This window comes from Marmota marmota, unplaced genomic scaffold (genome assembly GCF_001458135.2).
Source record: "Marmota marmota marmota unplaced genomic scaffold, marMar, whole genome shotgun sequence".
NCBI classification, from domain to species: Eukaryota; Metazoa; Chordata; class Mammalia; order Rodentia; family Sciuridae; genus Marmota; species Marmota marmota.
In genome coordinates this window covers 26,543,073-26,612,328 of record NW_026000005.1, presented here as the reverse complement: position 1 = coordinate 26,612,328, position 69,256 = coordinate 26,543,073, and the positions used below count along the sequence as shown (strand labels likewise).

Below are 69,256 nucleotides of genomic sequence, written 5' to 3'. Positions count from 1 at the left end.
CAGCCGCTGCTGCTGCCGCCCGCGGCGGGGCCACAAGAGCGGGGGCGCTATGGCCGCCGGGGACTACGCCGAGGCGAGCGCTGCGCTCACTGGCAGGACCGGGCCTCCGGGCCCCTCTGCCGCCTACCACAAGCAGGTGTCCCTGTCGCACGTATAGGAGGAGGCCTCGGCCGAGGGACCCGTGCTGGGAGTTGAGGGAGGGGGTTGTTTTGTTTCGTAGCTTGAGAAGGTCACTTCCGTTTACCTTCATGGTGCTGATGCCCCCTCCCAGGACAAATTGGAGAGAGGGAAAAGGGGCAGTTTCCAGGGAGCATCTGTCCCAGTTCTTAAAGGGGCTCTGCTCACGTGTATACTGATTTGCGTTTCTTACTGCCGCCTTTAGAGGAACCCTCTTTTTAATTTATATGTATTGTTCTTAATTTTTAACTGTTGCATTTTGGCAACAAAATTTACCTTTGCTTTGGGGGCTTTACAATCCTAAAGTTGGCATTGTAATGAGGTTCCATTTGGTTCAGGTTTCTTTGAACTGTGTGGTCTAAATTGGGAAAATGTATTTCCTATACGTGTGTCTTTAAAAAAAAATGTGAACAGTGAAAGTTTGGGTTGCTGTGACTGGAAAGGAGTGGAGTGTACTTTTTCAACTAATTTCTCCTTCCACTGCTTTAAAGTGTCCAAGCTGCTTTAGAACTGCTGCACGTCCTGGAGTACAGCCCCAAGTCCTCCCAAGGAGGGGAACATAATGTGCTAGGGCCTCTCCAGGTTGACAGGTTTAGGTGAGGGAGTGCCTAGGGATTTTGTGTGCATCCTTAACCTTGTCAGTTGAGCTTTGGGTTCTTTGCAGCATTCATTTTCATTCCTAACAGAACCAGTGTCCTGTCCAAGTTAGAAGTAGCAGCATAGAATGTCCGCCATAAACATTTGCAATAATAAGAGCCTAAGAGATGGTGATTGGTTGAGCGTGAATTCTAGACTGGTGAGATGGTAAGCTTTGTGCCAGAGAGGGGGTGGGTGGTTCTTAATAAGCTTCTGTGATCCCATATTATTTTAAAGGAACTTGTGTTACAATTTTGGTGAAAGTACACCCACTCTCTTCTTCTGGAAATACTTAGGGATTGTTGCTAAAGAGGGCTCCCTTTTAAATTAAAGGACTAAAACGGATATGCTTCCAGTAATTAAAGTAAATTTCCAGCTTCTCTTATCTGCTCCCTCACCCTGCCTCCTTTATCATGTTAAACAGTCTTTTTGCTTTTCTTATTCCTCCTCTCCTGGAGAGCTGTGATTAGAAACCACACCCACCCTCCAGTGAAGTGCTTGAACTGGGGGAGGGAGGCTGGCTACCTGTGAACAAACATTGGCCCCAAGGAGGGAAAACAAGTGTCCCTGGACTCAAGGCTAGTTTTTGTCCCCAAAGCAGCAATACAGTGCTCTCTGCAGTCTCTGAAAACAAATGAGACCCACAACATCCTTGCATAAGCTTTTAAATATGATTAGTGGAATGCCATTGCAAGAAGAAGCCCCGCTCCCCACTCCACTTCCCACCCCACCTTAATTTTCCTTTTCCTTTTCTGAGAAAAAGAAAGGCCTATAACACACTTGCTGTTACTAGGTTTGCTTTCCTAATGTTTAACCATTCCTTCATATATGAAAGCCTATATCTTGGTGAATACACACACACACACAAACACACACACACTTCTTTGCCTTTGGATGTTCTCCTAATCTGTTTAACCATTCATTCATGAAGAGTGTGAGGCCACCACTGGGAAAGGGGTGACAGTGCATCAGCCAGAAAATACCAGTGACCAGGACTGAGCGGAGAAGAAATTTAATGGCCAAAGCAATTAAAGATTGAGAAAGCTTCCCTAGGGAAACAACTGGAATCTAGGCATTTGAGCTTCATTTGAAGCAAAGTTAGAAAAATTTAAGCCTACATCAGTTTTCCTTCATGAGTGTTGAGTAGACAAATACATAGTTGCCACAGGGAATCAAAATAGTTGGTGGAGAGAAGTCTAGTACCATAGCTCCAAAGCTGATCACATTAATAAAATCGTACTGCTCTTGCCCAGCTCATTCTCTGAATCAAAATTAAAAATCCCGGAGATTTGACAGAACCGTGTATACACAGCTACAGAACTTTGCGCATATCTTATTCCTCTATTTATTCAGAAGCCTCTTCCTAGAACCTTGCAATGGATCTCCTGCCTGGCCACCAGTTCCTCTCCTTTTTTCAAATGAGATCACCTTGACCTCTTCCCTCATTTAACATGTCTTCCCAGAATCTGCTGCCTTCAGATTTGGGCTATCTCCCTTCCTTCGAATCCAGAAATGATGCACTAAATCTAAAAGTTGTGGGATGAAGTGAGTGGATTCACACTTTTTTTTTTTTATTGTTGCAACATCCCAAACCTAAAAACAATTAATTTAACCTGCAAAATTAGTTAAAACACAGATGCTAAGCCAAGGGAGGCAAGCAAGATAGATTAGGCTTTCTGAGATCTAGTTTCAGAAGCACCTTTTATTCTCACCCCTGCTCTCCTTTCTTCCCTCATTCACTAAAAGAGACAAAGATAATACCCCCCACCCCACCCCCTTTTAGTAATCAGCCAACCCACCTAGGGAGAATACTGCATCTATTTATAGCCACTCCTTATTTCTACCCACATACTTATTTTTCCCTGTTTTGCATTTTTGTTATATAACAAATCATACTCATGAAAACAGTTATAAAATGAAAGGCTATGGGGTAGGTAGTTCAGCAACTTCTTCACAGCCACCCTTGTGAGGTTGGGATGTAGGGGCCCTGTTTCTATCTCAGATCCAGTTTCTGGACTGTCCCTTTCACTGTCCAGTTTTAAGCAGTGTCTCACTTCACAGGTTAGTTGGGGAGGATCTAGGTAGAAAATTGCCTGCAGGAACTAATGGGACCTCAGTGGCCAGATTGTGGGAAGTTTTTAAAATTTATATTATTTCCCTCCTCGAATTTTGAAGTTGCTAAATTGGCTGGAAATCATTTTTCTTGGTGCCTTATTGGTTTATTCACACAAACCTTTTGTCAAGTTTCCATGTGACTATCGCCTATGACCAGGTCCTGTGTGTATGTGTTGTGTGTAATTGTGTGCACGAACAAGCTTAAATAATATGCCGACAGCACTGTTTCAAAGTTGGTATTCATTAGGCAGTTCCCTCCTGGGCCAGGGCTGCACTAATCTTGACACGGGCTGCCAGGAGAAAACCTCATGGATCACACACCGAACCTTAATAACAGCATCGGTGACCTGCACTCTCTGGTACAGAATGGGAACCCCAGAGCTAGGAAGCGCAGTTGTATATTTTAATGAACTGCTACCCCTGCTAAAGAAGCTTCTTTCACTTTTGTGCTCTACAGAAAGACCAAGGGGGGTAGGAGGGACAAAGCTTTGAATAACTGCTTTCTAACACCGAATGTGGCAAACAGGATGGAGCACATCACAAATCTAGGCAGGTGTGAGGTACAGGGACTAAGAATCCCTGCTCCCTCTGCATGCCCTTTTTTGTCTCCAAAGTCTAATCAAGTGATTCTGGGGAAGAAATATGCCTGGGTTGGGGAGGGTGGTTCTGAAAGAAAAAAACTACCAAGACATTAAAGAAGGGTGAAGGATAGGCAGGATGTAAGTTAACCTGACTCAAAACTCAGAAGCTTCTAGCAGCCTGATGACAATTACAGGATTTATTTCAGCCAGCATGTCTGTCCATCTGTGGCACATCTTTTAAAGACAATATTACTTCATGTTTTTACAAACTGTATGTACAGTATGTATGTCTTGTGGGTGTGTATATACATAATATATATTATATATATGAGAGATTTAGTGATTTTTGATACGGGTTTGGTGCAGGTGAATTTCTTACTGAGCCAAATGAGGCACATACCGAGTCAGTAGTTGGAGTCCAGGGCATTCAGTACTTTTTATGACTTCCTAAGTGTGTAGTGCCTACCCCATGCAGTTTAGTCACTGTCGTTGTCAAATCCAGAACTCGCATCAGAGCCAGTGATATTTTATTTGTAGACAATCAATTTTAATCTATAAATTATTACTGACAAATGATTATAATTCTGAATCCATAACACTAATAAAAAGAAACCCAGAGCATCATAAAGAGGTTTTGTTTTGTTCCTGGAAGTAGAGCAGCAATAGTACATGGTATTGTTAGTCTCAAGATACTTAACTTGCTGACCTTATTTCATAAAAAATAATTTGTATGAATTCTATTTGTGGGAAGATAAAATAATGGTTTGAGATTTTTATCAAATATGGAGATTAGTTATTTATGAAAACAAAGAAATGTCTATTTTTGTTTCTTTGTTCCCAATTAATGTAGATAACTTTTAAATGCATTAAAGCAATGGTAAAGAAAATAAACAGATGCCCTTGAAGTCTCTTTCTCATTTATGGAGAGACTCTCTGCTTTCTAAGATGGTCTGAGGAGTGGATTCTAACTTTGTAATCTGGTTTTTCAGATGTTCTTAAAATATAAACATCAAAGTCTAATAAGTAAAAATTGAAGCAAATTCCAGTCACCAGAAGCAGAATGAATTAAAGCATGTTTTACTGGAATATACTTTGTTTCTCCTGCCCATCCTGTGATTGTTCAATTATTCATTTGAAGAAATGAAGGGAGCTCCATGGAAAAACAGAGATATTGCCTGTGTTCTGTTTTATAAACACTCTGTCTACACACTGAACCTATTTGGAGAGAGATGATGCAATACTGTATGTATTTGGTTAGGGGACGACTCCCAAAATTGCTTATCATTCAGTAATTGGATTCACTACTAGGTATTGAGCTCTAAATTCATCAGGGAGCCTGGAGGAGAAGATAGAAATTGATTTAGCGTCCATACTTACCTGTCACCTAAGCACAGATGTTTAGTGAGCCTGAATACTATCGCCAGTGCATCTTCTACTGATTGCTGCTTTGGCAAAAAGGAAAATTAGCCACCGATGTTCCAAATACCACTTCATTTTAATGCCTGGTATGTGAGTGTTCTCTAGCAATGTTTGGAGGCAATGTGAGAAAATGTGTGGGAAAACAAAGGTAATTAAGGGTTTAAAATGTCAAGGGAGACAACAAATCCATTTAGAGGTGGGAATAACAACATGAAAGTATTTAATTCAATGTCAATGGACATTTGAGTGCTATGGACTTTATTAGATTGGTACATAAGTTAGGACAGGGGGGTTTCGGGGAGGGATATAACAGGTACGCATGATGCTGACAGAAAAGCAGTTACAGGTACTTAGGTGTACAGGACTAGCTGGCTCATCTCTCCCTTGCTTTCTCCTGGCTCATTTTTAGCCAACTGAAAAGGGAGAGAGGGGTACTCACAAGCTGGAGCAGAGACTTTAGAAAAAGTTGGAGAAGAGGTGAGCCCAGGATAATATCATAATGCTTCTATTAGTGATTTATTTACAGAGCTCTTCAGTTTGACGATGGAAACAGGGTTGAAAGGCAGAATGGTTATGAGCCTAGGCTGGGGAGTCAGACAACTGAAGATTCAAATCCCAGCTCCACTACTAATGGGTTGTGATTCTGAATTTTATCTCATAGTATTTTTTTCTCATCTGTGAAAAGGGGGAAATAGTGGCAATTGTATCTTAGGGTTCAGAAGACTTAAAGGATTAAACCAGGTTAAAGCAAGGTTAAGGTAGTAAAGCTAGGAGGCAGAAGATGTTCAGGCATGGAATGGAAAGGGAGTTGAGAGGATGTTTTCAAATTTGAGTCTGCATAAGAATCACTTGCGGTTCCTGTGAAAAATGTTAATTCCCAAGCCTCAGCCCCAGGAATTGAGATTTAGTAGCTCTGGGACCAAAGAAGCTCCCCCTTCCCCCCCAAAAAAAAACTTTTAATTTTGGAATTTTTTGCAAATTTAAAGTTATCCAAGATTTTAAAAAGTTGCAAACGTTACTCATCAGCATCATATATTTTTACAGGATGTTATAGTTGTAACACTTGTTACAACTAAGAAGTCAGTGTTGGCACATTACAGTGACCTCCAGACATCAGATTTTCTACCAATGTTCCTATCTGTGCAGAACCCAATCCAGGATACCACTGCATTTATTGAAGATTCATGTTTCACAGGCACTTTTGGCTGATGAGGCAGGTGGTTTGCAGATCAAATCTTAAGGACTGAACAAAATCAAATCGCCCCATCCCCTAGCTGAGGAGTTGAATGCAATTTTAAAGCAGAAGGGGGTGGAGTTTTGGAAATGGGATCCTCTCCATTAGTTCCCTTAAAAACAAGATGTCTAATGCCAGTTGAAATACCAGATTTTGGAAGGTGGCAGATACTACACCTAGTCTTCAGTCTAGATCAAAGATATATGCTTAAGGATGTGAGCAGCTCAGGGGAATTGCCAAGAACGAGTTAGAGATAGCTGCTTTGGGGAAAACAGGACTCAGGTGAACAAAGAGACTAGGGGGCATGTATGCCATATAAAAGCTTTATTTTCTTGAACCTGGTGCTAATACTTTGGAAGTCACAGTAAACAATATCAAGCATTGCCAGGTTGGAGGCTAGCTGAAGGTCACAGGGTGAAGCTAGAATGGACTGCTTGTGGGAGGGTCCCAAAGGGCTGAAGCAGCAGGTGAGTGAACACCTTTAGAGGAATCAGCTCTCACACTGAGCTACATACAAGAGACACCATCTTGGGATTGCAGGTAAAGGATTGCATTGAGAAGATGAAGCAGTAGATTGTAAGACAAATTTCTGTGTCCTTTGAGGTATTTACAGAAGATACTACTTATATCTTACTAAGGACCTTAGGGTCTGGGACTATCACACCAAATCTTCCTAATCTCATTGAAATTGCTTAGTCCTTAAAAAACAGTTAAAATAACCACCCATCCTTTTACCCCACTGGATTCCAGATTCCTCTTAATTTCTGATTTCACTTTCCTGAGGTGCAGGAAGAACAAATAAAGCACAAACTGGTATTCTTAAACTTTATCTCACGGCTAAGGATGCATTTTCCACTTGCCAAACCCATATAGAATAGTTCAGTGAAAACTGCCTTAGAAACCAAATGTATTGCCCCTTGTACTAGGGAAAGGAGCCTTACTGAAGAGCTCCTGGATCTTTTGTATTGTCTGCTGGCAGTGTTAGGCAAGGTTAAGTGTCTGGCTGTTAGAATTATGATGATCTAATGATAGACTGCTTGACAATCTACAGATTTTGCATGCAAACAAGCAGTAACTTGGGTTATTTTTCTGCCAGCTGTTAAGTACTTTTCCAAGTAGTACTATTCTCAAGAATGGGTGAGGAAACAATTTACTGTCATCTTAAACATGGTTAAAGAGAAGATTTTAGCTTGCCTGTGTGCAAACTAGTTTCCAATAAGACTAAATTGTTTTCTAGTTAATATATTTTTTTAAGATTTCCTTTTTAGTTGTAGATGGACACAATACCAATCTTTGTTTTTTTTAATGTGGTACTGAGGATCAAACCCAGTGCCTCACACACGCTGAGCCACAACCCCAGCCCCATATATCTGCTTTTTTTAAACCAAAAAAATACTGCATTTAGAGCTATAGGAAACTAAACCAAGAAGTCAAACTGATATAAAATCAGGATTCAATGCTATTGGGTTTCAGTAATATATGGGCATATTGGGAGGTAAATAGGAAATATGAAAATAAAAAGCTTGGATGGAATCTGATATGTGAAAAAAAATTTTAAATATATTTTTAGTTGTCCATAGACCTTTATTTATATGCAGTGCTGAGACTCGAACCCAGTGCCTCACACATGCTGGGCAAGCGCTCTACCGCTGAGCTACAATTACAGCTCTGATTTGTGAAATTTTTTAACCAGAAATACCTAGACTCAAGTTGTGGTGTCAGGATGAACCACATAAAATTACTCACAGGCAATTACTTTTTGACCTGCAAAAATGGCAGTTTCACTGGGTTTAAATGTGTATTTCAAATTTGTTTTTTCCTTGTCATGAAAGTTCACAATACACCAATTAAAATTTGAGGTCTATATTACAATCTTAAAAATGAAGCCAAAAAAACCCACCCCAAACGAAAATGAAGTTGAATCCAGGTAGATATTTCTTTTATCTTTCCTAGGTATAGAATCCTAAGAAAACTGCAGTTACCACCTTACTAGCAATTTGGTTTCTATGCCTCAAAACAATGGCTGCCCTGCCTTCTAGAGGTAAGGCCAATTGGAGGATCAACTTTTAGTGAAACTACTTATTCTGCCAGTTGGTTCTTAAGTCAGACTCATGTCCACTGTACCTCTACCAAATCTTTTATCTTATGTGTCAGCATTTCTGCTTAGTGAGTGATGTTACAGGATGTAAATTATACTAGTTTATGATAGGTGTTTTTCCCTTCTAAATTAAATCAGATCATTTATCCTAATCAGCAATGTATCAAGAACAAAGTGATCATTTAAAGACTCAACCTTAGGTACCAAAAGTACCTCATGTTCTAAATCTACATTATGCCTTTCTTTTCTCTTGGCATGTGTTCCCTAATTTTTTCTTTTAATCTGCTTTTCCCTCTCAGGGAGAATAACAACTATTCAAAGATGCCATCTAATGCACTATCCCACTAACTACTGTGGCCAGTGATTTTTAAGCATAATAAACTGCTTTCAAGTGGAAGAGAACCTAAGCACAATAAATGAATTGCTATACCTTCAGCAGAGGCATAGGTCATATCAGTTTCAATCGTCAGTTTAAAAGCCTATTAGGACAGATGTAAACATTTAAGATCTGGAAAGATGTGATACTGTGAGAACAGAGAAGTGTTACAAACACAGTGACCATATTTTAATTAAAATAGAGTTTTATTAGCTTTTCTTTTAATATAAACATGAGAAATAAAAACCACATAAGTTGTAGCATTCTTTTCAAAATAAAACTGCAATCAATACTTGAATCTCCAAGCTCTGAACTCCATAAACAATTTTTTTTTCTTGAGGTGGTAGATTGTAATATTTCAAATACCATTATTTATCACTTATGTCTGTCCTTTAAAAATGATGGAACCTGCAGCACTCAGTATAACGTGAAGCATTGCTATATTGAGAAAGAGTATTCCTGGCTCATAAGTGCAAGATTCCTAGGATTACTTTAAAGTAGAGAAATGGATTTCACATAGTTTAGAACACTAATCGTTTTATATTTCAAATTTAGGTGACATTGTTATCAACCTCTTATATTTACTCCTTGCCTGAAGTAAGGGTTCCTAAGGTTCGTGTAAGTTCTCTCTTATATATAGCAGGACTTGAAATGAGATACCTACAACCAGGTTAACACTTAGGATTAAAAATAAAAAAGAATAAGAACTTTCATATCACCTGCTATTAGGGTCCAATTTCTTTTCATTTATTACATGTGAATTAACACTCCTCTTTCATAATCTTCCTTTACCAAATCTATAGAAAAGAAATTTAGGTGATCAAAGCAGATACAACACAATCCTGCATAAAACTACTTTAAAAAGAGGAGGGTACCTTTTTTAAATTTTTTAACCTTTATTATTTATCTCCACAAATTTCAGTGCAATTTTAAGCTTTGACACCTGTAGAAGTATAAATTCTACAAACTTCAGAACATCATTTGAAAGTTAAATTACATTTCTCTTAAACTTAATTTTGCAAAAATATTGAGCTTTCAATTTTTTTGTTCCAGTCAATGTTTGCCATCTTCAAGAGGGACCGCTAACAAAAAATTGAAGAGCTCAACATTCCAAATTTATGAAATTAAGTTTAAAAGAAATGTAATTAAACTTTCAAATGATGTTTTGAAAGAGTTTGTAGTTTTTACACTTTTACGGCAGGACATAGTCACCAAAACTTAAAATTGCAATAAAACTTTCAGGACACCTGGTCTTTATCTGCTCAGTTATCATTGGACCACCATGTTGGCGCATTATGAAAATATCTTTTTAATACATTTACTTAATAAGAGGAAAATTATCAGAAAGTGAGAAGCACCATTAATAGTTCACACACACAAAAAAATGCAGTGTGGACCCAACGGAAGTAGGTAGTCAATAGGTGATACGTTCTCTTTATGACCCCAAACATGCCAAAATGCTAATAAGTAGTGCCTGCAAAATACATGAATGGCAAGTGTTATCCAGTAGCTTTTTGGTTTAAACTGATTGCCAATAATGACTAGCAGCTTCAATGATATGATACAGTGGGAAGGAAGAACCTTCAATACCTAAAAATGCTACAGGTTGCTCCTAAGTGGCTTCATGAGTGTTAAGCGGGCTGGGGGTGGGCCCGTGCATTTTTAGCACATGCTAGGCCCTGGCTTTGAGCCCCAGCACCACACAAAAAAAATTAAAAATAAGAGTACCATGTTTTAATGGTAATACTGCATCAATTCTGAAGGCATATGCAGCAATGGAGAAGGGGAAGAAAAACAGAAAAAACAAAAAGTTATACGGTTAGTGTCTTTAAAAGTCTAAACATTTAAATGATTAAAAAACCTCACATAGTTCACAGCTATTGGCCTACACAGTAAGCAAATATCTGCATGTGGGTTGAGAGCTTTTGCTTTGGAGTGGTTTTTGTTAACTCTGTTTACATTAAAAAGGACAAAAAGTGTGTTTGTTGCTTTGACAAGGTCCCATTCTTTCCTATGGAGTGCAACTGTCATTGTCCATGAGTCTCTTGAATTCGAGGTCTTTCCTTCTGATGAAAATACTAAAACTTTGCTGGTTTTTGAGCAGGAGTGATGATATTTCATCCAGTCTTTGTAGATGAGAGGCTTATGATGTTATTACCCCTCAATTCTCCCTTTTAAGAGAGGATAGCATTAGAGCGCTGAATACCAATGAAATTATCAGCGCTGAAAGACCTTCTCATAGCAGCTCTACATAAGTCTTTGTATTTGTCTTCACACAATCTTGAAATGGCCTAGGAAAGTCAATTAGAACACAAGTAGAATTTTTAAAAAGATTCCAACCTTAAAGGAAAAACACAACTGATGTTAAGCCACACATGCAGACTCCTTTAGATAACTTCATAGTTGTAGCTACCTTGGCTATAAGGCTTTATAGCACAAGATTCTGGATGTGTTACTTCCTATAAATTATTCTAAGGGCCAGGCCAGGAGAACTTTATTATTATTTAACAATTGAGTTTCCAAAGATGTCAAAGATGCTATGAAAGTCTCCTAACGGCAGGATCATCTATTACCTCTGTGAAACAATCGGTATTTATTCAGTTTTCAAATTCTACACAATCTTCATTAGTTATTATATATTCTAAGCAAATTACAATGAGGCAGAATATAATAAGAGGGTAGAAAAGGTGCTACTTCGCTTGCACATTAATTATGGTAGAAAAACATATAATTCTAAGATATCACCCAAATTATCACAAAAGGTGCCATTTTAAAGTTATGTGTCACTTTCGTGGTGAATGATTTTTGGTGTATACTCACCAAAAGTCAACAAATATTACTTTAAGTTACCACCCCACTTAAGTTACCACCTCTATTAGAATCCTGTTTACTTCCTACATCCAATATTTGAAACACCACACCCCACTCCCCGAACTATAGGCCTCTTAGCAGAGCTACTAACTCTAGTAAACTCATGGAATTGAACTGTGATTAATATAAACACTGACATAAATTTGCAAACTGAGTAATGACAACTGAGTCACAAGTGAACCATAATATGTAAATATAATCAGGGACACAACTGACAAGTGCAAGGAATTACCTGTGTGCATGGTAATGTAGAAGGGAAGAGGTTCAAAAGGAAAAGCAAAGAACAGATTTTCTTTAAAAATATTCTGGATTATGGTCATAGAGGAGATAATGCCTAATTTTTAAAAAGTAATGTGGATCCTGGCATAAACCATGGAGGACACATGAAACATGATACCAGAGTTAATAAACTCTTCAAAATGTGTTAATTTAAAAGTTTACCATTTTCCTAATCACTACTTAATATGATTTAGTCCTAGATACTGGCTTTGGTGGCTGACAGAAAGCCCCACTTAGCGGAAACACAGGCTTACCTCTAGGTTTTGTGCTCTTTCTTTGCTGAGAGGAGCAAACAGAAAATTCAGGTTGTTGTCATCGGCTAAGGAGCGAAGGTCAAAGTAGTATTTGGCATAAACACTGGCAGGAACATTAATATTAAACTGGAGTAGCTCCAAGAAATGCCTTTCCATCTCATTCCTGGAGGAGGAGGAACAAAACAAAACCAAAACCAACACAGAACAATTTTAGTCAACTGGACTATCTTCAAAAATGTCATTCTGAGCTTCTAGGATAGCTCTAAATTCTGTTTTGAAACAAATAAAGGCTACTCAGCTGGATTAATACACTAACGTTCAAACAAGGTACAGCTATTTGTAGTCCTTTCTGCATCCCAGCACTTTGAGTTTGGGCTGAGGGGAAAAGGTTACGGCCCTCTCATGCACTCGTGCTGCTGACTCGGGGACTCATTCTTCAGAGTTCCATTAGTGCAGCTGTACGATTCATACTCCACGCTCACTCACAAGGCCCCACTATAGTGAGCAGATGAAAGGAATGATGTATGCTGTTTATTAGCTCTGAAGAACTTGCAGACATTTTCACCGAGCTGATAACAGGAAGGGGCTTATTGAAGTAGAGAAGCACCAACAAAAGAAGTGGGCACATCACCACGGCAACAAATGGATCCATCGAGAGCCACCGCTATTATCTCTGAGGGGGAAAAACTCTTGAGGCAACAAGGATTCATCTCAAATAAATAAATAAATAAGCTACATTGGATGGGAAAGGAAATCCACCCCTCCTTACCTCAGTGCATGAGGCTATGTCAAAGGGCATAATGCACATTTCTGCTCACCTTAATATTACTAAGGTGACAAACAGTCACTATGATAGTCAAGATACTCATTTTAAAACTTTGGAAGGCACGAAGATCAAAGTAGATGCCAAGAGTAGACAAAACCCACTTTAGGATATGACCTCTGGCAGAACAGTGGACTTGTAAACTGTGTTTTGAGAATGAAATCCAAAGATGCTCAGCACCTGCCAGCTCTTGCCAGAATGGAATGTACACACATGAGGACAAGTTTAATACAGTGGGAAGGAGAAGGGTTGAGAGCAGTCCTCTGCTATATGACCATATAGCTGCCCCTGCTGAAGGTTTAAATCACTAAACATAAACACAGAGGAAATCCTACATTCTAACAGTTTTAATTGCATAAAATAATAAATACTTGAACAGACATGAGAGGTTCAATTTATACAATTGAGTTCCCTGGTTTTAAATTTTTAATATTTTATCCACTGGCCACATCAGAAAATGTGTGATGTTCTCCTGTGTGGAGAGCAGGTAGACTATAAACAGAGACATGATTTTCTCAATTGTTGAAATTAAAACCAAACTGAACCGACTTCCAAAATTAATTTCCTGTTCGTATGGCAATAAGTCCATAGAAATGTAAATCAGATAATGTTTTGATAATCAGCTAATCAGGACTTAATTTACTACAGGAATAAATGCACTTCACTATCCCTTTTATATTTTCTCCACTAATACATTTTAACTGTGCAGAAATACAGTACTTCATGGGATTAACATGTCTATTAATAGAGGTTTTAATCACTGAAGAAAAGCATTATGCATCTTTCTAGGTTTTTTTGTTTTTTTTTTAAATGGCTGAATAGCATACCATTTACAGGCACAGCAAATTTTCTGAATAGCAGCTGGTCAATTTAACTTATTCTTTTGAAAGCAAGTATATTTTAACAAAACACATAGATGGTAGAAAGTTTTAAAAATTTGAGACACTGATTTTTAACTTTCTCATTGCAGACTTAAAAATGAGACCATTCGAAACAGTCAACAGCAGGGGGATGAGACAAATGTATATTAAATACTTTGTTGTAATGCCTTCTAGTTTCCAAAGATCATAAAAACAGCCTGGCAGGAACATGGCTCCTGGTGTTTCTCTGGTCACACAGAAAAGGCGTTGGAAGAACTGATGTTGCAGCTAGCCCCTGCTGCCATCACTGCTCCTGGTGCTCCCCATCTGTGGAAACTGACACATTTCCCTGCATCTTCTCTGATCTTATCACTAGACCCAGAGCCCCAGCCAGTTTAGTTGCAAGTTTTGAGTATATTTCAGCTGCCATTCAGGCAGGATTGGTGTTCATGCGTACAAATTTTGCTTCCTTCAAGGAATCAGTCTGCAAACTGATGACAATATAGTGATCAAAGGCACTTTAGCTTCTTCAACTTCCAAAAATACTTCCCTTTGTTTCAGGTTCTTTTATTGTCATATCCTCTGCTAAGATAGTACCAGCAATATCATCAGGACTACTCAGCTTGCACTATTATCAAAGTAGTATTTTCACCAACAGCCACTTCTACCACTCCTAAAAACCACTGGTCCCTTCTCAGTCACAAGTGTCATCACTCAGCAGTATATATAGTTTAGTAATTTTGAGGGACAGTCTAGGTAGGGCAAAGGTAACAAATATGAACTCCTGTCATAATCTTGATCTTCCTATGATGCTCACTATAACCAGTGATGCTGCTTTTCATTTTCCTAAATGCCACCCACAAAGACATTTTTCCTTTGAGAGTCTGCTGGAAATCTCTCTATTGTTCATCCTGCCTACCACCTACAGGGCCCTAACCTTGAGTCAGCGTGGCCAGATTAGAAGCCCTTGTTTCACTGGTGTTTCTGTGCCATGTGTGAGGAGCCCCATGACTCAGCAACACTCCCTGCACTGTTACCTCATTCTCACAAACTGCTACTGTGGCTCTGACTGGCTGTCAGTGTGATAAGCACTGAATGATGCCCTAGTAATGCTTTTAGGTCTGCCTGATGGGAATCCTAGAGCTTCCTAACCCATGAGAACAATTTCTTTCTTTTCTTTTTTTTGGTACTAGGGATTGAACTCAGGGGCACTCAACCACTGAGCCACATCCCCAGCCCTATTTTGTATTTTATTTAGTAACAGGGTCTCACTGAGTTGCTTAGTGCCTTATTTTTGCTGAGGCTGGCTTTGAACTCACGATCCTCTTGTCTCAGCTTTCAGAGCCACAGGAATTACAAGCATGCACCACCAAGTTTGGTTCATGAGACCAATATCTAAACACATGCAACACTCCTAATGAAGAGGAAGCAAGAGCACAAGGATCTAAAATCTTTATTTTTGTATCTCATTGTTTCTGTAACAGATTTTCAGATAAAGGTGGGGCACAAAAGCAAATATATAATGTGTGACTCAGGTTGAAGATATAACCTGTCAACAGTCCAGAGGCTACTTTCAAAAATCAAGACTTGCACCCCTTTAAAAAGCACTTGAGGCTGGGGATGTGGCTCAAGCGGTAGCTGCATGCTTGCAGCCTGGGTTCGATCCTCAGCACCACATACAAAGATGTTGTGTCCGCCGAAAACTAAAAAAAATTAATATTAAAATTTCTCTCTCTCTTAAAAAAAAAAAAGCACTTGAAAGACAGTTTTTAAAAAGCCATGTAAGCATGGCACTATGGCGCATGCCTGTAATCCCAGTAGCTTGGTGGGGGCAGAGGCATGAGGATCACGAGTTCAAAGCCAGCCTCAGCAAAAACAAGGCACTAAGCAACTCAATGAGACCCTGTCTCTAAATAAAATACAAAATAGGGCTGGAGATATGGCTCATTGGTTGAGTGCCCCTAAGTTCAATCACCGGTACCATACCCTATGCCACCCCCCCAAAAAAGCCATGTAATTTTATAATGTTCCATGTTCTGGGAGTAAACTTATAACATGTTTGCCAAAAACCACTAGAAAAATACTTTTCAACATCAATACAATAACACATAAGGACCTACCAATTAATGATAGAAACTTATGTATTTTTATGCCTACTTCCAGTATTTTCAAAAGGTAACGTCTAAAAATATTTCTTAAAATGTAAACTTCATGGGAGCAAATGAGATACTAGAAACTAAGTAAGATTCACCAAAACCTTACAAACTCACATGTCCTCAACTGTAATGTCCTTGAGGATTTGGCAGTAGTCCACATTCCATACAGCCTGATCGTCCCAAACCTTGGAGGCAAGAAGAATGGCTCCCAAAACGATTCTTTTCCAGTTGGTGGGACAAATGTCGATCTCAGCATAAGTTAAAAGCCTTTCTAAGTAGACCTGCAAAAGTAGAGCACTAGTCTTTGATTTTAGTTCAGTTTAAGTGTTCTGTTAAGAAGTTGTGGAAGACAAATTTCCTCTGTGTTTGACAAGAAAGTACCTTTTTTTTTTTAAAAGAATTTTTAAATATTTATTTGTTTTTTAGTTTTTCGGCAGACACAACATCTTTGTTTATATGTGGTGCTGAGGATCGAACCTGGGCTGCACGCATGCCAGGCGAGCATGCTACCGCTTGAGCCACATCCCCAGCCCAGTAACTTTTCTTTTTGAGTTCTACAGAGACTTCTGCTTAGGTAAAGCAAGAGGCCCAAGCATAGCTATAAGTTAGATACCTCTGCTGTTTACTCTGCCCATGCAAATTTCCATTCCAATTCTGGTCATAGGAATGACTGGCAAAGGACATCCTGAAAAGCAGCACTGTTATAACCTTCACATGCATAAAGGGCACCCACCACGCACAGGCCCAGATTCAAGTTGTTCAGTAAAGACCTAGTGACCCCCACGTGCAATTACAATATCTAGCTGGTAGTTTTATAATGATTTTACAGGCAGATCATGCTTGAATATGTAAGTACCCAAGATGTATAGAGCACATTTTAATCTTTTTTTCCCCCCACAATAACTAGCCCTTTTATGGAGCTAGTTGAAAATAAGAACTGGGGGGCTCGGGATGTGGCTCAAGCGGTAGCACGCTCGCCTGACGTGTGTGCGGCCCGGGTTCGATCCTCAGCACCACATTCAAAACAAAGATGTTGTGTCCACCGAAAGCTGGAAAATAAATATTGAGAAGAAAAATTCTCTCTCTCTTAAAAAAAAAAAAGAAAAAAGAAAGAAAATAAGAACTGGTGGACAAGAGAGCCTCCCAGTGGTTGCTGAGAGAGCAGCACATTAGGTGCAGGTCTTTATGACAGTTCAGTTTTCTCTGAATTCAGCCCCTTCTAAAAAGAAAACATATGTACAAAAGGATGGTCATTCTCATAGTCCTTATTTTTCATATTTCCATTATTATTTCATGAGAATTCATTTTCTCTCACATATTCTGCACCTTACTCAATTCCATTGGTTTTACGGTGGTTCAAAGCTGCAGGTCTCTGCACCATTGGGACTCCTAAACCTTCCAGGCAGTTTGAGTTTCATGAGTTATTTTACACATATCAAACATCTAACCCACAAAGAACTGGATGAAGTTAACAGCCGAGTAAAGATTATCCAGGAAAGTGGTCTGTTTTCACTACAAATGGTGCTCTGCAAATATACAACTGTCCCTAGGTATTGGCCGAGGGTTGATCCCAGGACCAAATCTAATCAGATACCACAATTTGCAGATGTTCAAACACCTTATATAAAACCTTTGCACATCCTTCCACATACTTTAAATAATCACTGGATTACTTACAATATGAGAAGAGGTCATTTACTTAGCATTACAATGTAAATGCTAAGTAAATAATAACTGTTATACCATCCTGTTTAAGGAATAATGACAAAAAATAAAGACACAATTTTCCCCAAAATATTTCTGATTCAAAACTGACAAATCAGATGCAGAGCCCACAAATATGGAGAGCAGTCTATATGCTATTTAAAAACAGGAAAAAAAATCCACTTTTAAGAGTATGTTTACTGTCTGAAGGTTATAAGACTGACAGTTCAGATTTGGCAATGTTCTCTAACTCGACTGTTTTAAAAAACAAATGGTTATTCAACATTAAATATTCTTAAGGAACCTCTTCTCATTTTCCAAAACTTGGCACTCTGAAGTATCCTAAGAATGAACCTCCTCACAGGGTACAACTTTCTTATGAAATAGTAGCAATGAGACAACACTGGCAATCTCTCAACCTTTATTGATCAGCCTGTTCTATGCTGACACTCATTTACCCCACTAGCCCTGCTGTGTCAGTGGAAGAGAATTCTGTCTTACCAGTGAAACCAACTCTTCTGTTAGTGCAGTTGACCCCATCCCACTTCTGTAGAACACTGTTCCCACAAGTACCTTTTGAAGACTTCGTCTCTACCAGAGGTTTTCCCCCAATATAAATGTGTTTACACTCTTTCCTCTCCACAATACTTCCTCTCTGTTCATGCATCATGCCCATGCCAGATCCTCACCTCCCATTCTCTCCCACTTTCCTCTACCCACTGCTGCCATCATTCTAAGAAACTACTCTTAAGGATCAGTGCTTTCAAACTTGCTAACCAGAGCCTTTTATCCCAAACCTCAACACCCCAAAAGTCTTCCTAATATTGGAGAAAGGCACTGTCATTTGCCTAGTGTAGGGCCAAAAACCTACAATTTGAGTTATCTTACTCCACTGTTAGCAACTCCTGTAGTCTCTACCTCCACTGGTGGTCTAGAAGCTTTCTATCCTGACCTGCCATTTGTCATCGCTCACGTGCATGACTCTGCTGCCTCCTACCGCTCCTCTCTGACCTTCAACTACCTCTACTCTACCCAAAGCAGTCAGGAAAAGCTCTTGCATTAGGAACACTTCACTCTCCTATCACAATCTACCAAAGTTACCTGTTAGCCTGAATTTAAACTTCTTTTGGAAGCCAGCAAGCTATAAAGAAGGCCCTGGGAAACTGCCAGTGTAAGTTCATCTCTTCCTAGTTCTTCCCCTTATTCCTCACTCTCACCACCCGCTGCCCTACTATTCCTTGAGCACATAAAACATGTTACTGCCTCACAGCCTTGGCACTTGCCCTGCTGCAATCCCTGACCTTTTTGGCTTCCTTGCTTCAAGTCAGGTTGCTGATCAAATATCACCTCTCCAATGAGGCCCTTTCTAATCATTCCACCTGAAACAGAAACCTCTCTAATTATTCTTCTTCTTGGCATTTGCCACTACGGGTAATATTCCTAAACCTGAAAAAATACTTGAAGTCTTCCTCACCAGAATATAAGCTCATAAGGACAAGAACTTTGTCCAATCTGTTCCCCTTTGCCCCAGCACTAGAATAACAGTACAAAGTAGATACCAGAGAGTACATGTATAACTTCATTTTAACCACATCCTCACCTATCTAGCTTCTCTTCGTCACTCTCCCCTGGTTTTCCTCATATTGCTATAGCCACTCTTCTGGAGACTTGCACCTTAAATGTTGATGGTAGATCTGTGGGGACTTTCTGTCCACTTTTCATTGTATACATTCTCTGCATTTGAACAGGCACTTTTAATTCCTTACCTCTAATTTGGATTCATGTTCCAATCCTGGATATCCTACTAATGACTACATATTGCCACTCTGCTATCTCATAGGGACATCAAACTTATCTAAAATGAACTACCATTCTTCAAACCTATCTCTCTCCTTCCTGCATTACCTACTTCTACATATAGAAGAGACCTCTGAGCAGTTTCTATTGAAGTACACAGCAAAACCCCTGCATTACCTACTTCTACATATAGAAAAGACCTCTGAGCAGTTTCTATTGAAGCACACAGCACAACCCTCTTCTCTAAATTCTAATTGGATGCTAAATGATAGAAGTGTCAGGCCACATAATTGACTTTCCACTATGCATTTGTAGGGAGTCAACCACCTGAATAGCAGTTACTCAAACTGATGAAGTCCTACCTTTGAAATTCTATATGGATGAAGCAAAGGTAAGAACAAAGCTATAGCTTAGCAGGCTAACAAAGCCTAAGAACCACTGGTACTACCATTCTGGACAACTTTGTGAGCAGACACATAATTCAATAGGATGGATTAACACCCATTACCCAAGGAACAGAGAACTGAGGGCAATAATTCTCAATCATGACACACGCTGGAATTGTCTGCGGAATACAGCCTAGGATATGGCTCAGACCTGCACTGAATCAGTCTCTGTGCACCACATGGTTTTGTTCTTGCTCCCCATAGCATGCCCTGTAGGTATTGTACATACTGCATGTGCTGTAGGCACTGAGGTGTCGAGGGGATCTCTTCTATTACCTTTAATAATAATTATTTTGTTATAAAAAATGCAATGACATCATTTTAAACCATCATGATTACTAAAGTCAACTATGTGTTATTTACTTTCCTTTGATAAGTTCCTCTTAATAAAATTCTGATGATAAATTTCAGGGTCCTACTTTTATTTGTAAAACAAGACATTACCCTATTTACAAGACCAATTTCTAAACATGCTTAATAAATAAGAAATATCTTACCAACGTTACTATTGCACATTCAGCTGTTAGTTGTGCAGCACTAAAAAGAGTACGAACAAATCTGTAAATAAATTTGTGTTCAGGGTCATGCTTAAAGTATTCCTCTGGAACCTTTTCTCGCTGAAAGAAGAAAAGATGCAATGTAAGTTATCTGCTGAAGAAAACTACTCTTGAAAAGTACTTTTAAGATAGCAGCCTTCACATTGTGCCAATGTGTACCTTAAATAATTTTGAGTAGCATTTCTTTTAGTCTTTCAAACATAAACAGTGGGATCTTACAGTCATACAGTGTTTAACACCTTTGTCAATGACAAACTGCATACTGGGATTAACAGGTCCCATAAGGTATAATCTAGTGACACTGCAGCCAAGTTAAGTCTGTGTGAATCCATTCTGATGTTCATACAACGATGAAATTAAGCTTTCTCAGAATATATCCCATTGTTAAACAACACATGACTGGACAAATTATTCAATACCCATCACTGTTTATTAAATTTTTAAAAAAGGGGGCACAAATTCAAGCTCAGAAAACTGATGTTCCTTTTTACTTTCCCTCCATAGAATTCTATCAAAACCTATTTCTAGTCTGAAAGTTTCGTTGATTATGTTATATTTCTCTGCAATAAACTTTGGAAAGACTTTAGTATGCTGTAACCACAGGTTCCAAAGTCTCACTGTCCAAAACAATAGTCACCAGTCACAGTGACTGAAGACTCAAAAGTGGCTGAGTTTCCTAATTTAAGTTTTGTGAGCAGACACAATAATTCAACAGGATGGATTAACACCCATTGCCCAAGGAACAGAGAACTGAGGGCAATAATTCTCAATCATGACACACACTGGAATTGTCTGCGGAATACAGCCTAGGATATGGCTCAGACCTGCACTGAATCAGTCTCTGTGCACCACATGGTTTTATTATTGCTCCCCCATCAGCATGCCCTGTAGATATGTGTACATACTGCATGTGCTGTAGGCACTGAGGTGTCTAGGGGGATCTCTTCTATTACCTTTAATAATAATTCTTTTGTTAAGAGAAATGCAGTGGCATCATTTTAAACCATCATGATTACTAAATTAGAGTTTAAGTTTTCTAATTCTCTTCAGAGATTTTACACATTTGTTGGGTTTATTTACAAATATTTATATTGTTTGATGCTACTGAAAAGTATCTTTTAGCAAAGCTACATTTTCTCTTATTGGGTGGTACATATACTCACCTTAGCTTATTAAACAAAGCTACAAGTCAGTTCTTACTTTATTATAGACCTGATAAAACACTTTTTCTAAGACAATTGCATACGGCATGAGGTGGGAAGGAAGATGATTTTGATTTCAAGCTGAAGGGAGTGATTTTCTTCTAGTAATTAATCTCAAAGCAAAGCAGCACAAAATAAACAATCCTTTGAGAGGAAATAGTTAAAAAAAAAAGTGATACTTACTGTGAGTGGATGTGATCTCTCATCAAATATATCCAGGGATCTATTTGCATCTCTATAAAATAAGAATGTACATTTAAAAATTTATTCAGGAATTGTTAATATCTTCCTAAAATATCTGCTAAGAATAAAGAAGGGGTTGGAAGGAGCAGCTTAACCTTCAACAAAGCAAACAGTTTGACAAATTCTTTTCCTGGATTCTAGTGTTAGGACCTCTTTTTACTCAGCAAATGAAGTACTGTAAAGCCTTTTCTACAATAACCAGGTAGAGCTGCACAAACAGGCAATGCCAATTAATCAAATATATTTTCACTTCTCTTTCAAAGCAGTAGTGGTGGGAAATCAAGTCTTGAGAACTTTAATGAACATAAATGGATTCAGATTTTCTAGATTTTTTTCCTCTTTAGTTTTCTATTATATTATTACCATATATTTCTAGTTTCTTCTAGTTTGAGTTTGAAAGTTATTGGCTGTCTTTTTATTTTAAGACATCAATCTTTTCATTTTAAAACTAAACAATACACTGTTCAAACTAGTGGTTCTCTGTGGTCTGTGAAACTCTGGAGATTCCCTTGGTACTTTCAGGAGGCCCATGAGGTCAAAACTGTTCCTATAAGAACATTAAGACATTACTTGCATTTTCACTGCTGAACACTTGCAATGACTATAAAAACAAAAGTGAGTAAAACTACTGATTTCTCAGTATGAATGATACTAAGAGTCATTCTATTCTCCACTGCCACTTGCAGTTAAAAAATAATAATCCTGCTTTACAAAGCATGTTCTAGATGAAACAATAAAAAATAATGTCACTAAATCTTGACCTTCTTTTTAATATTCTGAATAAGTTGAAAGTTCACCTAAAGCTTCTGCACACTGAAATAATAATTGTGTTAAGAAAAAGCACTTGTGATTTAGCTGTGAGCTGAACAAACTGCTTATCATAGAATACTATTTTTATTTGAAAAGATAAAATATTCTCAAAAATGAAGAATGAGGCAGGCATGGTGGCGCACACCTGTAAACCCAGCAGCTCAGGAGGTTGAGGCAGGAGGATTGCAAGTTCAAAGCCAGCTTCAGCAAAAGCAGGGTGCTAAGTAACTCAGTGAGACCCTGTCTCTAAATAAAATACAAAATAGGGCTGGGGACGTGGCTCAGTGGTTGAGTGCCCCTGAGGTTCAATCACTGATTACCAGCACCCCCCCCCCAAAAAAAAAAAGAATAGTGAGCCTGTCACTTCAAGGAAAATAACAAGTATTCACTGCAAGGATAAAATTTGGGCTGTCAAGGTGAGATCAAGATTTTTGAAAACCTGTACCTTCTGCTATAGACTTGACAGTTTCTCAATCCCTTGAGACTTTTTGATAAGATTGGAGGCAATACTAATGAAAGTGAGTCTTCAATACTATAAAGAAATGTGAACTAACACTTTCCAAATGACCATCACGATATTATAAAATCATGCACTGGTCAAAGATTTATTCCTTCTGCAAGATACACCAATGAATACTAATAACATGTTCATTGATACAAATCAAAATTTCATTGTAACTAATTTAAGAAACTAACTTTTTATAATGTTTTAGTGTAATGTTAAAGGGTATCCACAATTATCTGAAAGTTTTAAAAAATACAACTTTTTCCAAAATTAATATCTGCATGAGACTAAGTTATCTCATTGTTTCTTCAAAACAAATTGCAAACAAAGTCAGAGAAAGGCGAGAATCTAGTTGTCTTCTATTAGGCTAAATATTAAAGAGATTTGCCAAAGTGTAAATTATATCACACTTTTCACTCAACTGAAAAAGTGAAGAAAAACTTAAAATTATAGAGAATAACTATTTTTCATGATAAAAGTTAATAAGGTAGTTCTTTTTTTAATATATATATATTTTATATATAATATATATATTTATATATATTTTAGTTGTAATTGGACATAATACCTTTATTTTTTAATTTATTTTTATGTGGTGCTGAGGACTGAACGCAGCACCTCATACGTGCTAGGCAAGCTGCTCTACGGCTGAGCCCCAGCCCCAGTCCCAGTCCCAATAAGGTGGTTCTTAATCAGAGATGATTTTGTCCCTCAGGGATAATTTTTAGTTGTCACAATGTGTGTGGGGGATGCTACTGGTATCTAGTGGGCAGAAGACAATGATGCTGTTAAATATCCTACAATGCACAGCACAGCCTCCACAATAGGGAATTATCTAGCTCAAAATATCAACAGTATCAAGGTTAAGAAACCCTGTATTATTGTATATATAAATATATTTAATTCTCAACTTAAATTTCTAAAACAGTAAATGTCAACATAATTCACAGAAATAGATACTCTGGAATTTTAAGAGAGTTCTGAGAACAAAAAGAACAAAACTCCAAATGATACATCTCAAAATTGTAATAAAAGCACTCTACAGCTTATAATGTTTTATAGTTATGACCTATTAACTATATATCATGCAAAATAATTAGCTAGAATAATAAAACAGGTTTTTAAAGAGCTCACCTGTTCTTTATGTGGTAATATATTGCTAAGGTCACACTGAAAAGGAAAAAAAAAATATTTTAACAACTTATCTGTTATAGCTGACTTTTTTTTTTAAAAAAAGGTGTAGGGGACCTTCCAATCAGCCCTGAAATCCTCCAGTTCAGAACAGTACCATTGGGCATTTTACCCCTTATTTAATTCTGTTGATTATTACATACAAATTATTAAATATCTTCCCTGTTATTTGCCCGTCTACCCACAGAACCTTTCATCCCATACGAGTTGTATTTGTCCACATGCTTAAGTTTAAGCCATAGCTTTTTTTCCCCCCTGAAGTTAGGCCCAGCATTTCAATTGATTTAGTTACCCACCATTTTTTATTACCCTAAAAGTAAAAAAGTGAAAGTGCTATACACCAGATAAAATTACTTTTACATTACTAGTAGAAAATTAGTAAGTGCTCACAAAAGATGAAAACAGGTCTAGCCCATCCTGAATAAGCAGTGCTGACAATGTAGCATAATACTAAACAGTATAATATTAATGGCAGATATTTCCAAACTGGAGTAAGTGAAATATTAATAAACAGACAACTCTTTACACATTATGTTACTGTATTCTTAAGTTATCCAAAGATTCTTTGTGTTAGGGGAAAAAAGGGTTCTCTTAGGTAAATTTTGATTCCATTTGCTCTGTCTAAAATGAAGCTCAAAATGAGGGAAGGCAAATCTGAATTTTAAAAGCAGGTGTATACACTATTTTAAATTTTAAATTAAAAAAATCAATATTACTGGCATCAAAGATGGATACTTCTATAGTGCTTCAAACAGTTTTATTTCCAAAATTGATTTTAAAATCACAGAATTTGATGTTATATGCTGAAAAAGGACCACTAAACCTTATATGGCATTTTCATCCAACAACACATTATACAAATAAAGGGGATGAAGGCTTAAATATGATTTGCCCAAGGTCCCACCGAACAATCAGAAACAGTTTTCTATACTCTTTAATAAGCAGTGGCTCCCAAACTTCGCTGCACATTGGAATTGCCTGAGGAGGTTTAAACAGAACTGACCTCTTGAGACATTCCAATTAACTGGGCATTAAGAATGATTTTAAAGTTCCCTAGGTAAGTGCAATGTGCAGCAAAATTTGAGATTGACATAGGGTTGAGATCAGAATCACCTGAATGTTTTGTGCACTTTATATCCACCACCAGTTTCCTAAAAGGCTTGTGAGTGTCTATGGATGAAGGGGAAAAGGAAGGTGGGAAAATGCATGTTTGTAGAAATGTATTCTGAAAAAAAGTCGCATAGGTGATTCTAAGAAGGCTTAGAATTCCCCTAAGAACATTCCCTTAAGAACAATGCACAGAATTTTCCTAAAAGTCAATTTGCCCTATTAATTCTCTCAATAAATCTTTCTTTCACCAATAGTGAATGTACTGAATGATTATTTTTAGAATTTAATGAAAGAAACTAAAACTTACTGTACTTCCAAACACAAGACTTCTAAACAACAAACTCAGTTAAGAGATCAAAAAGCATGAAACCTACATGTGTTAGCAAGGTTACTCTTTAAAATTATATTCTGAATTATACACTGAAACATCAGAATCTTTTGAATTCAAAAGAAGCCGAGGGTTCTAGCCAAAGTAGAGTGGTTTTTTAATCATGGCTATTTAGGGCTGAAAACAAACATTCAGTGATTACTCAAAAGATGCCAAATCTCAGAAAGGGCTTAGTTTTTGCTGAAACACAATTCAATCTCAACTACTGTTATATGTGTGAGAGGAAAGTTACATTACTGTGTGAACTTGCAGTTTTCAACTGAAGTAGAAGTTACTGATAATTTAATTAGCTAAGAAATTAAAAAGCTGGTATATTAGAAATAAAATAAGGCTAATTAGGCTTTTTAAACTATAAAGTAAAATTAGGGATAAGAATATTAACATTCTAAAAAAGCACTTTCCAAACTATGTTCAAAAAAAATCAATACTCACATCCCAAGAAGTCATTAATAATGTTCCCTGGACAACCCCAACATCGTGGGGGAAGCTCTCTACCCGGTTTTTGTTGATGTCATTTTAATAAGTTTAAAAGGTTCATCTTGGAGTGTTTTGAAAGTGCATCTTTTATTTCAAATGCCAATATGCTTTGGTGCCAGGAGTAGACTAGATAGTCCTTCCTCCTACAGTAGTTTCCAAAGTAGTTAACAAGTATTTTAGATATGAAACTCATAACTGTTTTTTTCCAGAAACATCTGATAAAAAGCACCTCTTCTTATGTTCAATAGTGTCTTAACAACATAAATGCATCAAATAAAGAGGTACACTTTTCCTGAGATTCCTATTTGCTAACTGGCTTTCCCTTTCACCAAAATGGAAATTGAAAACTCACATTTAGGTCCTTAAAAATCAATGTATACTTGACCCCAATTTTGTAAACTGAGCACTAAAAAGGACAGTCAATAGCTGAAATTACCAAGTATGGCTGGGATGCTTTTAGCAGAAAGGGGTCTGTCACTCAGCCCTTGGCAACCTAGTTGTACTCACCATTTTATTGTGGTTCTAAGATTAGGCTGGCTGACTGTGCTGTCATCTAGAAATATTGTTGAGCATGAGCTATACTTTTTAGTAAGCTGCCCTGGAGATACCTGAAGGGGAGGGAAATAGAAGAAAATGTCACAGTAAGTTAAATCTATAAAATGTGTTTATTTTCCTTGGTTAAAATGTCAAACGATAAAGCATTAAGATATTTCTTATACTCTGTGAATTGCCTGAGTGTGATATCATGTGTGGCTCTACAGGAAACCCATTGGAGGCTCTTAACTTCACAGATGATGTTTGAGGAATGGATTATAAAATGCTGCCCTTGGTATGGTACCTATAATCAAACCTGGCAAGCATATATTATGAATTAATCCCCTTAATAAATACTGGAAAAAGTTTAAAATAAGATTTCAGTGTTTTCCTCTTAAGCAATAAAAAGCAGTTGAGAAGGTTCTGTTTCTACTATTCAGTAACTACAATAAAATGTAATGCCTTAAATAATACCAGCACAAAAGCATTGTGCTGCACTAAATGAAAGCCTAATACCAAATTTACTGATTTTGCTAGTACTAAGTGTCTAAGTGTAATTACACAAATGTTTTGGAATCAGAGGCTATGTGCCAGGGCTATTTAATCACTAACAAGGCTTGGGACCATAGGTCTGAGTCTATTCTCATATGTAGAGGGTAAAATTATTGCCTTAAGATTCTTTCACATCCAAAATCAGATGATAAAAAACAACTTTGGGAATTTAGCTTTCACTTCACTTTTAAGTAGATTGCCATTACATTACATATGAAAACCTCAGCCATTCATTCAAGATTTTATTTAGTTTATTCTCTTATTTGATCCACATCACAACACCTGCCTCATTAGTGTTACTCTCAGCCCAAAGTCTTTTTCTTCCTTGCCCCAGAAGCTTGACTCCTACCTTCTGGGATACCTTTGCCAACAGCCACATCACAAAATTCATCCTCCAATTCAATACTTGCAGGGAGGTTATCTCCCATATAAGAAACTAAGCTGCTCCAAAGAAAGGAGGACTCTTACTGCTCCTATCTCCAGCTGCTGAGCATAAAATTGGGGACAAGTTAGGGAGTTCAACAACTGTCTGACAAATTATTAATTAATAATCAATTACAATTTGGAAGACAAATCTTGGTACAGATACAAATTAGTGAAAATTTACCTGAAATGATACTAAAGAGGTGACAATGAACTTTTTGAGGCCTCTAAATAAACTATCATTAAAACACTTTAGAAGTATCCATTTAATTGCAAAGGGTGCAAGGATATAGAGCAATAGTCAAATACTGAAACAGCCTAAACTACGTTAAAACAATTCTCATCCTTAAAAAGCCAATACCGAATCTCATCACTGAGTAGTTGAAGATTAACAGCAGCATTCTTTAAAACCACAGATTATCAATAATTTTAATGTTTTTTTTTTTTTTAAAAAAGCTAATTCAGATAAGCCTTCCTTCCTCCTATCAATATAATGGTTTTCATCATGATTTTACTTTCTCCCATCAGCAACCCCTACAAATAAATGAAAGATGGGACAGGGAGAAGACCTAGCTGAAAGTACAGAGCACTTAAAAGTCACCAGTAGTCCACAGTCAGAAATATCCATAAGGTACATAAAACTGCATTTTGCTTGTTTTAGATGTTTTTATGGCAAAGTCACTTTTTTTCCTTATTAACCAAAAGTGTATAACTACTTTGGAGGAATAAATTCTCCTTTTAACTAAAAATGTTTTAACTATATCTAAGTTTGGATATGTTTCTTAAGCTATTCAGTTAATATGTATACTGTTGAAAAAAATCACTACACTGGAATAAAAAAGAGGGACGAAAATGAATCAAAATGTAGACTACTTGGTAGAACTTTAGGTGATATTTTCTTCCATTTTCTCTATTTACAATTTTTTTTTTTTGTATCATGAATGTATATTGGCTTGTCTTTGAAAACATTAATGCCAAGTCATTCAAAAATTTTTAATTAGACGTGGTCTTACAAACTATGAAAGCTCCATTAATGAATCAGCAACTTACTGGCTAGATCCAACCAAAAAACATTCATCACTTCCCTTTAGTCCAGGCTTACTCTAAACTGATAAAGACAGAGGAATCATTCATTTTATAGGAAGAGTCATTTCTGTTACCTTCTCTCCCACTGTAATCAGGCCATTCCCAAATTTCAAGGTGACTAGAAAAGCTGAATGCAAAAACTCTCTGTTGCCAATATATAGCAAAGGACATACCATCACTTCCAGCTATTCAAACATTTCAATCTTGAGACAAGAGGGTGGCAGAACGAAGCCTCTAAGCAAAGCCTAGAATATAGCTGCCAACAAGTAACTTTCCCCTCAGCTTGCATGAAAAATTAGGACAACTTGCCCTTTATTGCTAAAACGTTACCACTGCTGGCTCACAACCACAAAAAACTACACTGACAAACATAAGGATATAAAATACAAATACTAAAAAAAAAAAAAGAAAACATTTCTGACAGATGGTTACTAAAAGAGACACAAACAATAGCATCTTTCTTCTTCCAATCAGCACAAATGATAAGGTACAGAATTTTGTAATTCTTACAGGAAAGGGAGTACTTAAGTAGACTTAAGGTCAAATGGCAAAGACTAGAAAATAATATCTACTAATCTGGTAAATCATAACCAGAACCTTACCATCAAAGGTCAAGAATTTGTTGAAATCCTGTCCCCACCCATTGACTTTTCCCATTGTGCCTATAGCCGCTTACCTATTAAAAAACAAAAACAAAAGCCTGAAATCCCCCCCCCCATATAATACATACTTGGGATATGTTCCTTTTTTTAATATTTATTTTTTAGTTTTAGGTGAACACAATATCTTTATTTCGTTTCTATGTGGTGCTGAGAATCGAACCCAGTGCCTCATGCATGCTAGGCGGAGCGCACTACCACTTGAGCCACATTCCCAGCCCCTGGGATGTGTTTTTAAGAATCAATAACATTTAATCAACCTCAAATTTTCTAACACTTTATGCATTCATGAAAACTATTCCAACTTTTGTTGCACAGTAACAAGACAATACAGCAGGATGTGTATTTGAAAGAATTCTAAAACATGGCCTTATATATGCTAATTACAGGTAAAACTTTTAAAAGTTTGGACCAATATCATTAAGCATATTGATTTTGAGCTTAGATATATACTTTAAATACAAGTTCTAAATTCATTTATTAAACATTGAAGATTGACCACACATATATACCCCTTTCCTCCTGAAATCTCATTAAAGGTATAAAATACAGGTTTATAGCTAAGACTAGGAGACAGGACAGAGAGATGATTTTTTAATGTTTGAAATATTAAAGTAGATAAAAGAATAGTAACATGACAGAAGAGTAGAAACACAACTCTGGTGGCCATGAAGAATCAATGGCAGGAATAAGCAAGCCAGTTTATCTCGCAGAACCCATAGAGACTCAGATTTCAGAGGCACAAAGCACCTTGGATGAAACATAAAACAAAGATAAAGGAGGGTCAATTGGAAATTTGTAGTTAGAACCCAAAGTCCATCTGTCCTCCATTTTATAGGGATCTAGATATTAATTCTCCAGATATATTAAACCTGACAGTTTCTGGGCTTAGAGTTACCATTCTCAGAGATACTGTGGGTAAAACCTGGAAAATAAGAGGAAAAAAATACATACTCCACACCTCCCTTTCCCAACTTCTGAAAAATAAGCAGCCATGCTTGTACTCCCTAGGCAGAGAAGTGGAAGATCCTCCTCTGAAGAAACTGAACTATCCAGAGTCAGGGCCCCCCAGATAATAAAAATACTGAGGTCCCAACAAATGAAAAGCTGGGCGTGGCCTCCAAATCCTTGGAGTGAAATCCATCAGTTAACAAGTCCTTCTCATACATGGTGCTTCAAACCAAACAAAGTCAGGGTCTACCACACATTTGAGGCAAGCCTCGAACGAAGGATTAAAAAAAGGAATTCATGGGAGTGCTTAAAATTTAAGAGTAAGTGAAAACTCAAGACAAAAAATTCAAGAGAAGGGCTGAAGAATCTCTAACTAGGACAAAAAGACAAACCAGAAAATGGGGAGGGAATAGAAATTGGACACTGGTGTAGAAATACTGTCAAAAAGGCCCAACATCTGAATGACAAGAATACAAGGGAAAAAAAAAAAAGAAAATATCAATGAAATACAAGAAAATTTTCTACAAAGAGCTAATCTGCAAACTAATGGCCCCAATAAAATAAAAAGGTTCCTAACAGCCAGGCGTGGTGGCACAAGCCTGTAATCCCAGTGGCCCAGGAGGGTGAGGCAAGAGGATTTTGAGTTCAAAGCCAGCCTCAGCAAAAGTGACTCATTAAGCAACTTAGTGAAATCCTGTCTCTAAATAAATGCAAAATAGGGCTGGGGATGTGGCTCAGTGGTTGAGTGCCCCTGAGTTCAATCCCTGGTATCAAAAATTAAAAAGGTTCATTAACAAGCCATATCATGCAACTTCAGAATCCCCCAGAGAGAGAAGATACTAAAGCTTTCAGAGAAGGTATGGGGGGAAATTTAGTAATTTTAGCTGGTTATATATAATGTAGAATACAATGGCAAAAATTTATAAATGAGGAGACAATAAAGAAATATCGGGACTGGGGCCGTGGCTCAGTGGTAGAGCACTTGCCTCATACATGTGAGGCACAAGGTGCAATCCTCCTCAGCATCATGTAAAAAAATAAATGAATAAATAAAAGATATTGTGTCCATGTGCAGCTAAAAAAAAAAAAATTAAAAAAAAAAAAAAAAAGAAGTATCTTCACCACTGGAATAATTCGTTTCAACCTAGAATCCTACTCATACTTTTACCAAATAGGAGGAGCATATTTATGTGCCCTTTCCCAGGAAAATGTACAAGAGGTATAAGACGACAGAGGGAAACACAAAAATTACAGGATCCAATACAAGAGAGCAGTTATTCGAGATCCCAGATGACTTCAGAAAGATACCCCAGGAAAAATAGGCAGAGACTGCTTAACAAAAAACCAGTCTGTTTTAGAGTAGAATGATGGAAGACTGAGAAGGGTTGCCTCCAGGAAAAAAAGACTAAACAGATGTGGTTTAGTAAAGGAAAATGTTTTTTTTATAGGCATGTGACAAATGTTAAAACATTTGGGGGGAGCAGACAAGTGAAAATAGGAAATTCCACAAAAAAATTGAAGAATATGAAAGCAAAGAGGCCAGTGAGGGGGCCACTTACTACATGTGGCTGTGTGAGTTAATGTTCATTAGGAAATGGCGGATTATCACAGGAGGAATACAGAAGTGCTCAGACTTCAGAAATATCTTTTTAAGAGGAAAATTAAGGGTGAACAGGAGGTGGCACAAAGTACAATATGACAGCAGTGAAAAATACTTGCAAGTCAATGTAAATATCCATCAGTGATTTAATAATAAAATGTGATACATGTCAAGGAAATACAGCAGGGGAATAAGGTCACAGTGGAATGAGGAAGCTAAGCTTTCACCTGCTCCAAATTATAGGAAATCAACAGCTAATGCTAAAAACTGACTAATAGTTTGTTACTTTAATTAAAAAAAAAAAAAAAAAAAGACCAAAAAATTAAGGCAAAATATTTCAGGCATATCTTTATATCACAACCATGTTACTGAAATTTAACTGTCAGAAACCTTTAAAAACTGGACATTACTAAGTCAAAGATTTCCCTGAGTAAATTTAATACTTAAGAAATTGGAGAGATTTAGAAAATCCACAAAAAGTGGACCCTGCTAACATTAATGAATCACCATTATATATATTTTTTTAAAAATCACAGTAGACATACTTTTAATTCACTATAAGTTTAACTGTTTACTTACATGGTTTAAATGGTTGCTCTTCCTCTTTTCACGCACTAAGAATAAAAAAAAATTAACTGATCAATTCTGGTACAAATGTCATAGAAAAATAAAAAGTAGCTAATTATCTGATGAATTACCAATATACAAAATGACAAAGTTCAATTCTTTTTAAAAATAATTTCCAACAAAATTAATTATCTGAATTTTCTGGCAAGATAAATTTCATAATAAAATCAAAAACTTAGTTCTACTTTTTTACTAGCAGATAATCTATTATACATAAATGAGAGACTCTCCATATACAAAAGGGGCAAAACAAATTGAGCTAGGTAGGAAATATAGCTAATAAGATAGTACACATACTGCATACCTGAATCATTAAATAGTAGTATTTTCTAGTTCTACATTTCCTTACCGATTACTTTAATTACAAGGATCTAAGAGGTGATAGCTCTAGGAAACTGTTTTTGGCTAGGCAGCCATTTCTAGATGCATCTGAATCCTAGAAATATCCTGAACCACCTATTGATAATCTACCAAAATAAAAAAATTAGTGGGCCTTTATACAATTGGAAAGTAGCTTATCTTAAATTTAAATTTTTAAATGAGTGTGCTAACCTAATTGAACATGATTATCTATAGCACACTGATTTCATATGCTCTAATTAAGGCCAGAAAAGTATATGCTCCTAAGAGGGACTTGGGCCACACTTTGTTTCCCACACTGCCTCCTCCTTTAACGCTAGACGGCACTATAGTCACACATTCCTTCCAACTAAAAAGAGCAGCAGGGATAGTTTTTTACTTCCTCACACTCTAGAATACAGTTCTTAAAGAAACTGAGACATAGCAATGCTAATCAGAAATGGCCAGCTGAAGATAGGAAAAGTACACACATAGCAACCACCAATTTTTACTGTGCTACATTACCCCAAATATAATACAGAACCCTCCACTTTTTATATTCTTCTTGTTGTAATAAACTAAATCAGTTTTGCCTTTAAATTTTTTGGTTTTTTTTAGTTGTACATGGACACAATGCCTTTTTTTTATGTGATGCTATGATAAAACCCATTGCCTTACACGTGCTAGGCAAGTGCTCTACCACTGAGCCACAACTCCAGCCCCTCATTTTTGCTTTTTAGCAAAAAAAGGATCTGACCAAACATTAAGAAAAACAGCACAGATGAAGAAAAATCCTACAGTTTTAATGGTTCATCCTAAAACAAGCAGGGCACATGAAATTTACACTAGTTTCAGACACTGGCTAACCTCTTGGGAAACACCATAATTCATGTTTGTTCCAGTTTTTAATACATTAGGATGAAAAAGCTTTGAATGGCTTAAAAGTTCTGAGTAGGATAAATCAAGATGTGAGACAGGCTCATTTATTTAGAGGATTGTAAAATGAGCTCAAAATCAGATTCAATCCCGATATGTAAAAAACTGATTTTTTAAAATTTGTTCATATGAAAACCTAATTAAAACCTAAATCATTATTTATCTTTAAAACATGCTCTGAGGATCAAGGGGGAAGGGTAAAAAATAATATGGAATACTACTTATAAATCAATGACCACTTCTAAATTGTGTGGCAACTGTCTTTATTAAGAGGTAACAAAGTGTATAAACACAAAGTCTACCTGTATTAATTAAAGGAGAGTATATATCATCACATATTAAAAAGTCATGTAGAATATATGTAACATTTAAAATTTTAAAGCAATGTAAGAGTTCTTCTAAATATTTTCTATGATATACCATATAAAATAGTCCTTTCTTTGGTAGGGAAAAATATTGTCTTACCATAGGGAAAAATATTGTCTTACCATCTGTCTGAGATTTGCTCAGGAAAATTGTGCTTGCCCTTGGATGGTCAGAAGGGTTTGATTCCAAAGCTAAATCTATAGAGAAAGAGAAAAGATGTGATAATTTAGTTCAATAAAAGAGTAGATGGTTTTTAAAATAGATACATATCAGATTTAACCACTTTCAATAGTCTTAGAAAAAATTTTAGTTATGAACATGTAGGAAACAAGCAACAATATAAAAACGCTACAGGGTAACTGTAAAATCCTTGATTCTCTCCGCACATGTGGAGCAAAACCAGGTTAGGCTGGGTCTTAGACCTTTTTTAAAAAAAAATAATTGAATGCAACTCTTAGATAAACCGTTTACAAGACCACCTCTTCTTGTCCTCCAGAAATGCAAGCACTCTTCTCTGTGCTGATATTACCAGCACATTTCAGGAACAGTCTCAACTAGTGATGCCCTGGCCAATTACTGTCAAACACTGGCTCAACATATCAAATATGCCAAAACAAGATTGTTTTGACAAATGTTTTTCAGACAATCACAAGGCTAATTCTAACTTCTTTCAACAAGTAAATTAATCTAGTTAGCTTTGGCTTATTTGTGGGCTATTCCTCATGGCAGATATAAGAGGACTGCATAAAAATTCAATGTCCTAACCTACAAAAACACTTCCATGAAAAAAACTGATTAAAAAACAAAAACAGAAACTTCTGTCCTTAATTTCCAAGACAACACTCTTCTCTCTTCATTCTTAATCCCTACAGTCCACATTGGGATCAAGATGTGATAATCTATTTAGTCAAAACTATAGACAGATTCATAAATTTTGTTTATAACTTTGCCATCATGGGACAACAAAAGTTGTCAGAATGTGGGAACCTACAACACTCCTCAGCAATGTCCATTCTCAACCCATTTAAGAAGATGGACCAAGATCTAAACAGAGTAACAGTAAGGCAATTATTTCCCAAACCATATTTTAGTAATTGTCCTACTTTAAAAGAAAAAAAAGAGAAGGATTCAAAGTCCAAATCTCAAAACACTACCATCCAAGGCTCTTACAAAATCAACATGTATACTGATATATTACTCAGTATATTTCACAAATTTGTCTACTTAAAATACTTTCTCCCCCTCCAAGTAATATTGTTAGAATCTTGCATGAACATAATTTGGGACTTCCTGATTTAATAGAAATCCAATTCATCCATTTTAATGGTACTGTCAAGATCATCAGAAACTTAGATATTTAAGCCAATCACTCTGTCCTTCATGGAAATTTATTCACATAAGTTTATTAAACTGCTTTTGAAGAAAACTATTCTTATGTAAAAGACCCACAAAACAGTTTCACATGATGAAAGGATGATGAGACAATGTTAGCTATGTGGAAAAATAAAATCATGTGAGCACAGAATGACAAAAAGATTTTCATAGCTATCTCCCTAAAGCTTCTGAAGGGATTTGGGACTACTTCCTCCCCCAAATAAAGCAAATATATTACAATTTGAATTTAAAACATAATTTGCAGAATTATTAAAGTATCTTAAAAGTTTGCAGAAATAGCCATATTATATATTAACAACAATGTAAGGATAAAACTTAATTCAAAATGTTCAATGGAAGTCTAGGGAAATTAAGTATCACAATTACAGAGGAGCAGGCTTAAAACACACACACACACACACATAAAAATCCTAAAATCAAAATATGCTACTACGAATATTAAACAACATTTAGGGAGAGGTATAAAAGAAATTACAACCCGCAGACAAAAAGCAAAATTAGCCCAAGTGACAAGCTGACAACTCTCTACCTCCCATCCTAGGTTTTAAGGTGGGCGCAAGACCCTGGGCTAGACAATTAATTAGAGCTCACTTGAGACTTACCAAGTTCTAGAGGAAAACGGCAAAGCTATTCTCTAGAACCATTAACTAGCCTAGTCAGCAGCTGTTGCTGGCTAACTTTGCAATCCTGAGAAATAAAGCCTTTTCAGGTGAGATGAACAGCGGGGGAAGAACTGAGATAGGTTCTGAGATCATGTAATTCCCGAGACAGGTTGTACCTAATCTCTGAAATTCTTGTTATACAAGTCTATTTAGATATAGATTTTAACTTGCAAATGTAAAAGACCTGCTTAATCATCAGTATTAATGAACATACCAAAGGTGGCGATGGATTAAATTATCACTTGCTCATTTAATGAATCTTATTAAACAGAAATTTGCAAAAGCCAAATTTAAAAATTATCAATACTCTTATAACCATTACTTTTAGTTGCTTTTCTTATTATTTTATTATTATTATTTTCTTATTATTTTTTTAAAAAATAATAATTATTATTTTCTTATTATGTTTAAAAAACTGCTCTTGAGGTTGTGGCTCAGTGATAGAGGACCTTGGGGTTCAATCCCCAGTATGGTAGGGACAGCTCCCGGGCTGGGATATAGCTCAGTGGTAAAGTATTTGTCTAGCATGTCTGAGGCCCTGGGCACTACAAACAAATGAACAACAAAAAGACAGAAAATCCTCTTATCAGTATACCATTTATGTCTTATTACATGAAAATGATTTCTACCCCCCTCTTACAGTATATTTACTATTTAATGCATACATACATAATGATGCAGCCAAGTGTCATTCCTATACTTAATCTATTCCGGGGGAATTTAGGCACTTATAACATTCTATTCTAATATTATGAAGAAAATCTCCAAGTGCATAGTTTTTAAATTATTCTTTTTATTTCCTTGGAAAGACTTATAAAAGTGGGATGACTAGAAAAGCTTGGATCATTTTCATGGTTCAATATGTACAGTGCTAAAACTGCTTTCTAAAAGAAGAGCACAAGCTAACAATTATAACAATAAACAGTTTTAATTCCTACCCCAGTTTTGGATACCTAAAAAAGAAAAAAGTCCTGTTATGTGAATGAGGCACATTACCGTGACTCTAATTGACTATTCTCTAGTGGTTAACAGTGGTATTTCCATTTTGGTGAGTTTCATATATTTATATATACTGTAGGCACTGTATCCACTAGGGCCTTAGGGTTGTCAATTTACGCAAGATCTTCAGAAAATACTGATTTTTGTCTTTAGCCCACCATAGTTTTCTATATAACTTGCATTTCTGATAATGCTAAGTACCAGATGTTGGTATTACATGTATAGAATGGACATTTAAGCCATTAGATAGTAAACTCATATACATACTATTATTTCTGCAATCTCCATTAAATCTACTGCCAAGAGCCTAAGGAGACTCTGATAAATCACACTACACTATTTCCACTATCACAAAGGTAAAACTGCCCACTATGAAGCAAGGCATCAGGTCCCACAAACATGCACACAGCATACATAAATTTAGAGATGTCAGGAAATAAAAATACATGAATTGCCATGCATCTTATGATGTGGATCCCTTTAAAATCATTTAAGAAACCAGTAAAAATGTTTTAAATTAAGAAAAATATTCTTTTATCTCAATGATTAGGGGTGTTGTGATTAAAATTGTAAGACAGACTTTGTATTATCAATTTAAATTGTAATTTAATTGGCAGTATGACAGGCTGACATTGAAAAAGCACAACTTAAAAAAAATTAAACTCCAGTCTTAATGTAAACATCTTTGATATCAAAAACTGCTTTTTCGGGCTGGGGATATGGCTCAAGCGGTGGCACGCTCGCCTGGCATGCACGGGGCGCTGGGTTCGATCCTCAGCACCACATAAAAATAAAGATGTTGTGTCCACCGAAAACTAAAAAATAAATATTAAAAAACCTGCTTTTCTCTAGTCTATCAGTTGTTATGACCCACTCTGACTGCATAGATATTAAAAAATGTGAAAAGCATATGCGACTAACTGAAATACATTACTAAAGGCTGAAAAGTATTGAAGTAACCATAAACTGTCATGAAATTATTTCCTAGCCAGGTGTGGGGGCACATGCCTGTAATCCCAGCGGCTTGGGAGGCTGAAACAGGAGAATATCGAGGTTCAAAGCTAGCCTCAGTTAACTGTGAGGCACTAAGCAACTGAGATCCTGTCTCTAAATAAACCACAAAAATAGGGCTTGGGATGTGGCTTAGTGGTCAAGTGCCCCTGAGTTCAATCCCCAGTATCAAAAAAAAAAAAAAAAAAAAAAAAANTTTTTTTAAAAAATAATAATTATTATTTTCTTATTATGTTTAAAAAACTGCTCTTGAGGTTGTGGCTCAGTGATAGAGGACCTTGGGGTTCAATCCCCAGTATGGTAGGGACAGCTCCCGGGCTGGGATATAGCTCAGTGGTAAAGTATTTGTCTAGCATGTCTGAGGCCCTGGGCACTACAAACAAATGAACAACAAAAAGACAGAAAATCCTCTTATCAGTATACCATTTATGTCTTATTACATGAAAATGATTTCTACCCCCCTCTTACAGTATATTTACTATTTAATGCATACATACATAATGATGCAGCCAAGTGTCATTCCTATACTTAATCTATTCCGGGGGAATTTAGGCACTTATAACATTCTATTCTAATATTATGAAGAAAATCTCCAAGTGCATAGTTTTTAAATTATTCTTTTTATTTCCTTGTCAAAATATTCAAGGGAGAGGGTAATGACCAAGAAATTATTGGAACTTGCTGCATCACAGTATACTTCAGAAATATACTGATTTTAACATTGATTTCAATATATCCTAATTAAATAGATGTCAGCAGTTTCGGGGCCAACTTCTGGTCATCTATTTATTGAAAGGCTCAATACATTTACTGACCTGTTCGATTTTCCCTTACTGTACATTATAAGAATACACAAATGTTTCAAGTGCCACAATCACCATGCAAACTTAATGATTTTATCTCTGAGTCCACATTTTCTACCATCAGGTAATTCTCCACCTGGCAGCCTTGAGCTGGCCAGCCTCAGCAGATGGCAACAGCAGAGCTCCTACATCCTGATAGTGCTGGCTCCTATCTGGTTTCTCTTTTCTAGCCTCTGGTGGTACTAATTCTGGCTTCCAATTCATTTCTGGACCTGCATATCCATCAGTTCTCAGTCTTGCCCTGTTTTAATTTTCCATCTATGTTTTAGTGAAAATGACTGAAATGTGACATTTCAGACACAGTAATATACCTTTCCTCCATTATATTTTTCTTAAGAGCACTTTACTCAATTTCTTAGACTTCTAAGAACATTCCTAGGTTACAAGATACTACCTTCCATTTCATTGTATAATATCCAATGCTACTGTTTAAACAGTAAGACTTAATTATTTTAATATTCTGGGGGGCAGGGAAGGTAGCATCCAAAGAAGCCTGAGTCAGTCTATAAATTATTTTGCTATATGCCACATATCTGGAATTTACATTCTTGAACTACCAAGTTTTATTTTTCAAAACCTTGGAAAATTTAATTTATACTTTTCAGAGGCTATCTTCTCATATGTAAAACAGTTTTAATTGCTATACTGGCTAACCTAAAACACTGAGAATCAAATGAAATGCAAGATGAGTCTTTACAGTGTATATTACAATCACAAAACAAAGCTTTCACAAACTCAAAAATAAACAAATAAACATTTAGAATTTCACTGGAAAACTCATACCAAAAATAACATCCCAAAATAATACATTGAGCAAACACACTTTTGCTACCCACTAAAGGAAAAGGTACATACAAGATCATCAAGAATTCCTCCCAGTGTTGGAGTTTTAAATATGCAAATGCATATTATTTTCCTTGCTTTAATGTAGATTACTGTATTTTTTAAAAAAATGTATACTTTGGAGATCATTCCATAAGCATTCTTTTTTACAGCTCTATAGAGATACAAAGATACTTACATAGTATTTACATTCACTATATGGATGTCCCAGTTTCTTTTACCAGTCCCTTACAAGATATTTGTATTGTCAACATTTTGCTATTGAAAATGATACAACAAACTTTGTACATGTGTTGTTCCATATTTGTGGTGATGTACCTTTAGAATAAATTCCTTTAAGCAGGACTTCTGGATTAAATGTATCTGCAGTGTTGTGAGATTATGCCAAATGCTTATTGATGGGGTCAAAACATTTTGTATTTCCTTAAGCAATACATGAATTTAACCACCTTCATGGCCTCACCCCCAAGATTGTACTGTCAAGTTTTAGGATTTTTCTCCCCAAAGAGAAATTGCCACAGTTTTCATGTGCATTTTTCTTATGTGTGAAGGTATGTTTAAGGATCACTTGAATTCCTTTTTCTGTGACTTGTCTATTCATCTTTGTTAACATTTAGATTCACTCAATTTCTTTCTTTTTTTTTTTTGTACCAGGGGTACCAATTCAGGGGTACTGAGCCACATCCCCAGCCCCATTTTACATTTTATTTAGAGACAGGGTCTGTCTTACTGAGTTGCTTAGCACCTTGCCTTTGCTAAGGCTGGCTCTGAACTCACAATCCTCCTGCCTTAACCTCCAGAGATGCTGGGATTACAGGCATGCGCCACCATGCCGGCCTCAATTTCTTTAAATTAGCCATTTTAGGCCCTTATTAATATTGCTTTTTTGTCCAGATCACTATTGGCTCTCCCCTGAACTACTGGCACCTGCAGGTAGGTCTCCCTGCTTCCAACCTTGCTGCATCACAATGCAGTCTCACAGAACAGCTATTTTTTTTTTTTTGTTTTTGTTTTTAAAATATTCCCTTATCTCTAATCCTCCAATGGTTTCCCAATACTACTGAAGTCCAGGTTCTTTGTCAAGATCTGCTGGGCATACAATGCCTTACTTAGAACATCACGTTCCTCCTGGCATCCCTTTCACTCTGCTACAGTCAGCCTTGTGTACTGTCCTTTCCCACCAGAAGAAACCCAAAAGGAGTTATCCCTCTGCAAGGAAGGTTCCTCCCACCATACACAGTTCCCTCTCATTTTTAGGACAGCTTACACATCACTAAAGGAGAACAGACATCTTTCACCACCCCACGTAAAGACATTTCAAACTGCTCTCCTACCCAATCATTAGCCGGTTGCTTTCTTCTCACCAACTCACTACCTGATATTTTTGATTTTTTATGTGCTTCCTACCATCTCTATTCTAGCATGTAAGGATCAGGGTTAGGAAGAGCGCTCTTATATACCACTGTTGGCCCTAGATCTGGAAAATTGCCTGATCATTCAAAGGTACTCAATAAATGTTAGTGTACTCAAAACCAGTTAAGTTGCTCCTGTTTGCCCATTATCATCTAAGATTTCTTTTAATGCTGTTTCTTATTTGACACCTAAAATCAGCATTATTTGCAGATCTCTTAGAGTGGTAGCTATTCAGAATTAAAAACATGAAATAAACTACCAAGTACCGAAAAACAGAGTTCTAATGTCCAGCAAAACGTCAATTATAACTAATTTCACATAAGAACATTTAATACTAAAAATACCTTAACTGCAAAATGACTCATCCTAAGGACTTAAATTGTGTCACAAAGGAAAATATGCCATCTGAATTCTATAGTAGAAAGGTCATCAAAATGTGTTTTTATCTGTGTCCCCAGAATCAAACATTTAATGGTCCCGTTTGATTTTACTATAAAAGATGCCCAATGATAAAGGTTAGGGAAATAAATGATGCTCTAACTACTCAACAATACACTAGCAGTTATTAAAAAAAAAAAAAGAAGCAAGCACTGGCATGGAAAGGCATCCTGGAGCACTCTGCATATATCAAGCACTGTCCCAGGGACTTTGTGTCTTATTTCATTGTTTTAAAAAAGTTAAAAAGCAGCACATAGAGTGATTTCATTTTTATAAAATAAACAGAATGTTATAATTATATGCATATAAAAGGGTCAGAATAATCAACACCAAAGTTAGCCTTGGTGTGAATGAAAGACTTTTCTGTTTTTACTAATCTTTTACATTAAATACACTTGATAATGTAATTAAAATGGGGAACTGGGGTTGTGGCTCAGTGGTAAAGTGTTTGCTTCACACGCATGGGGCAATGGGCTTGATCCTCAGCACCACATAAATAAAATAAAAAGGTATTGTGTCCATCTACAATTTTTTTTTATTTCTTAAATATGGTAGGAGGGCGGTAGAGGAATGGTGGTGGGGAAAGGGTAGTAAATCATCTACTAGAAAGAGGACAGATCTGTTGCCCAGGGTTGTTGTTGTTTGTTTTGATTTGTTTTGGGTACTCGGGATTGAACCCAGGGATACTAAGTCACATCCCCAACCCTTTTTGTATTTTATTTAGAGACAGGGTCTTGCTGAGTTGCTCAGAGCCTTGCTAAATTATTCACTGGGATTATAGTCCGTGCCACCACACCTGGCTGCCCAGGACTTTTTTCACATCATATTGCCAATTTATTCCCTATCCTACCCCCTTCAAAGGGGTCACCTGAAAGAGCACTCTTAGCCAGCAAATTAGCAAAGCTCCTAAGTTTGGAGCATAAAAGGCTATATGAAAAGTTGAGTAATAAAATTGGATAATAAGATCTTACTACTTCATTTTGTGATACTGATATTACCATCAGTTATATTAGATACACTGTTCAAATAAAGGCCAACTACTTGAGTCTATTTGAAATCCATATTAGGTTCTTAAGAACAGCTCTGAAATAATCTTAAGAAATACTGTTCTGAAATGTTTCAAAGAGTAAAAAGTACATCATCATACTGTACGGTTTAATCTAAAAAAAAATCAATTCTTCATTGTAGAAGAGGTAAAATGTTTTATATCTAAGGTATTTCTTAGTTTCCAGGGAAACCAATGTAAAATTGTCTGAAATAAAGATATTAAAAGCAAACTTTCAATGTACTTATACTTTATATTTGGTGCTCTAACTTGTTTCTAAGGAAACTTAAGAATAATAGCCAAATGTTGAAACTGGGTTCAATCCTTAACACCACATTGAATACATACATACATACATAAATGTATTGTTTATACAACTAAAAATATTTTTAAAAGATGGGAGTAAATTGTAAGAGATGGGTCTACTTTATAAATGCATTTTTGAAAAGTTTTTTCTTAGGATCTGAATTTGGCATATCTGCAACTCTAATCAGACATAGCCAGTTCCTATCTTCCTTTCTTCATCATAAATGCAGGAATAATACACATATGCTTCCTTTGTATTTGGAAGGGTCAAATGAGATCACACATGAAAATGTTGTGAATACTAAAGATTTAAATAAAGGTTTTACTTGAAATCTATCCAAACTACCCCATCTACTAATTGGTTTGAAAATCAAACTTACCTTTCACCACCCAAGCAGAACAGCTTTCACATGTACTTACATGCTTTATTTTTAAAGGTACAATTAATGCATATATTTGTTCATTCTTTCACAATTTTTAAATATTCTGAAAAGTTACAAAGGCATGTCCATCATGAGCCTTAATTATTCTAACATAAAGAAAGTAAGTGCCAGGCTGGGGAGGTAAGCTCAGTGATGGTCTTTGCCTAACATGCCTGAAACCCTTAGTTCAATTCCCAGCACTGTGAAAACAGAGAGGGGAAGAAGAGACACAAACAAGCAAAAGAAACCAAGAGTCCAACTAAAATTTACATAGAACTATAAGACATCTGCTCCATAGTAATGAAATAATCTCTGCCATTTAAATGAAACAAATGGGTCAGCAGGGCAAACATCTGTAGAATACAAAGTTTTCCATTTCAAAAGATTTAAGTCTTCATTCAAGAACCACTCAGTTACTCAGAATTATATTTACCTAGATGCGTCCATTTTCAAAATTCTATGGTAAAAATCAAAGGTTCCCTTTTCTTCTCTCACCTCCCATCCCTCACGGTTTAGAGCATGAAAAGCTTTCCTTTCACTTAAACATTCTAAGTGCTGAACAGGATTCTAGTGATGGGAGGGGGGGAGGGAAGGAGGGGAAGCCATGGAAACAAACTAGAGCCGGCAGGGTCTGGCATTTTAATTTCCAAAACCATTACATTACTAATTAAAGCCTAAATTTGTTTTGACTATTTTGAAACGTTTGACCAGCAATCTCATGGACCACCCTCACCTCTCCTCCCCTCCAGAGATAAATGAAGTCCGCTAAGTGACTGAGTAGGGCTTCAGACACATTTGTCAAAGTGGGAATTAAAGTAATCGGAACTCCGTGGGTAATGTTCTTTGGGTGAAAAACAAAAGCAAAAACCGAAGCCCTAGCAGTAACCTTCGACACTTTTCAGAGTTATTTTAAGGCCCCCTTTCCCGGTTTTTTTCTTTTGTGTTCAAATTACAGTTGGAAAGAATAAAGCAGTTCTATCCAGGAGACTTAAAACAGTCTGCTTAATATCAAATAAACTCCTATGGCAACCTCTATTTGAATCTAAAGTAATCCTCAAACGTTTGGGTCTGAATTGCTCGAATATCAGCTACCTTAACCGGTGTTTGGAATAAACAATCAGGTTCTCACCTGGCTTCTTCACTTAGGTACCATCTGGATAGATAAGGATAGGGAGGATGGGATGGATACTCCGAAGTTGGGGCAACTGAATTTTCACTAAGCAAAGGAAGCAAATATACCAAAACAGTCGTCCAGAGTCCCACGAGACACTGAATAGAAAGAAAACCAGAAAGGGCCGAAAACTGGAGGGTCCCAGGACAGCTTGGGGAATGTGAAAGGGGGCAAGAACTGGGCGGCAAAATAGGGAGGGAAACAAGCTGGCCAGACGGGGAGGGGAAAGAATAAGGGGTGGGGACGCCAAGCAGAGCCAGCTAGCATCCCGGTGCCCAGCCTTGGAAAAGCCGGCTCTGGGCAGGAAGGAGCTCGAGGCGGCGGCTGCCTCCCGAGGACCCTGAGGGCGGCGGAGGCCAGAGGTGCTTCCTAGAGCGGACGGGGTCCACCGCCTCCTTACCTTCCGGCATCTCGCGGTCACTGATGTGCTGCAGGTGGTGGCCCTCGCCGGCTCCAAAATCTAACTCGGCGGGCTCCACGGCAGCGGGCGCCGGCGCTACGGCCNCGGCCGCTTTCTCAGAGCCGACTAGTCTGCGAGGGCGGCGACCAACCCGGCTTATTTAAAAGGGGTGGGGACCCGACCAGCGCTGAGAGGCGCAGCCACTGCCGGCTGAGAGCGGGGTCAGAGCTCCTCCTCCTTCCGCCGCCGCCTCCCGACTGAGGGCCGCTAGCCTGGCCTGCACCTGCCAACCGGAACGCGTTCTGCGGTCACCTGGTTACGAGCAACCAATCAGACCCAGAGTTCTCTCCACGCGCCCGCCTGGAACCCAGGCACGTGACTCACGATGCCCCGCCCCGTCCACGAGTGCCCCGCCCCTCGCGAGCGGCGTCCGGCACTCGGGTTTCCATTCATCGTAGGCTTCCCGGAGCTTTCCGGTCTTGGGGGAAACAGCGGGCGTTGTTACTCGAGACCGTCTCGGTTAACAGACTCTGCAGAAAGCCCCGGTTAGTAAAGAGCTGGTTCCGTTAGCAACTGGATTTTTCGGAGTCTGACAGCTTTCATTCGCTCAAGGAACTTAGTTACACCAGAATTGTTGATCATTTTTGTAACTAAATGCTCCTCTCTCGTCTTCGAAGGAGTGTTGCTTTTTACATTAAATTTGACTGTAGCAACCCCAGGAGGCCTGGCCCTACTTTCAATAAACAGTTGTGGCTGTGTGTCTTAAATGAAACACGAGGACATGTCAACCCCCACTTCCTCGTTCGTAAAAGCACAGACCAAACTGGTCCCTCCCAGTTCTAAATCGCTGCGACTCACCAACCCCTTTTTTCGCCTCTGTCTCTCCCTTCCACGGCAGGAGATTTTGCTTCTTTTACTAACAACACATAAAGCTTAATTTTTTCAACAAAATTGAGAACCAAAAAGTAGGGTGCCATGATCCCGCTTCCAAAGTGATAGGGAACAGTTAACATTTAGCAAGCACTATGTGTCCAGTACTGTTCCATCTGAAGCACTCATTTAATCCTCAAAAGCATTCCTATCTTAAATCTCACAGATTATACAGAAGAAAGTGAGATACAGAAGTAATTTTCCCAAGAACAGAGGAGCACTCAGAGTGGGGTCAGAATAGTCTGGATCCCCACAAGTCATTATAGTCATCTGAAAATAAAAATAGAAGTCGAATTTGGGGAAAGTAACTTTTTTAAAAAAAGAACGGTTTTACTATATGGTTTTTAAAATGCCTTCCCTTCAATCATCATTAAGTACCTTCTCTGTGTCAGCCACTGTATGTGTGAAACAGTCCCAACCCTCCATGAGGTCAGGCAGATAGGAAAAGAAAGGCTTAGAGAGTCTAATGGTCGGAGGTCACACTGATGGACCATCCTGGAATCTGGGATACAAGCTCCCATCTATCTGACCCCAAAGTAGACATTGGGGTAAAGGATTTGTATCTTGTCATGAAAACGTGAGAATCATTGAATGATGTGAACTTCAGAAGTTACTATCAGGTATATTTTTGGCAAAATCACTCCGGATAACAAGGAGATTGAAGGAAGAAGCAACAGGACTGATTAAGATACTATACTCTTTTAAACTAAAAGCAGTGATAGTGGCTGAGTGGAGAGAAAGAATTTGTGGTAATTTGTGAGGGAGTGGAGGAAGAGAGAAATAGAAGGCAAAAAAAAAATACTCCTAAGGTTCTGATTTGGGGGACCCAGTAGATAGTGGTCCCTCTTTTGTGGGGGGACTCGATAGTGGAGACAGAGAATGCAGGATGAGGAATAGGTTTGGGGAAGAAGATAGTTTTTGACTTTGTTAAGTCAAAGTTGCATATAAGCCTCTATAGGATAAGTCTATTTTGTGGCATCCCAAGTTATCAGGTTATGCTTTTAAAAATAATACACATTAAGTTAAATCAAAAGGAGTGGAGAAATTTCCTGAAACTTACATGCTAAGAATACTATATCTTTCTTTTTTTTCTTTTTTTTTTAATGTTTTTGGTGATTACTTCCAAGAAGCAACTTGGAATCTATGGTTTTAGCAAATGATGTATCTTGTGTAAAATAAAACTGTTAAATGAAAACAGCTCAAGTATACTGTCATCAGTGAAAATAGACAGTAATTGAAGTTGGGTGGGTATAGAAGTGGTTATCTTAAGAAGACATATAATAATTGGGCTGGGGATGTGGCTTAAGCGGTAACTGGCTCACCTGGCATGTGCGGGGCACTGGGTTCAATCCTCAGCACCACATAAAAATAAAAGATGTTGTATCCATCAAAAACTAAAAAATAAATATTAAAAAACTCTCTCTCTCTCAAAAAAAAAAGACATATAATAAAGAAGAGATGGGAGGTATGGGAAGGAAGGAGACTTGGAGAATAGGGAGCATAAAGTGAAGCCTGCCAAGGTGAGCAGTGCAAGTCAAAGAAGGAAGGTGGATCAGTAATGGCTCATCAGGAACCCTGAGTCCCAAAGAAAAGGGGATGGCACCTGCCTCTCATTTCTGTAATGGCAGCACTTTGCACAGTGGCTGGCCAGAAGGCAATCAGTAAATGCCATGTAAAGCTGAATGCTGCCAAGAGGCAGCAAAGTTACAAATGACATTTTCTATAATAACTGGATGCCTGAGGATGAGTGTAAGCCAGTTGGACAACAGGGAGAAGTGAATAGTAGGTGTTTCAGTTAGCTTTTCTGTCACCATAATCAAAAGACCTGACAAGGGCAAAGTAGAGGAGGAAAAGTTCATTTTGGCTTATGGTTCCAGAGGTTTAGTCCATGGTTGGCTGACTTCATAGCTCTAGGACCCAGGAGAAGCAGAACATCATGGTGGAAGGGCATGGCAGAGGGAAGCAGAGTTCCACTCATCAGGGACAAAATGTAAACCCCAAAGGCCACTGATCAACCTCCTCTCACCGTATGGTACCTGCTTATAGTTACCACCGAGTTAATTCATATGAATGGATTAATCCACTGATTAGGTTAAAATTCTTGTGATCTAATCATTTTGTCTTTGAACATTCTTGCATTGTCTTACACATGAGCTTTTGGGGAACACCTCATACATAAACCATAATAGTAGATGAGAAGGTAAGGTAAAGACAGAAACTGAGGGCTTCACTGTCCAAACATTTGGCTGGAAAGAGAGATGTGGTATTATTTAAAGGGAGATGTACAGTTAAGGGAGTTTTCTCTTTTTAAGACCAGAAAAGGTCGGGTGGAGTGGCACATGCCTGTAATCCCAGATACTTAGGAGGCTGAGACAGGGGGATCACAAGTGCGAGGCCAGCCTGTGCAATTAAGCAAGACCCTGTTGCAAAAGAGAAAATGAAAAGGATAGCATGTAGGTTAGTGATAGAGCACTCTTGGATTCAACTCCTAGAACTACAAAAAAAAAAAAAAAAAGGATTGGAAAAAAGGTAAGTACAATAATGTGTTAAAGAGTAAGAGCCAATGGAGAAAACAAACTTTTAAAATGAGAGGAGAAGAAAGAATTAATAGAAAAACGGTCCCAGGAAAGCAGAAGTGGGGGTAACCCAGAACAGCTTTGGGATACTTAAGCAAGGAGGCAGAAACGTCTCTGTGAGTGGAGGAAAGATTTAGGAAGAACTCACTTGATGACCTCTATTTTTCTTTTATTTTAGAAGGTTTCTTTTTGGAAAATCACTATTTGAAAAGAGGAGTTCTGTGAAAAATTTCTGAGCACAGAAGCTTGACATACCTAACAAAAAAACAAATATAATTGCTCCTTGGTATACATAGGATTGGTTCCAGGAACCTCCATGGATACCATTATAATTTAGAAATAAGATGTCCTCCAAAAGTTCATATGTGACAATGCAAGAAATGATTAGGTTCTGAGAGTTTTCAGCTAACCAGTGCATTAATCCTCTAATAGGAATTATTGGGTGGTAACTATAGGCAGGTAGGGTGTAACTGGAGAAGATGGGTCATTGGGGGAATGCCTTTGGGGTATCTACTCTTGGTGAGGGGAGCACTCTCTCTCTTTCTCTCTCTCTTTTCTGCTTTCTGGTATAGTGTCCTGTGCTGCTTTCCTCTGCCATACCCTTCCACCATAACAGTCTGCCTCACCACAGGCCCAGAACAACAAGTCAACCATCCATGCACAGAGACCTTTGAACCATGAGCCTCCAAATAAACTTTTCCTCTGCTGATTGTTCTTGTTAGGTCTTTTGGTCACAGCAGCAAAAAAAAAAAAAAAAAGACTAAAACAAGAATCAAAATCAAAGGACGCTCAAGTCCCTTATATAAAACGGCATGGTGTTTGCATGTACTTTAAAACATCTATTATTACATAATACAATGTACATGTTATGTAAATAGATCCATACTGTATTGTTTAAGAAATAACAACAGAAAAAAAGTCTGTACATGTTCAGTATAGGTGTAATTTTCTTTTGAATATTTCAATCCACAGTTAGTTGAATCTTCAGATGCAGAACCCACAGATAAGAAGGCCTGTTGTAATTTCTTCTTTCAAGTATGGGTAAATTGAAGATAAATTTGAGAAAAAACTAAGAGGTATGCCAACAAAGTGAAAAAAATGGAACTTATTATTTTTGCAATATATATCAATTAATACTTTTTGCAATATGTATCATTTTATGAAAATATATATTGCAAAAAATATTAATTCACAAGCTCTTAAGCCATGTAACAGGCCACACAAACAGCCAGAGGGAGTGTTATCCTTTTAATAGAAAGAAAAACTCACTTCAAAAAGCAGGGAAGCAGAGATGCTTAATTTTAATTTAATTTTGTTTAAAAGATTTAAGGTTGAGAACAAAAATTAGATGACATATCAAAATGTGGGAAATCACAGTGCAACCAGAAAATATTTCAATAAAGTTCAGTTTCAGTAACATATATCTAGTTAAATACTTAGGACCTAGTGACTGCATTCCATGATGATAATATTGTTCAAAGAGCTAGGAATGTCATTAGATATCATTTTGGATGATTCCTTTAGACTTGAGATGACATCTAAGATTAAGTCACAAAATAGTACCTGCATGCAACAACAACAACACACACACACACACACACACAAAAATGGCTATGCATGATCTTGAAAATTCAAGAACTTAAAAACTTTCTGAACAGAAAGATATTGGGAAGCATTATTATGAAAATATACTTTAAAACATTTATTTTCAAGGAACATTGAAAAGCATTAAAAGAAAAAAATCTTTATCCTTCTAGGATAGTGGCAAGTCAGAGAGCAAAGGAGAGCAATAGGATAATGTGGTATGAAGGAAGAAAGAGGTTGATTCTGTAAAGACTGCTGAGACTTTATTTTTATGGATCTGGAGTAAACTCAATCGCTCATCCATTCATTCAGTACCCATGCAATATCTGAGCTTTCAGCACAGTAAGTGCTGGTATGGTTGCTTCAAGGAAGATAAACAAGATTCCTGTTCTCATGAAACCTAACTTCTACAAAGGGGATCAGCAGTACTGTCTATGACTCCCTCTCTGTGGCCCAAGATGGCAAGGTAAGAAGAAGGAAGATTTTTTTTTTTTCAGAACATTCATAGCCTGGTGCTTACAATAACATTGTTTTAAAGCTTAGTGACCTGGCCACACCTAGCTGCAAGGAAGGCTTAAAAAACATAATTGTATATTTTAGATGACAAATGCAGAAGGGACAACTAGATATTGGAAGGCAACTAGCTGCCTATGCCATAATCTGTAAGGAAACATGAGGAAAATTTCTGCCTAAATCAAGAATGATCATGATAAATTTTTATAGCCTTTTGCAAGCACATATGAAAACTTATACAAGATGTTTTATAATGATCTTCTCTTAAGCTTAGAGGATAGAAACACTGAAGAGAGGGAAGCTTAAACTATAGAATGAAATTAGGTCAGATGCAAGAAAGATTTTTATGGCAGTCAAATGATCAGGGATATGTATCATCTGTGTGTTGTAATTGGTTTCCATCTTGAGGGCCGTAACTATTTTCATAAATGGAATTCTGTGGGTAAATTATATGTATATTTCTTTTCTGGGCAGCCTATAGTTACCATATTCTTAAAGTAGTCTGTAAACAAAAATGCTGAGAATTATTATCATACCTGATATGATGTGTGACAACTTGATTTCTCTCATTCTCAACTTTGAAAAAACTATAATCTGTTTGTTGTTGTTGTTTTAGTAAATTGGACATTCAGTGGTGCTGGTACTCACATTTTAGTCACTGTCAGGGCCTCTTCCACCTGTCTCTTTACACTCCTTTCTCAACTATCCTCCCACCTTTCTTTCTATGAATAGTATGTGGGTTTATTCCTGCCAAAATGAGTCAGTTGAGATGAGAATGCTAATTTACCTGAAATGATGCTCTGAAAAAAAAAATCAAAAAGAGTGTCAGTTTGTCGTCCCACCAGTACATATAATGTTCATTGGTTAAGTTGGTTCTTGCCCCAGATGTTGGATGTGATTCTAATTCTTAACACCAGGGCATTTTACGAGAAGCACTTGCCGTTTTAAGAGACACCTAAGAACTTCCTTTTGCTCTCCTGAACCCTTTACTCTTTTTCATCTTATAAAGTTTATTTGCTTCTGGTTTCTTTTGTCTAGGTGCTACAGAAAATCTAAAACCTTGCTCAGCTTATGCCAGTACTTCCTCAGATCACCCAAATGAGGATAGAAGAGTGGTGTTCAGGCTTCTATTCTAAAGCAGATGCCAGCTCTACTCTCAGTGTCAAAGACTCTAATGGTACATGGTCTGCAGGAACTAATTTCCTAAAAGAGCTACCTTCTACATTTGGCCAGGAAATAAGCTTACTGCAAAATCTACTTTGGAACAAAGAGAATATAAATAAATAAATATATTGAATACCTCGATTTTTTTCCCCTCTCCAGTCCTGCCAATGCTCCCCTACTCCACACCCAGAATTTAAATGCTTCACCTTTTCCATTTGTTTTATTACATGAGATCTTAGTATTTTTAAGATGTGTCAAGTTCTTCCCCTCATTCCCTCTTCCCTCCCCCCACCCCCCGTACTGGGGATTGAACCCTGGGGTACTCTACTGCTGAGCTACATACCCCACCCTTTAAATTTTTATTTTAAGGCATGGTTTCACTAAGTTGCTAAGGCTGGCCTTGAGATCCTGCTGCTTCAGCCTCCCAAGTTGCTGGTATTACAGGCATTTGCCACCACACAGGCTCTCCTGTAGCATTTTTTAAAACAACCTCCACTTCATAATGTTCGTGACTTGGAGTCAGAATCAGGCTAGGCATGGTGGGGACTGATCGTCCCTATTCCCGGATGTCTGGAGCCTCAACTGGATTGGATTGATCTAGCAACTGGATATGGCTGAGATGATTGAGCAGGGGCCATATTCCTGAAGTGCCATTACTGGCTGTACCTGGGTTCCTCTGTTCTTTTCCTTGTCATATCTCTGAGGTGGGAAAGTCTACGGTGACTTCTTCTCTGCATGTCATGCAATTGGTTTGCTAAGTCTTAGATTTGTCATCACTTTTAATGGGCTGTTAAGAAAGAAAAATGCACTATTTTTCTTTTTCAATGGGGAGTGGTGGGAAACAGGAATAGGCAATCTCTCAGAGCCCTGTGGCTAAGAGCATGACCTCTGCAGTCTACCCAGTCTGGGTTCAAGTTCTCTTTGCCACTTTTTAGATGTGTAGTGTCAGCCAGTTACTTGCCCTGAGTCCTGGTTTTTCACCTGTAAATGGGGTAATAATGATATCCTTAGCACATGGGGCTGTTCCCAGTCTCTGGCCAGACCAAATATGATTTCTTAGATCTCCATGATTTGGAAATGTCAGGACACCAAGGGTCAGAGATGAGTTCCAAATTTAAGTCTTATGTACTATCTGGTATCCAAGTAACCCTTTTCCCCACTGGTCCTTGGGCTTTTTAGTAGCTAGAAAGGACATATATTTCTGCAGGTGCTCTCCAAAACATTTGCCATAGGTTAAGTCTATTTTGTGATGCCCCACATATTAACTGAGAACACAGAGAAGAATTATTAAAATGTACACATTATATCATATTTCCTAGTGATTATTTTTATAGTACAACTTAGAATGTATGGTTTCAGCAAGTTTGTCTTATGTAAAATGAAATTATTACATAAAACATGATTTAAAATGATTATTGTTGTTTGGGGGAGTATAGAGTACTAGAGATTACACTCAGGGATACTCTACTTCTGACCTACTCCCCAGTTTTTTTTATTTTTATTTATAAAATTTTGAGACACCATCTTGCTAAGTTGCACAGGCTGGTTCGGAACTTGTGCTCCTCCTGCCTCAGCCTCTTGAGTGGCTGGGATTACAGGTGTGCGCCACTGTTCCTATACCCAAATGCAGTCTTCTTTAATTGTAGATAAATACCTACAAAAATCCCATGATGTGGTAATATGAAAGTCCCTCAGGGAAGCCTTCCTCTGGGACCAAACACCTGCCTGATTCCATCACAACTTCTCTAGGGAAGTTGGTGGAATAAATGTACTATTCTCTGTTGCCTGCTTTCTCTCTCTCCTTTTTTTTTTTTAATTTTGATTTTATTTTTGTTTAATTTATTTGTGTTTTTTAGATAGACATGACAGCAGAGTGTATTTTGACATATTATACATATATGGAGTATAATTTCCCGTTCTCACGGTTGTACATGATGTGGAGTGACACTGGTCGTGTGATCATGTATGAACATAGGAAAGTTATATCTTATTCATTCTACTGTCTTTCCTATATCCATCCTCCCTCCTTCCTCTTTGTCTAATCCAATGAACTTCTATTCTTTCCTCCCTGCCATGCTTATTGTGTGTTAGCAGCCGCATTTCAGAGAGACATTCAGTCTTTGGTTTGGGGGGATGAGGTTGCCTGCTTTCATGGCAAGATGTGCCAAGGTCTACATGCCCTTCTCCAAAAGTATCAGGGGAGGAGTCTGCAACATCTGCAAACTCTGCTTAGTACTCTTTTGGGTAGAAATCATGCTTTTCTGGCATTTTATGTTTCTATAAAAGAACAGAGAGAAACCTGCCCCTTGGTCTTCAATGAGATGAGAGGCCTATGATTAAGGAGCAATTGTGATGAGGGAAAAGGAATGAACAGGATCAGAAACATATATATTCCCTCAATGGCAACCTAACAAGGTTTTCACTGAAAGCCAAATAATCATGGGGTAAACAATGCTAATTCTTAGGCTCAGAATAATTCAATCATCAATTGAAATAAAGCAGTACTAATAATGATCTGGACAATTGATGATCCCCTACCTTCAGGCTGTGGGCTGGAAGCAGTGCTTTTCTGAGCCATAATGGAGCATGAAGCAAAAGAACAATCAGTAATACTTGTCCTATATTTATTGAAATTGTTGGCTTCTTGTTTATTGCAGATTTTTACATAACTTTTTATTTTTTAGGACAGTGCTCTAAACTATTATTTGATTACTGAGTTTTTGTGGTGCTTCTTAACTTTGGTGACTGTGTCAAGTGCCTCACTATCTCACTCTAGTCTGGGCTCTGTGCCTGGAGCAATGTGAGTGGTATGTGAATATTGTTTTGGTCTGTGCTCAAAAGTAAATAAAGAGATAATTGAACTCATGAACTCATCTCTGACCCTTGGTGCCCTGACATTTCCAAATCATGGAGATCTAAGAAATCATATTTGGTCTGGCCAGAGACTGGGAACAGCCCCATGTGCTAAGGATATCATTATTACCCCATTTTACAGGTGAAAAACCAGGACTCGGGGCAAGTAACTGGCTGACACTACACATCTAAAAAGTGGCAAAGAGAACTTGAACCCAGACTGGGTAGACTGCAGAGGTCATGCTCTCAGCCACAGGGCTCTGAGAGATTGCCTACTTCTGTTTCCCACCACTCCCCATTGAAAAAGAAAAATAGTGCAGTTTTTTCCTTCAACTTTTAGTAACTTTACCTTTTTCCTCTTAGAGAAGTACTATATAGCCATTGTAGAGAAATTACAAAATACATATGAACCAAAGAGATAAAAATAAATCAAAATCCTACCCCAAGAGCCACCTGCTATTAGTATTTTGTTGTATATTTCTCTAAACTTTAATAAAAATAAATTGTATGTGATTTTAAAATGAAACAATGCTACCAATATGGTTTTTGTAATTTGCTTTCTTTGCTTAACAATGTGCCTTGAACATCTTTCTCTGTCATTGCCTTTTTGCAGAGTAATGTATAATGACTGCACAGTATGCATTCATCTACTCATGAATATTTATTAAGGGCCTGCTTGTCTCCAGGCATTAAGCTAGGCTCTGAAGATATGTCAGTTCACAAAATAAAGAAACTGGCCCTTTGGGGTTGATATTTAAGTAGAGGGAGACCTTTAAAAAGTAACATAAATAATAGATGAATAAATGTGCAAGTTAACAGGGGCACTATTTTATATGGAATGGTCTAGGAGTCTCACCTGGTAAGAGGCTGTTATGGGCTATATTGTATCCCTCCCCCAACAAGATTTGGTTGCTGAAGTCTTAACCCCCAGTACTTAAGAATGTGACTATTGAATGTGGATCTTTATGGAGGTAATAGTTAATGAGATCATTAGGGCAGGTTGCAGTCCAACAGGAGTGGTGTCCTTGTAAGAGGCAGTTTGGATACAGACACATAAAAGACCCTGAGGAGATACAGAGACAAAAAGGGAAGACTGTATCTATAAGCCAAGGAGAGAGGCTGGAGTGGATCCTTCCTTCATGGCTCTCAGAAGAAATGAATCCTGCCAGGATCTTAATGTTAAACTTCCAGTCTCCAGAATTGTGAGGTCATACCTTTCTGTTGTTTAAGCCATTCAGACTGTGGTACCTCTGTTTTGGCTGCCTGAGCAGATTAATAAGGGTTGGAGAAAGAGGCCCAACTGATATGAGAGGGTGTGAGCCATGTGGGTTCTGGGGAACAGACGGAAAACAAGGCTTAGTAGTTTGTCAAGAGGCCAGGTGTCTGGGAGGATAAAGGAGATGGGGTCAGAATGAGAAGCAGATTTCACCAGGTCCTTAAGTCTCCCAGGCCTTTAGAAAGATGTCAGAGGGTAGGGAAGAGGAAGCTGCTGGGCAGCTATTGGCCAGGATGTATTTTACGGAGGTGTTTGTATGGGGTTCAGATTAAAACGATAGTAACTTTATTAATCAATTAAATTATCTATCAATTTCTTTTAAAGGTTTGGGTTGAGAAGTGGGGGAGACGCTTCTGGAACACTGGCCCCAAGCTCTAAGGCATCTTTATAACCCCACCATCCATCCACTTGACCACCTTAATAAACTGGATAAGCCATCATTTTAAATTAGGATTAGACCCTTCCTTGAGTCCTTCTCCATAAAGTTATTCAGTAGGACCTCTCTTCCCCTATTTAAAGGCCAGCTGGATAATGTCCTTTCCCTTCCCTTACATCCATTCCATCTCCCTGGGTCTTATACCCAGGCTCCCAGTCCTCAGTCCTTTCTTTTCTTTTTCTTTTCTTTTTTTAAGAGAGAGAGAGAGAGAGACAGAGAGAGAGACAGAGAGATTTTTTAATATTTATTTTTTAGTTTTCGGTGGACATAACATCTTTATTTTATTTTTATGTGGTGCTGAGGATCGAACCCAGCGCCCTGCGCATGCCAGGTGGCGCGCTCCAGCTTGAGCCACATCCCCAGCCCTCCTCAGTCCTTTCTGCTAACTGGCACCAACTGTCATCTGCCAAGATTCCAGTGCTCACTTGCACCCTCTCCTCCCCCACTCCTCATTCCTGTCTTCCTCTGGGGCAATGCAGAAATGTAAGCCTTCTCTGATAACTACAAACCAAATTTCAGGGAAGCAGACAATCTCCACCAGTTAAGTTGGGGAACAAAATCATGAGCACTCTGCCCTTCTTGGAAACTGCTGTCAAATCAGAGGAAATGGCCATATAGGAAATAACACAGCCCAGGGTTGGACCCAACTCTGACCAACATGCTTCCCTTGGAAGACTTTGTTATTCTCCCAACCATTCTTATGCTACTGATGGATCTTCTCTATGGACAGAACCCTCAGCAGTATCTTTTTTTAAGGGTATTTTTTCTTCCTTCTCCTCAAAGTCCTCCACCACCACCTACCCATACAAGACCTAGTAACTCTATCAAGATTCTCTTGTCCTTTTGCTCTGGGCTGCTTTTTACTTTATCCATTGAGAACAGGATCAAACCCAGGGCACAGTGGAAAAAATAAATAAAATGGATGACATTAGTAAGTATGTCAGGTCAACTCAGGCTCCTGGATTTATGACCACAGAAGAAAGTTGACATTAAAAAGACAGGCAGTGGTACTTCTCTATATGAGCTGGACAGTCTAAGTGCAAATGCCCTAAGATAAGAAGGACAACCCCACCAAGGCCTTAGGCCTGAGGCCTGAATGCTGCAAAGGGCCTCAGTGCCCCATGGTCATCCTTACAGCTACAGAGAAGTCCTGGTTGGTTTGAAGAAGGAAGATGTAAACAGTCAACTGTATCTCCTTACAGGGCTTCTGTCATGCTCCATGAGCCAATTTCTTAATAAATCCCCTTATAACTCCCTTATCACTTCAGGAATGACATAATTTACATTGAACTGAATGTGTGTTGGAATTGTTTACATGTTACATATTGAGATATAAAATAGCCAACAAGTTTCATAGCTTGTTTTCAGCATATCTTTCTCCTTTGGGGATTTTGTTTAGTACAGAAGTGGCCAGTACCTCTCTTGACCTCTGAAAGTTCCTACGAAAATCTGAAACCAAGGCAGGGTGACAAAGACTGGTCATTCAGCACTAAAGGCCTCCTCGTGTTACTTCTTAGGAAAAGAAAATGTTGCTGCAGAAGACCCAGAGGCACAAATGTTCTTCCCAGGACAGTCAGCTTCTGAATCCTTCAATGCTTAGCTTAATTTAGACATTAGGAAATTTTCTAGACTAGAAATATCTGGTCAAAAATGAACCAAAATCTCAGATGTGAACCCATATCTTCCCAGATGGGCATGAGTCAAATGGGCCTCTGGAGTGAGGTGAGCAATGAAAGGGATGTTTATCGCACAGAATCATCTCAAAATCAGATAGAAAGTGAGTAAAAAAATTTGTGTGTTCTTGCTGCATATGTTACCAGATTCTCAAGCTTATTTTCCTATGCAATTCCAGTCTACCTTATTAGGAATGTTTGCAAGACTATAGTTGAATCTTTGTAGCTGCCGTTACTAATCAGAAACTAACATGCCCACGTGGTCAGCATAGAAAGGACAGCATAAAATCTCTCAACGCTTCTCTTCCGTAGTAATACTGTCATCTGGAGTCTGAGGGATCTTGACCCCGTCTGTATGTAGTTTTAAATTCCCCAGTGATGCCAAATATATTCATGTCAACAGATACTGTTCCAAAATACCAGCGTTCAATTTAGCTGAATACCAGGAGACTGACTCAAACTACTTTGAAGGAAATAAATATGTCTTTAACTCATATAACAAAGTAGTGAAAACTCATAAAAATCTACATTCCAAAGAAAAAAACAGTAAAGTAAGACATTTCCAAAAAAGGCTCATAAATTCTGTTTTCTTTAATTATGTTATTGTAACTTTTTAATTCACATGTTAATTAGCCATATGTGAAAATGCTCTTTTTTTTTTTTTTTTTTTACCAATTCATGGTAACATCTAGTTCATTACAAAAACTAAATCATTATGAGAAATGTAGAAATCCATCATAACAACTATTAGGCAGAGTTTGACTTTTTTTTTTTTATAGTCCTGTAGATTGAACCCAGGGCTTCATGCATGCTAAGTATATTTTCTATCACTGAGCTACATCCCAGCCCCTATTCAGCATAGCGAAATACTGATAATCATGTAAGAATAACCATGAAAGTCATGTCTCTCTTTGATAGGAGCTAGAAGCTTTGCTGAACACTTTATGATTGTCATATATAAACTTCTCAACAACTTTATGAGATAGTAAAACAATTTGTTAATTAATGTCCTAGTGATTATATGGCTAAGGTTTTTATTGAGAGCTTACTGTGTGCCAACTGCTATTCTTAGTGCTGTATATGTATTATTATTTCCTTCATCCCTCATAATTTTTTACAAAGCAGTGCTTTCATTATTCCTGTTTTAGGGATAAAGAAACGTGGTACAGAGTTGATGTGGCCTGCCCAAGGTCACATAGCTGTAAGTGACAGAGCCAACACACTCAAACTTGGGCAGTTTGGCTCTCAGCTCAATCACTCCCTTGCTAAATAGTTGCTCAACACTAGCCACATTGTCTTTGAGAGCTTTGTGTACAGGCACTGTATAAGATGATCCTCATGCTGTATATGTTAACCAGCTTTCTGTCTCTGGGACAAAATACCTGAGAAAAATAACTTGGAGGAGGAAAGATTTATTTTGGCTAGTAGTTTCAGAGGTTTCAGTCCATGGTTGGCTGGCCCCATTGCCATGGGCCTGTGAAGAGGCAGAACATCATGGCAGGGGGTGCAGGTGGAGGAAAGCTGCTCAGCTCATGGTGGCAAGAAAGAGAGAGCAGGAGAAAGGAAGGGGCCAGGGACTAGACATAGTCCCCAAGGACACACCCCCCCAAGGACCCACTTCCTTCAACTAGGTCCCACCTCCTACAGTTCCCACCACCTCCTTCTAGTCCATTCAGCCATCATGAATTAATTATTTGATGAGTTTATTGCCCTTATGATCTAATCACTTCCTCCTAAAAGTTTCAACTCTGAACATTGCATTGAGGATCAAGCCTTCAACACAAGAGCCTTTGGGGCACCTCCCAGATCCAAACCATAAGCCTGTGTGAATTATTTCTCCATGAGGAGCTCATTGTTCTCACAATTCTTAAGATGAAAGAAATCCTTACTGACTTAGTATAAACATATCCAAAAGATCAAATGAAGTAAACCAATACTCCATCACCTTTGCACCTAACCGGTAAACTTGCTTTGTCAGTTTAAGTGCTACGGGCTCAGGGTTTAGAGCTGGAATTTAAAACCAGCTCTTGCATAAATCCCAAGCTCATACTCTTTCCACCTTATTGTCCAGGAAAAGTTGGTATGGCTTCTATGGTGCAGAAGACTGACTCCATGGGAAAAGAATAAATACTGTGAGAATCCACTTAGGTCATGAAATAGGAGAAACCAGCGAACAGTGTGCACACATTAAATCCAGGACTAGACACACCTGTGATGGTCTCATAAAGGAGTCTAAGGAAGAGCAGGGTAAGTTGCCATTGTCAGGAAACCAGCCCTGGAAGGCATCCTTCAGTTTCAGTTGTAGGAAATCCAACTCTTCATGGGCTTGTCCAGGCTGGAAGATAAGGGGTTGGAATCTATCCCCATGGTTTCTTGTATTTGTTAGTTATTTGTTTAGACTAAAGGTTCAAAAAGACTCAAATGACAGGCAAATGGTGGAAGCTCAAAAAAAAAAATCTATTCTTGTGATGTGGAAATCAGTTTGTAGTTTTTCCTGTTATTCATTTTGAATTTCCTCTTCCTTACCATTGAACGTTGTTTAAGGAATTACTTTGGTATTAAGTTGCAGTGGTTTCTATCTTCTTAAAGCAACTTTTGACATTCATTCATAGCCTAAGCTTTTGGCAGAGAGCTTTCAAAAATGTGGAGAGGGTTCCAGCCTAGCCTAGTTCACTGTAAAATGTAAAAAATAGTGTTTCATTTTTCTGAATGGTATACACGTTACCACTTTTCTTTTTTTCCTCAGAAATGAGTCCCATTACACAGTAAGCTATTGTCATTTCTGTATTCTAAAGTCATCTCAGTCTGTTCCATTATTGAATTACACTACTTGAGTCCACAATCAGGGCTCACTATGAATAACGCCCCCTAGGGTTTGTCAGTGCACAAACACACAACCACAGGCAGTGGCCCTGTAGTTAGAGCTCTGTGCAGGAACTGAGCACTGCAGGAAAAACATTTAATAACGGAAACCTCTGTCCTTTTGATTCTTCCCCCCACCTCTTCTCTATCTACAACCATCTGCCTTATTTCTTTGCACCATGACTTTTAAATTATTTTCTCTGAGCAGAACCTAAACAGAGAAACTATACATCTCTGTACGTGCACAAGACAAATGAGAAATCATGTTGATCTTGAAACAGGTTCAACTTAATTTAATGTTTTAATATTTGAGTTCCCAGGGAAATTTTTGCTATAGAGTACATTGGTTTTATTTGATCACAGGGTTGATGGTGTTTTCTTAGTTGAAAATATATTATAAAGAGCTGGCGTTTGTAAAGATGCTCTGTTAAGTGTATGTTCCACTTGAGCAGACATTTTGGAAAGCCAATATAGTTTTCAAAGGTAGTTACCAAAGTTGCCATCAAATCCAGAATTATAATTTGAGAGCAAGTTTGGGATAGCGATAATTTGATTTTCCTTACTGGTTTAGTGCAGACATATTCTAGAGATCAAATGAAAACAAACCAACACTCCATCACCTTTGCTCCTAACCAGTACACTAACTTTGTGAAATCTTTAAGTGCCCATCAAATTTCTTCAAATTAGGGTTTTTGCTGTCTTAGAACATATAAGCTGAACATAAAAGGAAGCTGAATTCTTTGATGTTCTTTTATACCTTTTCCCTTTTTTAATAAATGTGCAAATGCGCACACACACACACACCCCAAATTTTCTACAGTGCATGTGATGACTTTGATAATTAAAGAAAAAAGAAAACCACAATAATAATTGTATAGAAAAAATTGGCTTGCATATAGGATATACTCAGTAAATTTAGCTCAATTGAAAAAAATACTTTTGAATACATAAGTCAAAACATGTCTCTTGATTTTAAAAAAATCATATATAGTCTAAGAACATAATTCAACCCACAAGTATTTATTGCAGTTATAACAGTGAACAAAATGGAGGCAAACTAAATATACAATAATGAGAATTATGAAATAAATGCTGTATCCATGAGGAAATATTGTGCAATTATTTAAATTATAATTATAATAAGTTATAAAGACATAAGAAAATACACATGATACAAAGTTTATAAAATTAAAGGATATACTGAATTACATTTTTTTTGAAAGTTTAGCTTCTAAGGAAACATGGCACAGGAAAAGGTATTGGAAAGAAATATGTTAAAACATTAATAGTGTTTTTGGATATTGAGAATATGGTTTTTTCCTTGCCTCTTTTCCATGTTTTAGTATTTGTTTTGAATAATAAAGATTATTATTTTGATAATTGGAAAAAAATTATAAAAAACATTTCTTAGGGAAACTTTATTCAGATAGCAGCTCAAACAATGAAAAGTTTATGAATTTCCAATCTAAATCCATTGGGTAGCTTTCAATACAAAATGTGACTCTCCAGTGAGAGTCACATAATTAAGTTTCCATAATTCCTGTAGGTAATTAACTCTATAATCAAAAAAATCTGAAGCCTACCTTCAGTTTTCTAGTTTCAATTTGACCCCTCTATCCAGCAGTGACCCTGTAGGAATATGTATAGTTATGTCATATTTGAACACTTATTTTTTTTAACTATACCTCATATTCATTTGATTTTTTCCTCTTTGTGTTCATTTATTTGATTGTCTTTGTTTATTATCTATTATCTCAAGTTCTTGGGGGTGCTAATTCTCTCCCTCCCTCTCTCCTAACTTCCTCAATGTATCACTTCCTCTGTAATTTTCAATTGTAAGCATATCTTTAGAAAGTCCATCTACCTTGAGTTATAAGGGTTTCCAAATTTTTTTTGTTTATTTCTTACTGGAGCTCTCGGATTCCATGCCACCCAGGACCCATTTTTATGTTGATCTTTAGGCTTGTGTTCTCATACCATATGAGCAGTATAAATTCAGATTTTTTTTTTTGTACTAGGAATTGAACTCAGGGGCACTTTAACACTGATCCCCATCCCCATCCCCTTTTTAAATATTTTATTTAGAGGCAGAGTCTCACTGAGTTGCTTAGCACCTCACTTTTTTTTTTTAAATTTTTTATTGTTGGCTGTTCAAAACATTACATAATTCTTGATATATCATATTTCACACTTTGATTCAAGTGGGTTATGAGCTCCCATTTTTACCCCAAATACAGATTGCAGAATCACATCAGTTACACATCCATTGATTTACATATTGCCATACTAGTGTCTGTTGTTAGCACCTCACTTTTGCTGAGGCTCGCTTTGAACTCGGGATACTCCTGGCTCAGCCTCCAGAGCTGCTGGGAATACAGGCTTGCGCCACCACCTTGGCTAAATTCAGATCTTCTACCTTCACTTGAGCTCCATTTCTTTGAGCTCCTTCCACAAAGGGCACAAGCTTCCTTTAAGCCACGGGTGTGGTATGTCTAGTGCTCTTTTCACACAGGGACCAGCACCTAAGCAGAGGTCCTGATTCCAGCTCCCTAACTCAGTGGTGAGCCCTCAGTGACTGACCTTCATCCTTGAAGGAATGCTAAAATGCTAGCCGGAGGCCATCAGGACCTGTTTGAGTAGGTTACCCCCAGGGCTTCTTTAGTATCATCTCATATACATATTGCTCTACTTTTGAGTTTTATCTTTTGTTTTGGTGACTAGACATTTCTTTTTTAAAGGCTTTGTGTGTGTGTGTTGGGGGGGTGTGTATGTGTGTGTGTGTGGTGTGTTTTAATGTTGTTGTATTTGATCCAGAAATTTTGTTGTTTGCAGTGGGCGGAATTCTAGGGGACCCTTGAATTTTGGAGTGGAAAGGGTTACCTCATCTGGACTCAAGGAATGTTTTAGACAAGAGCATCTCAGACTGCAGCTGGTGTAACTGTCCATTTTGAGGGATTCCACAAGAGATTAGTCATTAACAACGGAGCATCTACATTTTCAAAATTTTTACCTTTTCAAATAAATTCATGGCTCTTCCTATATGACACCAATTCTTTATTCTGCCGAAATTATCTCAGGATGTCATCTTTTGCATGTGTTGAGATGGGCACCAAAGCTAAGAAGTTAGGCTGCACTGTATTCATGACCCTCTTAGGCACCCTCTGAAGACACCCTTAACCCTCAAACATTAAATATCAATTATTAAAAAGCAAACATTGTGCTTCACAATCACAAGGAGAAAACTAGATTTCTTTCTGCATCTTTCCCAGGATTATCCCCATGATATATACTGAAGTGTAGTTTCACTCAAATGAGACATCATTGGTGAAATACATGTTATTGTTGCCCCATTACCATAGAAAGAAATGAGTTGGGCTTCTTCCCTCATCACACTTTCAGTCCTGACCCTGCAAAAAGACTCAACAGAGCAAAAATGAAGCCTACTTTAATGGGGTGTCCCTAACCTTGTGCCTCTTCTCCAAAGCAGCTACTTTTTTTTTTTTTTTTTTGTAACAGGATTGAACTCAGAGGCACTTTACCATTGATCTACATCCCTAGCCCATATATATATGTGGACACAATACTTTTATTCCATTTATTTATTTTTATGTGGTGCTGAGAATCAAACCCATTGCCTCACACATGCTAGCTAAGCACTTTACCACTGAGCCACAACCCCAGCCCACTCCCCAGTCCTTTTTTTATATTTTATTTAGAGACAGGGTCTTACTAAGTTCCTTAGGGACTCGATAAGTTGCTGAGGTGGGCTTTGAGCTCATGCTCCTCCTGTCTCAGCCCCCTGAGCTGGGATTAGAAGCCTGCACCACCAGGCCCAGGCCATCAGCCACTCTGGCTCTGGAGGTCTCCAGTGTTTCTGCCCATTTTGTCCTTATTGTTGGTTAAAAAAATAATAATAATAGTCAGGGGTTAGATACAAATAAGCACAACCCAGGAGGTAATTGATTGGTAGTTTTGATTTTTATCTACAGAACTTAAGTGAGTTTTCTTTGATTACATTAAACCTAAAAGAGAGTAATTTTTTAACCTAAAATTTTTTTTTCCCTGCAGAGAACATTACCAAATGTTTATAAGCTCTTGTTGTCACCTGTCACCTCAGTGACTTTAGGAAAAGTCCTCTAAGGAAAGGAGAGGGAGTTCTAACTCCTTTTATTTCATGGCAGAAGCTGCCCAGTGATGACACCAGGGCTAGAGGCCCCCAAGCCCTGGCACCCGCAGCCTGTCCACTAGGTGAACCTGGGACAGGGAGGCAAGCACTGTTCTGAAACCTTCCTTAACTCAACCCTCCCTTTTGCAGCCATGATCTTGATTTTGCAATTCTCTCTACACGTTCTTTCTCTCATCTCCAAAGATGGGCCTAACCTTCTCATTCCAATTTCTCTACATGTCCGTTCCAGCACTACTAGAATTCTCACACAAGTCTTACCACCATAAATCATGGTCCTGTTATTTCTAAAATGAATCTACATGGGCTTTCACATGATCCCACTGCACATTTATCTCTGCCTGTGTTGACCATTGGCCACAATCTCCAAAGCTATAACTGATAAACCAGTGTGATTCATGCAGGAATGGTTGGAATGACTGTGACAAATCTTTGGAAAGACAAACATTACTTTGTACCTCACTTGTGATGGGAAAATAGTCTAACATGCAAAAGCAGCTGAATTTATTAGGTTGATGTAGCAATACTGTAATTCCGAATATATGGGATTTTCTCACCATCTGATAACAGCTTTATTGCATGTAAGCCCTTGTCATTTATTGCTTTCTAGGACTATAAAAACAGAAAAAAAGCATGTTTTGCCTAGACTGGCTGGCTTGATTTTGTGTTTTATTTAACCAGAAATGTGCCCTCTAACCATGGCACTTCAGTTTATGGTCGGTCATAGTTGGTTTGACAGTAAATTTTCAAAAACATGATTAAAGAGTTCTCAGGAAATTGAGCTACTTCCCAAAATTAGAGTTTCTAATTTGGTTATCTATTTCAGGCCCAAATTCTGCTTGAGTTTTTATTTTTGTTCTATAACTTGATGAAACTTATACAAATTAAGTCAAAAGGGCAAACTAGGTGATTTTAAAAGGTTAAAGTCTATTCATATTGCTTCACTTCGGCCCCCACGAGAAGATCTGCCCAGGATTACACCCAGATGCACGAGAACTAGAAAGCAGAGGCAGGCAAGATGGTATAAAGATGGAAATACCTCTGTTGGCAAAAGAAAACAGAGAGAAAAGAGGCCTGGTCTTCAGCTCTGCCACCATCCTGCCCACAGAAACAGTGGCATAGTATTCTCCCAAAGAGAACATAAGAGAAAGTAATGTCACTGAAGGGAGGCTGGCATGTACTGTGGGGACAATCTACAACAGACTAAAATGAAGAGTAACTGAAACTGGCAGTTTCAGGGGGAAAAAAAAGATATATATTTTTGCTACACTTAAAAGATATATTGCACCTGATTTTAAATTCCTCTCCCCAACTTTTTTTTTTTTTTTACTTGTCAATGGACCTTTATTTATTTATATGCGCTGTTGAGGATGGAACCCAGTGCCTCATACAAGCTAGGCAAGCGCTCTACCTCTAAGCCACAAACCCAGCCCACTTTTTTTTTTTTTTTAAATCACAAGACTGAAGCAGAAACTATGGCTATTGTGAAAATAGGTGAGAAATCTGGAAGTTAGCACTTACAGGTTCTTATTCAGGAATCTCATTTAAATTCCTAAGAGAAGAGAAAGGAGATCAAGGGAGGGTGGAAGTAAAGAAGGGCAGTGAGGGGTGATCAACGTATGTTATATGTATGTACAAATATGCCATGATGAAAGAAACAAAAAATCCCAAGTACACCATGTGAGAGATGAGTTTTTTTTCAGGCAGAAGCTGAAAAATGACGAACAGATAAAAATGTGCAACACTGAACACCCTCAAGTGGTATTTCTTCTAGCATTTGAACCTTTTTAAATCTCACAATTTCAAGGTAGTCCTCAAAAAAAATTTATTTTCCATTTAACAACTGATGAAGAGGTTTCAACTTCCCACACGTATCATTTCTTCACATAAAAACCATTCTACTTCAGGGAGAATATTTTTTTAAAAACCTGAGAAGTTATCTTCTTCCTCTTCCTTTTTCTCTGCATGCTCTTTCCCTCCTTTCTCTCCTCTTCCTGAATGAGTTGGTTCTAAAGCCATTGGGTGGGATGAGTGAGGCTTGTGCCTGTGGTGGATGAGGTAGGGGTTTGGGAGCTGTGAAGCCCCAGAGTGGGGTGCAGGAGTCTGAAGGGCAGCCTAGCTCAAGCCTCAGGGCCCCAGTGGAGGCCATCCTCATGGAAAGACTGACATGGACTGAGAAGGGAGAGAATGACCAGATGCTATGGTCTGAACATGTCCCCCAACAGTGTTAGAAATTTAATCCTAATTCATATATTGACGACATACTATGATTACATGATGAATATATTGATGGATTTGGAGGTGAGCTTTGGGAAGTAATTTTAGATGAGGTCAGGAGGCTGGGGGTCCCAGTGATCACATTAGTGTTTTTATGATACGAGAAAAGAGACCTGAGCATACACATTGGTTCCATCTCACCTTGTGATGTCCTCTGCCATGTTGTAACATAGCAAGAAGGCCCTCGCCTGACACCAGCACTAACATTGAGCTTCCCAGTCTCCAGAATGGTGAGAAATAAATTTCTTTATAAATTACTAGTCTGAGTTATTCTATCATAAAAGCAGAAAACTGAGATACCGTGTGTAGGGGGAAGGAAAAAAAACAGAAACAGCATGATGTTTGATGAAATTTGAATTTCAGATAAACAATGAATAATTTTTTTTTTTGTATAAATATGTTCCAAATCTCGCTGCGCTACTTGCTGTTTATCTGAAACCCAAGCTTAAGTGGGCATCCTGTATTTTCCTGAGAATTCCATGAGGAGGGTATTCACATAGAGGGCGACCTAGAGTGGAGTGCCGAGTTGAGGTGGCTGAGGAAAGGTATCTGGGAGGCAGGCAGAGGTGACCCACTATGGGGAGGAGCAGAAGCAGAAAAGGGAACGCCTGGGCACAGGAGATGGCTTGCAAGGGTGCGAGATTTCCAGAGTGCAAACTTGGTGGCCTAAAACAACAGAAATGTGTTCTCTCTGAGCTCTGGAGGGCGGAAGTCTGAAATCAAGTTATCTGGAAGCCTGAAATCAAGTTATCTGCAGGCTGTGCTACCTCTGAAGTCTCCAGGGGAGAATTCATCCCATCTTCTGGTGGCTCCGGGTATGCCCTGGGTTGTGGCGGTAGATTTTCAGTTTCTGCTTCTGTTGTTGCATAATCTTCTCCTTTCTCTGTGTGTCTCTTTATAAGGGCACTTGTCATTGGATTTAGGATCAGCCTGGATAATCCAGGATGATGATTTCCATCTCAAGATCCTTAATTTAATCCGGTAAAGTCCGGCAGCATCACTCTGGGTAGCGTCACCCTGCCTACCAAGCCTTTCTTTCCCCCTGAATTTCTCCACCCCCCAGGTGTTGCCCAATCTGGCTGGAGCCCCCACCTCCCAGTGTAAATTCTCTTGGGTGGTTTACTCACACCTCTGCACCTCTGCACGTCTAGCACCACCTCCTCCCCCTCCTCCAGTCCAGCTTCTGCTCATTCTGCAACTCCCAGTTCCTTTGGGAGTTCCTGCGTCTCCCCAGGCTGGTGGCCCCCAGAGACCACCTCCTGAATCCCAGCACGAACATTCATCACACACTGTGGGCACTGCATATGTGTTGAGTGAACGTTGTTATCACATTACAAGCAAATTGAGAGCATGACTGATGCTGCTTTCTAAACCAGGGCAGTACAGCAGTTGAGGGGAGATATACAGCAAGAATGAAAAGATGAGCTGGGGCACGGTGGCACACGCCTGTAATCTCAGCAGCTCAGGAGGCTAGGGTAGGAGGATCACGAGTTCAAAGCCAGCCTCAGCCAAAGCCAGGCGTTAAGCAACTCAGTCAGACCCTGTCCCTAAATAAAATACAAAATAGGGCTGGGGATGT

At 37.9% G+C, this 69,256-nt stretch overlaps 1 protein-coding gene across 2 annotated transcripts; it reads right to left on the bottom strand.

The window, feature by feature from the left end:
• Positions 1 to 8,823: 8,823 nt before the first annotated feature.
• Positions 8,824 to 45,569, bottom strand: Ccnyl1 (cyclin Y like 1). Of its 2 annotated transcripts, XM_015481314.2 has the most exons (10): positions 45,351 to 45,569; positions 34,505 to 34,579; positions 32,694 to 32,728; positions 26,817 to 26,917; positions 24,278 to 24,313; positions 21,769 to 21,820; positions 20,324 to 20,443; positions 15,994 to 16,160; positions 12,041 to 12,203; positions 8,824 to 10,927 (listed from the first exon to the last, which is right to left on the bottom strand). In XM_015481314.2, the coding sequence occupies exons 1-10, from the start codon at positions 45,358 to 45,360 to the stop codon at positions 10,811 to 10,813; spliced, it is 876 nt and encodes a 291-aa protein (XP_015336800.1). In that variant the 5' UTR covers positions 45,361 to 45,569; the 3' UTR covers positions 8,824 to 10,810. The 2 variants fall into 2 exon arrangements, with proteins under 2 accessions (XP_015336800.1, XP_015336801.1); XM_015481315.2 differs by lacking the exons at positions 21,769 to 21,820; positions 26,817 to 26,917 and having other exon boundaries at positions 45,351 to 45,473.
• Between the last annotated feature and the right edge of the window lie 23,687 nt (positions 45,570 to 69,256).

Bases quoted from the DNA above. Each gene is read 5' to 3' on its own strand.
- Ccnyl1 (XM_015481314.2), bottom strand. The intron at 32,729-34,504 runs GTAAGACAATAT...TTTTATTCTTAG, and splicing joins GAGCAAATCTCAGACAGATG to TGCGTGAAAAGAGGAAGAGC. The intron at 10,928-12,040 runs GTAAGCCTGTGT...TGACTTTCCTAG, and splicing joins AAAGAGCACAAAACCTAGAG to GCCATTTCAAGATTGTGTGA.